General features: G+C 52.2%; 1 long non-coding RNA gene across 1 annotated transcript; it reads left to right on the forward strand.

Moving 5' to 3' along the window:
• Positions 1–23719: 23719 nt before the first annotated feature.
• Positions 23720–46326, forward strand: LOC145514128 (uncharacterized). The gene is made up of 4 exons (XR_014059850.1): positions 23720–23831; positions 31357–31468; positions 38995–39106; positions 43293–46326. It is a non-coding gene; the product is annotated as an uncharacterized LOC145514128 (long non-coding RNA).
• Positions 46327–70693: the final 24367 nt, after the last annotated feature.

Genomic DNA, 70693 nt, shown 5'->3' on the forward strand with positions numbered 1-70693 from the left:
CTCTGGGAGCCCCAGGCCACAGGCATCCCAGTGAGGAGCCAGCTCTGTGCTCAGCTGAAAGGAGTTATTCTCTCAGGAGCCTCTGAGCCCTTGCCTTTGGATCACCCAGGGTGGGCATTTACTGTGACAGAAAAAAATTGCCCTGAATTCCATGGACGGAAGAGCCTGGCTGTGTAGAGTTCGTGAGTTGCCGTGAATCAGACACAACTGAGGACACAAAAACTCAATAGACTAAAACACTTTTTGGGGTTGGGGGGAGTGAAAGGGGGTGATGTGGGGTTTTTTGTCTTATATAATAGCCAAGGGAAATCTAGTTTAAACCTAAATTCACATAGATGGGAAAGGTATAGCTCTCCGTCACCCTATTAAAAAAAAAAAAAAAAAAGACTTAACTTTTCTGAAAGTTTATTTAGTAGCTTCCTTGAGCAGTTCATTGTGAAGCATTTTTTTTTTTTCTGTGACATTGGCCTCATTAAAAAGTACGGTTTGCGTTTACTGGATAATTTTGTTCATTGGTTTGTTAGGGAATCTTGGTAATATTTGAGTTTCCTGGGGAGCATGGTCACATGACCTGGCCCTGGCCAATCGGTGCGTTCCACCTCCCTGGCCACTGTGATTGGCTCCGGACTGGGGCAGTGCCCAATCGGGGCCCAGGGCCGGGCCTCACGTTGGAAGCCAGGGGAAGACGAGCTCTCGTCCTGCTGGGGTAGGGGAAGGGGTGGGGCCGGGGGAGGTCAGGCTCCAGCAGTGGGAGGGGCTTGAGGTCCGCCTGCGGCAGTTGGTGACCTTCCTGCTCCCCTCAGGGCAGAGCCGCCGGCCTGAGAATGAGGGCGCTGCTGAGCCCAGGGGCTGGGATGGCCCGTTGCTGCTGTGGTCCCAGAGCTCCACCCGAGACCTGAGGGAGGCCGTCTGCCCGTGAGTCCTCTCCCGCTTGTCTGTCAGCTTGTTTGAAGCATGCTGGGTTTTCTGCCCAGCTGGCTAAGGGGAGTCCCTGGAAATGCAAGGGTGTGGGTTTTGGCAGACTTCAGGGAAGACATGCCAGATGAGCCTGGGAGACTCCAGCTTAATCTGGATTCAGGAGATATCTCTTCGGGCCAGCTAGTAATTGTAGGATAAGCCTAATGAGTCTTCACAGGATGAAGAGAGTAACGTGCCAAGGTAGCAATCGATGTCCTCCTTCGAGAGGATGAAGCTGGTGCTCAGAGAAGGGGGGAACTTGGCCACAGCAAGGAGGTGTGCACCCAGACAGAACCCCCAGATCCGGCCATTTGAGCTCAGGGAGGCCACTGGTGTGGCTTGTCCCTGTGGCAGGGGCCGAGGCACGCAGCCCACCCTGATTCCTGCGGGGGCCTGACTTGGGAAGTGCCATCTGGTAGCTTTGAGACTCACCAAACCAAATTGCACTGGAGAGAGGAAGGACACCTTCCTTCATCCACCCCCCACCCCCGCCGGATTCCCACATACCCTGACCCCATTCTCTGGATTTCGGAGCCATTTCCAGAGTCCCGCTCATATGACCTCATTCGAAGTGCGCTGTGGACGAGCTGCCATCTGCAGCTGCTACCACAGCAGCCAAGGGCTTTAGCTCCCGAGTACCTCCCTTCCTTTGGAACTTGGGGGCCCTCTACTCCCCACTTGCACACCACAGACCTTTGCTGAGGATTGTGGGGACCCTCACTCAGTTTGCAGCACGTTGTAGCCATCCCTGTCCTCTCAATACCTCCCTTGCAACTCAGCTTGTGAGCTCCTTTGGAGCAGCGTGGCCCACCTGGCTGCAACGGAAGAGACACAGCTGACAGGGAAACAACAGCTTAGATCTGACAGCCGGAAAGCTCTGTCAAAAGGGACCTCCCTCATCACACCGTAGAGGCTGTAGGAGCCGCCAGGGTTTGGGAACCAGTGCTGGGGCCAAAATGACTCCACAGCTGTTTTCCTTCCTGGGGAGGGTTCTGGCTCCAGTGGGAATGGCTCAAGTCTCCTAAGGTTCTGAAAGCCCACTGTGTGCAGATTCACGGTACACAGAGAGGAGAAGGTGGAGTCCTGCCCTGGAGGTGGGCACAGCTCACGGATGAGCCAGGCAGGCAGGCAGGCAGGCAGGGCATGAGAACACCTGAGCTGCCTTCATGAGTGAATGGTGTGGGGGCAGAGGAAGAGAAGCCGGTCTGCTCCCTCATGTGGTGCCCAGGGCAGGTTGTCCCCAGAGGAAACCCTTACGACGGTGAGGACTATCACTGCTGTTTCCCAAGGGGTTCCGTCGGTGCGTGTCTTCCCCGGAGCGGTCAGGCCGTCTCTAAAGTACACTGGCCATGGGCATTGCCTCTCCTTGGAACTTCCCATGTGTTTCTCTTTTTTATGGAACAGTGATTTTTTAGAGGGGTTCTGGGCCACAAGGTTGTTGGGTCATTTTCTAGCCTTCTGTCGTGAAGAACGCTTTCCTGGGCGTTGGGGTGGTTTGTTGTTCCAGCTCCCTTTCTTGGCTTCTTTTGGGAGCTGGTGCAACAAGAGGAGCTCAGCCTCTGCCTTCTGGCTGAGATGTCACCCTTCAAACAGCAATGCCTGCCTGGAGATAATGATGGCATTTGCCAAAAGGGCTTCGTTTGGCACATGATATCTTGAAAGGACGTACACCGTCCTTTCAGCTATCAAAGGCTAGTTCAAATGACATACAAATGAGAACTCTCCAATGGAGTCTTACAGTAGGTGGAGAGTCCGAAAAAAACTCCTTCAGTCATTTCACTGAGAGTCATTGATTGGGGACACCAAGAATATAGGAAGGAATGCAGAAAGAAAAGATGAAATTGTGTTCAGGATCGGGGGGAGGGATGAACAGGGCGTGCTTGCCTTGAATCCAGGCTTTGTTGGGGGGTGGGGCATAAAGATCGAACGGGTCTGAAACTACAAATTGGGATGGTAACACAGTATCACCAGAGTTACACAACAGTGTTCCCAAATTGCAACAATGATGAAAAAGTTTACTAATCCCAACTTAACCAAGAGAAATACAGGAAACCATACACAAAATAAAACATCACCAGAAAGGTGGAAACAAACCAAATGCAAAGCAGTTCAGGGGAAAGGAACTCCATGTCCCCTGGGGGCAGACCGAGTTGCCGGCGTCCACGGTGAGCAGACAGGGATGGAGGCTGCAGAGCCGACCGCTCCCCTGGACGTGGTGTTTCCGGCAAGGGCTCTGGGTCTCTGCCCAGAGCGGGGGCTCGTTCTTCCTGCAGGGGCGAGTGAGTCATCGTCGGCGTCTGGGTGTTGCGCGGGAGCCAGGGCAGGCTCTCCCTGCCGAGGCGGTGACTCTTCCTCTGCCTCGGGTTCTCCTGCCAAAGCCCGAGCAGGTACAGGTGCACGTGGAGGTGGAGGTTCTGGCTGAGGGGGTGGGACATCAGTGCCTGGGGCTGGGGGCCCTGCAGGCACGGAGATCCGATCTGCCCGGTGTGCTGGCCAGTACCCAGCTGGCCTGGTGTCTCTGTGAGGGCAAGTCTCGGATCTCCATCTGGCCTCGGTGGATCCCTGGGTCCTGCACCTGGAGCCACCACCTCTGTAGGGACAGGTCTGGGAAGTAGAGCCTGGTTCCAGTTGGAGGCCAGTGCTAGAGCTGGGGGAGAAGCAAAGTTTGCCCACAGGCCAGCCTTGGCATGTGCGTATCCCGGGACAGAAAGCTTCCAAGAGATTCCCAAAGAATACCCAGGGTCGGATGTCTTTTGGGACTGAAGTGTGCAAGATGGGGGTGGGGGTGTGAGGCCAGCGCTTGCTGCAGGCCCAGCAGCATCTTTCGGGGACTCGTCCGTGTGTAGCTCAGCACCCCCTCCCCACACACTCCCGTGCACCAGCCCCAGCGTCCTCACCTCTGTGCTCTGGCGTGCTGGGCTCCAGGTCCTCCTGCTGCCTCAGAGGCCGGGGTTCTCGGGACTCTGGGTCGGAGCCGGGTGTGCTGAGCTCCGTGGCCGCCTCAGACTGGGCCGCCGGGTGTATCCTGGGTGGTGTCTCGGCAGCAGGCCTTCCCCGCCTCCGCTTCGCCCCCGGTGGGGCTGATGCCTCCGTGGGCACGCTCACCTGGAGCCTGCACTGGGCCTCACGGGCGGGGGGGTGGTGCTCCGACCCCTCCCTCCGGGAGGTGGACGGGGTGTCCCCGTCCTCGGCCTCATCACGTGGGAAGCTCTGCAACGACAGTGACCGTCAGCCAGCCGTGCTGGGAGTTTTCCGAGCTGGGCCTGTCCAGTGGAGCCGCTGCTTCTGCCTGCTCGAACTTCTCTTCCCAGAAGGGTCAGAGACGTGTGTCTGCTCAGATCCCCACCCGGGAGGAAAGAGACCCACCTGAGGGTGTGAGGTCAGCCTGGGCGGCCGGCGCTGCCCGCACTCTCCCCATCCCACCCAGCCTGCTCTCCCCTGGGGTGTGGACACAACTTGTCCGCAGGCTTCTGACCCCACATCCGCCTGGGCTTCCTTGAGGGAGACACACCCCGAGAAACCCGCATCCACACACACAGGCAAAGGACCCGGTATTTCCGGGTGGCATGGGAGAGGTGGCCTGGCCCCGCCTGGGGCTCCCCGTGTTACCTTTCTGCTTCTCCGGGCAAAGGGCCAGAGGCCTCTCGGGGGTGCCCTGAGCCAACGTCGACAGGGTGCCCACGCACACTGCCTGTGAGCTCTCCTGAGGCCCCGGCCTCTGGGCAGGGGCAAACAGCAGAACATCCTGGCAGCAAGTGATCTGGCTGGGGGCTCCTCTCCGCTCTGGAGGCCTGGATACCCGGGTTGCGGGTTCTGTTGGGTTCTGTTGCCGGCAGGTGACATCATTTCCTGGGGTTCGTGCTGAGGTCCCTTCCCCAAAACTTCGCAAGGGAATCTCTGGGTTTCTGACTGCTCGACCACCCCCCTTAGGCCATGTGCAGGCACAGTGACAGCCACACAGCCCAGCCCACAGCCCTGGGGAGGCCTGGGTGCAGCCAGGGCCTGAGCTCTGAGGACCCCGCTGCTCTCAGACCAGGCTCCTTCTTCTCGTAAGTGGTGTGGCCCTGGACAAGCATATGCCCCTCAGGGTTTCCCCGGTCTCTCCATCTGCAGAGTGGGGGTCATTCTCCCATCTGTTTCCTAGGTCTGTCGGCCTACGAGCAGCTCCATGCCTTTCCACCTGGGGCTGATATCACGTGGAGCTTGTGCGCTGAGACTTCAGAAAGAAAGACTCCATCCAGGGCTGACACAGCACAGAATGGGGCAGAACGAGGCCTGGATGCGCCGTGGTACCCAGGAAAAGGCACTCCCCCTCCTGACTGTTTGGAGACCCCGCATGCAAGTTGGAGGACCGAAAGGAAGACTCGAAGGTCTCCCTCTCTGATAGAAAAGAGTAGCCAACTTTCTGGTCCTCTGTTTCCATTGAGATTCTGTTCAAGTGTCCCAGCTCGGCTTCTGCGGGTGGCTGAGCTTCTAATGGCTCCCTGCGTTCTTGTCTTTTCCTCTCCAAACCTTCCGTCCGTTTCCCCCTTCTGGGGTGGATGGGCGCTGTCATTGCTTCTACCTTCGAGACAGATTGATGAAAAGTCTGGACCATCGACTCCTTTCCTCTCTTTGGTTCCGTGTCTCTCTCTGGCTGTGTCCCTCTCTTTTCCTTTCTCGATTCAGTCTGTGTCTTCCTCTTTCTCTCTCGTGTGTGGATGGATGGATGCTAGGAATGCACATGTATATGATTAGATGAGGGTTATGTTTTAGGGATAGGTTAGAGGGAGAGAAAGGCTTTAGGTCGGAGTTGGTCATGGGGGAAGGGTCAAGGGTGGTGGTGGTGTTTCTTGGAATCTGAGTGCTGTGCATTCTTCGTCTCTTTCCATATGAACCCCTTCTCAGATACACCACTTGCAAGGAGTCTCTCATGTTCCGTTTCCTATCTTTTGCATTTGTGAATGCTTAGCTTCTCTGTTGTGAAGAGGTTCCATTGGATGGAAACCCATTGGTGTACTTGGTTTCCCTCTTTCCCTTACTTGAAGAGACCCATTTCTACCTCCGCCCAGCAAATGGCAAGGAGACTCTGATGTTAAGGAGCCTTTGACCTACGCTTCTTTCTAGCTATCTCATGACATCAGTCTTTAGGGTGAGGTTTTTCCCCGATATTGAGGTGGTGTGAGATCAAAACCAATAGCGTTCTTCAGATGTAGCTGTCTGGTTTTCCCATGGACATTGATTGAAGAGGCTTTCTTGTTCCCATTTGGATATTCTCCCCTTCTGTGTCAGAGATGAGTTGACCTTGGATGCCGGGGTTTGTTTCTGGACCCTCAACTTTATTCCATCGATCTGGATCTGTGTGTGTTGTTGTATTCCCAATAGCATACTGTCCTGCTGCTGCCGCTGCGGCTAAGTCACTTCAGTCGTGTCTGACTCTGCGCGACCCCATGGCCTGCAGCCTACCAGGCTCCTCCGTCCAGGGCATTTTCCAGGCAAGAGTACTGGAGTGGGTCGCCATCGCCTTCTCCGATACTCTCCTGAGGATCCTAGTTTGGTCGTCTAATTTCCTTTCACACAACCTTGGACGTCCGTATCGGGGCTTTTTCGTCGGATTGTATTGACAATTTAGGCTCTTTTCTGTTTCCGTAACCCCTTTTGCAATTCTTTGTTCGGTGCGAACATGCATTGGCATTTTGGGAGGAATAGCATCGAAGCTGTGGATTGCCTTGTGGGGCTGTGACATCATTTTCCCAATAGGAATTCTTTCAAGCCCTGAGCACAGCTTCTCTTTCCAGTGATTGGTGTGGGCTTGATCTTCTTTCTTCCATCTCTCGCCGTTTTGTGAGAACAGGTCCTTCCTTCCCTTCTGGGTTAGATGGACTCGTGGGTATCACTTCAGTGAATGGCATTGTCAGTGGGGGTGATAATTCCCTTCTCATTGGAAGACTTTGCTGTGAGTATTAGAAGTGCAAGTGATTTCTCTTCCCCTTCCTCCCTGTCCATCTCTCAGAGCCACCGGGAAACAGAGGCCTCATCCAGGGTCACACAGGCCTGAGGGAGTGCAACCAGACTGTTGTTTCTTCAGGCCCTCAGTGCTGGACATCATCCGGGATACTCTGTGTGTGTCTTCCTCAGTCTGGCGTCCCTTCAGACCTTTCCCTAGTTTTCACAGGCTTGTTGTGTTGGTGTTCTTTGTCTGTTTGGAGACACGTCCTTGAGAAGCTTTGTGTTTCCACTCATTCGTCTCGCGATGTATGACCTGTCTTTTGCTTTTGTAATGAGGTCTTTCCCACGGTAGATATCTTTGATTTTGCAAAGTCCACTGTATTCTCTGGGTTGTTTTGTGGACTGCCTTTTAGTTTTGTGTGTGAAGACTCAAAGCACGTGTCCGGTTTCTGCTCATTGTTCTTCTAGATTTGTGACAAGTTTTCATGGAAACTTTGTCTAGGGATAACTGGAAGTGAACTCGGTGTAAGGTGTCAAGTCTCCATCTCCATTCATGTCATGCCCTGCAGTTTCCAATTCCCTGTTCCTGAGTGGTTTTGGAGACCTTGTGGGAAGTTTGGTTGCATCGGAGTTTGCATTTCCACCTTGAGTAGATTCACACTGTTCTGCCCTCAGGGACACTGTCAAGGGGGAGTGAGGAGCAGCCTGCACTTGCAGCAGTGACCACACGGTGGGGCGAGTGCTGCTGTTCCCTCTGGGAGCCCCAGGCCACAGGCATCCCAGTGAGGAGCCAGCTCTGTGCTCAGCTGAAAGGAGTTAGTCTCTCAGGAGCCTCTGAGCCCTTGCCTTTGGATCACCCAGGGTGGGCATTTACTGTGACAGAAAAAAATTGCCCTGAATTCCATGGACGGAAGAGCCTGGCTGTGTAGAGTTCGTGAGTTGCCGTGAATCAGACACAACTGAGGACACAAAAACTCAATAGACTAAAAGACTTTTTGGGGGTGGGGGGAGTGAAAGGGGGTGATGTGGGGTTTTTTGTCTTATATAATAGCCAAGGGAAATCTAGTTTAAACCTAAATTCACATAGATGGGAAAGGTATAGCTCTCCGTCACCCTATTAAAAAAAAAAAAAAAAACGACTTAACTTTTCTGAAAGTTTATTTAGTAGCTTCCTTGAGCAGTTCATTGTGAAGCATTTTTTTTTTTTTTCTGTGACATTGGCCTCATTAAAAAGTACGGTTTGCGTTTACTGGATAATTTTGTTCATTGGTTTGTTAGGGAATCTTGGTAATATTTGAGTTTCCTGGGGAGCATGGTCACATGACCTGGCCCTGGCCAATCGGTGCGTTCCACCTCCCTGGCCACTGTGATTGGCTCCGGACTGGGGCAGTGCCCAATCGGGGCCCAGGGCCGGGCCTCACGTTGGAAGCCAGGGGAAGACGAGCTCTCGTCCTGCTGGGGTAGGGGAAGGGGTGGGGCCGGGGGAGGTCAGGCTCCAGCAGTGGGAGGGGCTTGAGGTCCGCCTGCGGCAGTTGGTGACCTTCCTGCTCCCCTCAGGGCAGAGCCGCCGGCCTGAGAATGAGGGCGCTGCTGAGCCCAGGGGCTGGGATGGCCCGTTGCTGCTGTGGTCCCAGAGCTCCACCCGAGACCTGAGGGAGGCCGTCTGCCCGTGAGTCCTCTCCCGCTTGTCTGTCAGCTTGTTTGAAGCATGCTGGGTTTTCTGCCCAGCTGGCTAAGGGGAGTCCCTGGAAATGCAAGGGTGTGGGTTTTGGCAGACTTCAGGGAAGACATGCCAGATGAGCCTGGGAGACTCCAGCTTAATCTGGATTCAGGAGATATCTCTTCGAGCCAGCTAGTAATTGTAGGATAAGCCTAATGAGTCTTCACAGGATGAAGAGAGTAACGTGCCAAGGTAGCAATCGATGTCCTCCTTCGAGAGGATGAAGCTGGTGCTCAGAGAAGGGGGGAACTTGGCCACAGCAAGGAGGTGTGCACCCAGACAAACCCCCAGATCCGGCCATTTGAGCTCAGGGAGGCCACTGGTGTGGCTTGTCCCTGTGGCAGGGGCCGAGGCACGCAGCCCACCCTGATTCCTGCGGGGGCCTGACTTGGGAAGTGCCATCTGGTAGCTTTGAGACTCACCAAACCAAATTGCACTGGAGAGAGGAAGGACACCTTCCTTCATCCACCCCCCATCCCCGCCGGATTCCCACATACCCTGACCCCATTCTCTGGATTTCGGAGCCATTTCCAGAGTCCCGCTCATATGACCTCATTCGAAGTGCGCTGTGGACGAGCTGCCATCTGCAGCTGCTACCACAGCAGCCAAGGGCTTTAGCTCCCGAGTACCTCCCTTCCTTTGGAACTTGGGGGCCCTCTACTCCCCACTTGCACACCACAGACCTTTGCTGAGGATTGTGGGGACCCTCACTCAGTTTGCAGCACGTTGTAGCCATCCCTGTCCTCTCAATACCTCCCTTGCAACTCAGCTTGTGAGCTCCTTTGGAGCAGCGTGGCCCACCTGGCTGCAACGGAAGAGACACAGCTGACAGGGAAACAACAGCTTAGATCTGACAGCCGGAAAGCTCTGTCAAAAGGGACCTCCCTCTTCACACCGTAGAGGCTGTAGGAGCCGCCAGGGTTTGGGAACCAGTGCTGGGGCCAAAATGACTCCACAGCTGTTTTCCTTCCTGGGGAGGGTTCTGGCTCCAGTGGGAATGGCTCAAGTCTCCTAAGGTTCTGAAAGCCCACTGTGTGCAGATTCACGGTACACAGAGAGGAGAAGGTGGAGTCCTGCCCTGGAGGTGGGCACAGCTCACGGATGAGCCAGGCAGGCAGGCAGGCAGGCAGGGCATGAGAACACCTGAGCTGCCTTCATGAGTGAATGGTGTGGGGGCAGAGGAAGAGAAGCCGGTCTGCTCCCTCATGTGGTGCCCAGGGCAGGTTGTCCCCAGAGGAAACCCTTACGACGGTGAGGACTATCACTGCTGTTTCCCAAGGGGTTCCGTCGGTGCGTGTCTTCCCCGGAGCGGTCAGGCCGTCTCTAAAGTACACTGGCCATGGGCATTGCCTCTCCTTGGAACTTCCCATGTGTTTCTCTTTTTTATGGAACAGTGATTTTTTAGAGGGGTTCTGGGCCACAAGGTTGTTGGGTCATTTTCTAGCCTTCTGTCGTGAAGAACGCTTTCCTGGGCGTTGGGGTGGTTTGTTGTTCCAGCTCCCTTTCTTGGCTTCTTTTGGGAGCTGGTGCAACAAGAGGAGCTCAGCCTCTGCCTTCTGGCTGAGATGTCACCCTTCAAACAGCAATGCCTGCCTGGAGATAATGATGGCATTTGCCAAAAGGGCTTCGTTTGGCACATGATATCTTGAAAGGACGTACACCGTCCTTTCAGCTATCAAAGGCTAGTTCAAATGACATACAAATGAGAACTCTCCAATGGAGTCTTACAGTAGGTGGAGAGTCCGAAAAAAACTCCTTCAGTCATTTCACTGAGAGTCATTGATTGGGGACACCAAGAATATAGGAAGGAATGCAGAAAGAAAAGATGAAATTGTGTTCAGGATCGGGGGGAGGGATGAACAGGGCGTGCTTGCCTTGAATCCAGGCTTTGTTGGGGGGTGGGGCATAAAGATCGAACGGGTCTGAAACTACAAATTGGGATGGTAACACAGTATCACCAGAGTTACACAACAGTGTTCCCAAATTGCAACAATGATGAAAAAGTTTACTAATCCCAACTTAACCAAGAGAAATACAGGAAACCATACACAAAATAAAACATCACCAGAAAGGTGGAAACAAACCAAATGCAAAGCAGTTCAGGGGAAAGGAACTCCATGTCCCCTGGGGGCAGACCGAGTTGCCGGCGTCCACGGTGAGCAGACAGGGATGGAGGCTGCAGAGCCGACCGCTCCCCTGGACATGGTGTTTCCGGCAAGGGCTCTGGGTCTCTGCCCAGAGCGGGGGCTCGTTCTTCCTGCAGGGGCGAGTGAGTCATCGTCGGCGTCTGGGTGTTGCGCGGGAGCCAGGGCAGGCTCTCCCTGCCGAGGCGGTGACTCTTCCTCTGCCTCGGGTTCTCCTGCCAAAGCCCGAGCAGGTACAGGTGCACGTGGAGGTGGAGGTTCTGGCTGAGGGGGTGGGACATCAGTGCCTGGGGCTGGGGGCCCTGCAGGCACGGAGATCCGATCTGCCCGGTGTGCTGGCCAGTACCCAGCTGGCCTGGTGTCTCTGTGAGGGCAAGTCTCGGATCTCCATCTGGCCTCGGTGGATCCCTGGGTCCTGCACCTGGAGCCACCACCTCTGTAGGGACAGGTCTGGGAAGTAGAGCCTGGTTCCAGTTGGAGGCCAGTGCTAGAGCTGGGGGAGAAGCAAAGTTTGCCCACAGGCCAGCCTTGGCATGTGCGTATCCCGGGACAGAAAGCTTCCAAGAGATTCCCAAAGAATACCCAGGGTCGGATGTCTTTTGGGACTGAAGTGTGCAAGATGGGGGTGGGGGTGTGAGGCCAGCGCTTGCTGCAGGCCCAGCAGCATCTTTCGGGGACTCGTCCGTGTGTAGCTCAGCACCCCCTCCCCACACACTCCCGTGCACCAGCCCCAGCGTCCTCACCTCTGTGCTCTGGCGTGCTGGGCTCCAGGTCCTCCTGCTGCCTCAGAGGCCGGGGTTCTCGGGACTCTGGGTCGGAGCCGGGTGTGCTGAGCTCCGTGGCCGCCTCAGACTGGGCCGCCGGGTGTATCCTGGGTGGTGTCTCGGCAGCAGGCCTTCCCCGCCTCCGCTTCGCCCCCGGTGGGGCTGATGCCTCCGTGGGCACGCTCACCTGGAGCCTGCACTGGGCCTCACGGGCGGGGGGGTGGTGCTCCGACCCCTCCCTCCGGGAGGTGGACGGGGTGTCCCCGTCCTCGGCCTCATCACGTGGGAAGCTCTGCAACGACAGTGACCGTCAGCCAGCCGTGCTGGGAGTTTTCCGAGCTGGGCCTGTCCAGTGGAGCCGCTGCTTCTGCCTGCTCGAACTTCTCTTCCCAGAAGGGTCAGAGACGTGTGTCTGCTCAGATCCCCACCCGGGAGGAAAGAGACCCACCTGAGGGTGTGAGGTCAGCCTGGGCGGCCGGCGCTGCCCGCACTCTCCCCATCCCACCCAGCCTGCTCTCCCCTGGGGTGTGGACACAACTTGTCCGCAGGCTTCTGACCCCACATCCGCCTGGGCTTCCTTGAGGGAGACACACCCCGAGAAACCCGCATCCACACACACAGGCAAAGGACCCGGTGTTTCCGGGTGGCATGGGAGAGGTGGCCTGGCCCCGCCTGGGGCTCCCCGTGTTACCTTTCTGTTTCTCCGGGCAAAGGGCCAGAGGCCTCTCGGGGGTGCCCTGAGCCAACGTCGACAGGGTGCCCACGCACACTGCCTGTGAGCTCTCCTGAGGCCCCGGCCTCTGGGCAGGGGCAAACAGCAGAACATCCTGGCAGCAAGTGATCTGGCTGGGGGCTCCTCTCCGCTCTGGAGGCCTGGATACCCGGGTTGCGGGTTCTGTTGGGTTCTGTTGCCGGCAGGTGACATCATTTCCTGGGGTTCGTGCTGAGGTCCCTTCCCCAAAACTTCGCAAGGGAATCTCTGGGTTTCTGACTGCTCGACCACCCCCCTTAGGCCATGTGCAGGCACAGTGACAGCCACACAGCCCAGCCCACAGCCCTGGGGAGGCCTGGGTGCAGCCAGGGCCTGAGCTCCGAGGACCCCGCTGCTCTCAGACCAGGCTCCTTCTTCTCGTAAGTGGTGTGGCCCTGGACAAGCATATGCCCCTCAGGGTTTCCCCGGTCTCTCCATCTGCAGAGTGGGGGTCATTCTCCCATCTGTTTCCTAGGTCTGTCGGCCTACGAGCAGCTCCATGCCTTTCCACCTGGGGCTGATATCACGTGGAGTTTGTGCGCTGAGACTTCAGAAAGAAAGACTCCATCCAGGGCTGACACAGCACAGAATGGGGCAGAACGAGGCCTGGATGCGCCGTGGTACCCAGGAAAAGGCACTCCCCCTCCTGACTGTTTGGAGACCCCGCATGCAAGTTGGAGGACCGAAAGGAAGACTCGAAGGTCTCCCTCTCTGATAGAAAAGAGTAGCCAACTTTCTGGTCCTCTGTTTCCATTGAGATTCTGTTCAAGTGTCCCAGCTCGGCTTCTGCGGGTGGCTGAGCTTCTAATGGCTCCCTGCGTTCTTGTCTTTTCCTCTCCAAACCTTCCGTCCGTTTCCCCCTTCTGGGGTGGATGGGCGCTGTCATTGCTTCTACCTTCGAGACAGATTGATGAAAAGTCTGGACCATCGACTCCTTTCCTCTCTTTGGTTCCGTGTCTCTCTCTGGCTGTGTCCCTCTCTTTTCCTTTCTCGATTCAGTCTGTGTCTTCCTCTTTCTCTCTCGTGTGTGGATGGATGGATGCTAGGAATGCACATGTATATGATTAGATGAGGGTTATGTTTTAGGGATAGGTTAGAGGGAGAGAAAGGCTTTAGGTCGGAGTTGGTCATGGGGGAAGGGTCAAGGGTGGTGGTGGTGTTTCTTGGAATCTGAGTGCTGTGCATTCTTCGTCTCTTTCCATATGAACCCCTTCTCAGATACACCACTTGCAAGGAGTCTCTCATGTTCCGTTTCCTATCTTTTGCATTTGTGAATGCTTAGCTTCTCTGTTGTGAAGAGGTTCCATTGGATGGAAACCCATTGGTGTACTTGGTTTCCCTCTTTCCCTTACTTGAAGAGACCCATTTCTACCTCCGCCCAGCAAATGGCAAGGAGACTCTGATGTTAAGGAGCCTTTGACCTACGCTTCTTTCTAGCTATCTCATGACATCAGTCTTTAGGGTGAGGTTTTTCCCCGATATTGAGGTGGTGTGAGATCAAAACCAATAGCGTTCTTCAGATGTAGCTGTCTGGTTTTCCCATGGACATTGATTGAAGAGGCTTTCTTGTTCCCATTTGGATATTCTCCCCTTCTGTGTCAGAGATGAGTTGACCTTGGATGCCGGGGTTTGTTTCTGGACCCTCAACTTTATTCCATCGATCTGGATCTGTGTGTGTTGTTGTATTCCCAATAGCATACTGTCCTGCTGCTGCCGCTGCGGCTAAGTCACTTCAGTCGTGTCTGACTCTGCGCGACCCCATGGCCTGCAGCCTACCAGGCTCCTCCGTCCAGGGCATTTTCCAGGCAAGAGTACTGGAGTGGGTCGCCATCGCCTTCTCCGATACTCTCCTGAGGATCCTAGTTTGGTCGTCTAATTTCCTTTCACACAACCTTGGACGTCCGTATCGGGGCTTTTTCGTCGGATTGTATTGACAATTTAGGCTCTTTTCTGTTTCCGTAACCCCTTTTGCAATTCTTTGTTCGGTGCGAACATGCATTGGCATTTTGGGAGGAATAGCATCGAAGCTGTGGATTGCCTTGTGGGGCTGTGACATCATTTTCCCAATAGGAATTCTTTCAAGCCCTGAGCACAGCTTCTCTTTCCAGTGATTGGTGTGGGCTTGATCTTCTTTCTTCCATCTCTCGCCGTTTTGTGAGAACAGGTCCTTCCTTCCCTTCTGGGTTAGATGGACTCGTGGGTATCACTTCAGTGAATGGCATTGTCAGTGGGGGTGATAATTCCCTTCTCATTGGAAGACTTTGCTGTGAGTATTAGAAGTGCAAGTGATTTCTCTTCCCCTTCCTCCCTGTCCATCTCTCAGAGCCACCGGGAAACAGAGGCCTCATCCAGGGTCACACAGGCCTGAGGGAGTGCAACCAGACTGTTGTTTCTTCAGGCCCTCAGTGCTGGACATCATCCGGGATACTCTGTGTGTGTCTTCCTCAGTCTGGCGTCCCTTCAGACCTTTCCCTAGTTTTCACAGGCTTGTTGTGTTGGTGTTCTTTGTCTGTTTGGAGACACGTCCTTGAGAAGCTTTGTGTTTCCACTCATTCGTCTCGCGATGTATGACCTGTCTTTTGCTTTTGTAATGAGGTCTTTCCCACGGTAGATATCTTTGATTTTGCAAAGTCCACTGTATTCTCTGGGTTGTTTTGTGGACTGCCTTTTAGTTTTGTGTGTGAAGACTCAAAGCACGTGTCCGGTTTCTGCTCATTGTTCTTCTAGATTTGTGACAAGTTTTCATGGAAACTTTGTCTAGGGATAACTGGAAGTGAACTCGGTGTAAGGTGTCAAGTCTCCATCTCCATTCATGTCATGCCCTGCAGTTTCCAATTCCCTGTTCCTGAGTGGTTTTGGAGACCTTGTGGGAAGTTTGGTTGCATCGGAGTTTGCATTTCCACCTTGAGTAGATTCACACTGTTCTGCCCTCAGGGACACTGTCAAGGGGGAGTGAGGAGCAGCCTGCACTTGCAGCAGTGACCACACGGTGGGGCGAGTGCTGCTGTTCCCTCTGGGAGCCCCAGGCCACAGGCATCCCAGTGAGGAGCCAGCTCTGTGCTCAGCTGAAAGGAGTTAGTCTCTCAGGAGCCTCTGAGCCCTTGCCTTTGGATCACCCAGGGTGGGCATTTACTGTGACAGAAAAAAATTGCCCTGAATTCCATGGACGGAAGAGCCTGGCTGTGTAGAGTTCGTGAGTTGCCGTGAATCAGACACAACTGAGGACACAAAAACTCAATAGACTAAAAGACTTTTTGGGGGTGGGGGGAGTGAAAGGGGGTGATGTGGGGTTTTTTGTCTTATATAATAGCCAAGGGAAATCTAGTTTAAACCTAAATTCACATAGATGGGAAAGGTATAGCTCTCCGTCACCCTATTAAAAAAAAAAAAAAAAACGACTTAACTTTTCTGAAAGTTTATTTAGTAGCTTCCTTGAGCAGTTCATTGTGAAGCATTTTTTTTTTTTTTCTGTGACATTGGCCTCATTAAAAAGTACGGTTTGCGTTTACTGGATAATTTTGTTCATTGGTTTGTTAGGGAATCTTGGTAATATTTGAGTTTCCTGGGGAGCATGGTCACATGACCTGGCCCTGGCCAATCGGTGCGTTCCACCTCCCTGGCCACTGTGATTGGCTCCGGACTGGGGCAGTGCCCAATCGGGGCCCAGGGCCGGGCCTCACGTTGGAAGCCAGGGGAAGACGAGCTCTCGTCCTGCTGGGGTAGGGGAAGGGGTGGGGCCGGGGGAGGTCAGGCTCCAGCAGTGGGAGGGGCTTGAGGTCCGCCTGCGGCAGTTGGTGACCTTCCTGCTCCCCTCAGGGCAGAGCCGCCGGCCTGAGAATGAGGGCGCTGCTGAGCCCAGGGGCTGGGATGGCCCGTTGCTGCTGTGGTCCCAGAGCTCCACCCGAGACCTGAGGGAGGCCGTCTGCCCGTGAGTCCTCTCCCGCTTGTCTGTCAGCTTGTTTGAAGCATGCTGGGTTTTCTGCCCAGCTGGCTAAGGGGAGTCCCTGGAAATGCAAGGGTGTGGGTTTTGGCAGACTTCAGGGAAGACATGCCAGATGAGCCTGGGAGACTCCAGCTTAATCTGGATTCAGGAGATATCTCTTCGAGCCAGCTAGTAATTGTAGGATAAGCCTAATGAGTCTTCACAGGATGAAGAGAGTAACGTGCCAAGGTAGCAATCGATGTCCTCCTTCGAGAGGATGAAGCTGGTGCTCAGAGAAGGGGGGAACTTGGCCACAGCAAGGAGGTGTGCACCCAGACAAACCCCCAGATCCGGCCATTTGAGCTCAGGGAGGCCACTGGTGTGGCTTGTCCCTGTGGCAGGGGCCGAGGCACGCAGCCCACCCTGATTCCTGCGGGGGCCTGACTTGGGAAGTGCCATCTGGTAGCTTTGAGACTCACCAAACCAAATTGCACTGGAGAGAGGAAGGACACCTTCCTTCATCCACCCCCCATCCCCGCCGGATTCCCACATACCCTGACCCCATTCTCTGGATTTCGGAGCCATTTCCAGAGTCCCGCTCATATGACCTCATTCGAAGTGCGCTGTGGACGAGCTGCCATCTGCAGCTGCTACCACAGCAGCCAAGGGCTTTAGCTCCCGAGTACCTCCCTTCCTTTGGAACTTGGGGGCCCTCTACTCCCCACTTGCACACCACAGACCTTTGCTGAGGATTGTGGGGACCCTCACTCAGTTTGCAGCACGTTGTAGCCATCCCTGTCCTCTCAATACCTCCCTTGCAACTCAGCTTGTGAGCTCCTTTGGAGCAGCGTGGCCCACCTGGCTGCAACGGAAGAGACACAGCTGACAGGGAAACAACAGCTTAGATCTGACAGCCGGAAAGCTCTGTCAAAAGGGACCTCCCTCTTCACACCGTAGAGGCTGTAGGAGCCGCCAGGGTTTGGGAACCAGTGCTGGGGCCAAAATGACTCCACAGCTGTTTTCCTTCCTGGGGAGGGTTCTGGCTCCAGTGGGAATGGCTCAAGTCTCCTAAGGTTCTGAAAGCCCACTGTGTGCAGATTCACGGTACACAGAGAGGAGAAGGTGGAGTCCTGCCCTGGAGGTGGGCACAGCTCACGGATGAGCCAGGCAGGCAGGCAGGCAGGCAGGCAGGGCATGAGAACACCTGAGCTGCCTTCATGAGTGAATGGTGTGGGGGCAGAGGAAGAGAAGCCGGTCTGCTCCCTCATGTGGTGCCCAGGGCAGGTTGTCCCCAGAGGAAACCCTTACGACGGTGAGGACTATCACTGCTGTTTCCCAAGGGGTTCCGTCGGTGCGTGTCTTCCCCGGAGCGGTCAGGCCGTCTCTAAAGTACACTGGCCATGGGCATTGCCTCTCCTTGGAACTTCCCATGTGTTTCTCTTTTTTATGGAACAGTGATTTTTTAGAGGGGTTCTGGGCCACAAGGTTGTTGGGTCATTTTCTAGCCTTCTGTCGTGAAGAACGCTTTCCTGGGCGTTGGGGTGGTTTGTTGTTCCAGCTCCCTTTCTTGGCTTCTTTTGGGAGCTGGTGCAACAAGAGGAGCTCAGCCTCTGCCTTCTGGCTGAGATGTCACCCTTCAAACAGCAATGCCTGCCTGGAGATAATGATGGCATTTGCCAAAAGGGCTTCGTTTGGCACATGATATCTTGAAAGGACGTACACCGTCCTTTCAGCTATCAAAGGCTAGTTCAAATGACATACAAATGAGAACTCTCCAATGGAGTCTTACAGTAGGTGGAGAGTCCGAAAAAAACTCCTTCAGTCATTTCACTGAGAGTCATTGATTGGGGACACCAAGAATATAGGAAGGAATGCAGAAAGAAAAGATGAAATTGTGTTCAGGATCGGGGGGAGGGATGAACAGGGCGTGCTTGCCTTGAATCCAGGCTTTGTTGGGGGGTGGGGCATAAAGATCGAACGGGTCTGAAACTACAAATTGGGATGGTAACACAGTATCACCAGAGTTACACAACAGTGTTCCCAAATTGCAACAATGATGAAAAAGTTTACTAATCCCAACTTAACCAAGAGAAATACAGGAAACCATACACAAAATAAAACATCACCAGAAAGGTGGAAACAAACCAAATGCAAAGCAGTTCAGGGGAAAGGAACTCCATGTCCCCTGGGGGCAGACCGAGTTGCCGGCGTCCACGGTGAGCAGACAGGGATGGAGGCTGCAGAGCCGACCGCTCCCCTGGACATGGTGTTTCCGGCAAGGGCTCTGGGTCTCTGCCCAGAGCGGGGGCTCGTTCTTCCTGCAGGGGCGAGTGAGTCATCGTCGGCGTCTGGGTGTTGCGCGGGAGCCAGGGCAGGCTCTCCCTGCCGAGGCGGTGACTCTTCCTCTGCCTCGGGTTCTCCTGCCAAAGCCCGAGCAGGTACAGGTGCACGTGGAGGTGGAGGTTCTGGCTGAGGGGGTGGGACATCAGTGCCTGGGGCTGGGGGCCCTGCAGGCACGGAGATCCGATCTGCCCGGTGTGCTGGCCAGTACCCAGCTGGCCTGGTGTCTCTGTGAGGGCAAGTCTCGGATCTCCATCTGGCCTCGGTGGATCCCTGGGTCCTGCACCTGGAGCCACCACCTCTGTAGGGACAGGTCTGGGAAGTAGAGCCTGGTTCCAGTTGGAGGCCAGTGCTAGAGCTGGGGGAGAAGCAAAGTTTGCCCACAGGCCAGCCTTGGCATGTGCGTATCCCGGGACAGAAAGCTTCCAAGAGATTCCCAAAGAATACCCAGGGTCGGATGTCTTTTGGGACTGAAGTGTGCAAGATGGGGGTGGGGGTGTGAGGCCAGCGCTTGCTGCAGGCCCAGCAGCATCTTTCGGGGACTCGTCCGTGTGTAGCTCAGCACCCCCTCCCCACACACTCCCGTGCACCAGCCCCAGCGTCCTCACCTCTGTGCTCTGGCGTGCTGGGCTCCAGGTCCTCCTGCTGCCTCAGAGGCCGGGGTTCTCGGGACTCTGGGTCGGAGCCGGGTGTGCTGAGCTCCGTGGCCGCCTCAGACTGGGCCGCCGGGTGTATCCTGGGTGGTGTCTCGGCAGCAGGCCTTCCCCGCCTCCGCTTCGCCCCCGGTGGGGCTGATGCCTCCGTGGGCACGCTCACCTGGAGCCTGCACTGGGCCTCACGGGCGGGGGGGTGGTGCTCCGACCCCTCCCTCCGGGAGGTGGACGGGGTGTCCCCGTCCTCGGCCTCATCACGTGGGAAGCTCTGCAACGACAGTGACCGTCAGCCAGCCGTGCTGGGAGTTTTCCGAGCTGGGCCTGTCCAGTGGAGCCGCTGCTTCTGCCTGCTCGAACTTCTCTTCCCAGAAGGGTCAGAGACGTGTGTCTGCTCAGATCCCCACCCGGGAGGAAAGAGACCCACCTGAGGGTGTGAGGTCAGCCTGGGCGGCCGGCGCTGCCCGCACTCTCCCCATCCCACCCAGCCTGCTCTCCCCTGGGGTGTGGACACAACTTGTCCGCAGGCTTCTGACCCCACATCTGCCTGGGCTTCCTTGAGGGAGACACACCCCGAGAAACCCGCATCCACACACACAGGCAAAGGACCCGGTGTTTCCGGGTGGCATGGGAGAGGTGGCCTGGCCCCGCCTGGGGCTCCCCGTGTTACCTTTCTGTTTCTCCGGGCAAAGGGCCAGAGGCCTCTCGGGGGTGCCCTGAGCCAACGTCGACAGGGTGCCCACGCACACTGCCTGTGAGCTCTCCTGAGGCCCCGGCCTCTGGGCAGGGGCAAACAGCAGAACATCCTGGCAGCAAGTGATCTGGCTGGGGGCTCCTCTCCGCTCTGGAGGCCTGGATACCCGGGTTGCGGGTTCTGTTGGGTTCTGTTGCCGGCAGGTGACATCATTTCCTGGGGTTCGTGCTGAGGTCCCTTCCCCAAAACTTCGCAAGGGAATCTCTGGGTTTCTGACTGCTCGACCACCCCCCTTAGGCCATGTGCAGGCACAGTGACAGCCACACAGCCCAGCCCACAGCCCTGGGGAGGCCTGGGTGCAGCCAGGGCCTGAGCTCCGAGGACCCCGCTGCTCTCAGACCAGGCTCCTTCTTCTCGTAAGTGGTGTGGCCCTGGACAAGCATATGCCCCTCAGGGTTTCCCCGGTCTCTCCATCTGCAGAGTGGGGGTCATTCTCCCATCTGTTTCCTAGGTCTGTCGGCCTACGAGCAGCTCCATGCCTTTCCACCTGGGGCTGATATCACGTGGAGTTTGTGCGCTGAGACTTCAGAAAGAAAGACTCCATCCAGGGCTGACACAGCACAGAATGGGGCAGAACGAGGCCTGGATGCGCCGTGGTACCCAGGAAAAGGCACTCCCCCTCCTGACTGTTTGGAGACCCCGCATGCAAGTTGGAGGACCGAAAGGAAGACTCGAAGGTCTCCCTCTCTGATAGAAAAGAGTAGCCAACTTTCTGGTCCTCTGTTTCCATTGAGATTCTGTTCAAGTGTCCCAGCTCGGCTTCTGCGGGTGGCTGAGCTTCTAATGGCTCCCTGCGTTCTTGTCTTTTCCTCTCCAAACCTTCCGTCCGTTTCCCCCTTCTGGGGTGGATGGGCGCTGTCATTGCTTCTACCTTCGAGACAGATTGATGAAAAGTCTGGACCATCGACTCCTTTCCTCTCTTTGGTTCCGTGTCTCTCTCTGGCTGTGTCCCTCTCTTTTCCTTTCTCGATTCAGTCTGTGTCTTCCTCTTTCTCTCTCGTGTGTGGATGGATGGATGCTAGGAATGCACATGTATATGATTAGATGAGGGTTATGTTTTAGGGATAGGTTAGAGGGAGAGAAAGGCTTTAGGTCGGAGTTGGTCATGGGGGAAGGGTCAAGGGTGGTGGTGGTGTTTCTTGGAATCTGAGTGCTGTGCATTCTTCGTCTCTTTCCATATGAACCCCTTCTCAGATACACCACTTGCAAGGAGTCTCTCATGTTCCGTTTCCTATCTTTTGCATTTGTGAATGCTTAGCTTCTCTGTTGTGAAGAGGTTCCATTGGATGGAAACCCATTGGTGTACTTGGTTTCCCTCTTTCCCTTACTTGAAGAGACCCATTTCTACCTCCGCCCAGCAAATGGCAAGGAGACTCTGATGTTAAGGAGCCTTTGACCTACGCTTCTTTCTAGCTATCTCATGACATCAGTCTTTAGGGTGAGGTTTTTCCCCGATATTGAGGTGGTGTGAGATCAAAACCAATAGCGTTCTTCAGATGTAGCTGTCTGGTTTTCCCATGGACATTGATTGAAGAGGCTTTCTTGTTCCCATTTGGATATTCTCCCCTTCTGTGTCAGAGATGAGTTGACCTTGGATGCCGGGGTTTGTTTCTGGACCCTCAACTTTATTCCATCGATCTGGATCTGTGTGTGTTGTTGTATTCCCAATAGCATACTGTCCTGCTGCTGCCGCTGCGGCTAAGTCACTTCAGTCGTGTCTGACTCTGCGCGACCCCATGGCCTGCAGCCTACCAGGCTCCTCCGTCCAGGGCATTTTCCAGGCAAGAGTACTGGAGTGGGTCGCCATCGCCTTCTCCGATACTCTCCTGAGGATCCTAGTTTGGTCGTCTAATTTCCTTTCACACAACCTTGGACGTCCGTATCGGGGCTTTTTCGTCGGATTGTATTGACAATTTAGGCTCTTTTCTGTTTCCGTAACCCCTTTTGCAATTCTTTGTTCGGTGCGAACATGCATTGGCATTTTGGGAGGAATAGCATCGAAGCTGTGGATTGCCTTGTGGGGCTGTGACATCATTTTCCCAATAGGAATTCTTTCAAGCCCTGAGCACAGCTTCTCTTTCCAGTGATTGGTGTGGGCTTGATCTTCTTTCTTCCATCTCTCGCCGTTTTGTGAGAACAGGTCCTTCCTTCCCTTCTGGGTTAGATGGACTCGTGGGTATCACTTCAGTGAATGGCATTGTCAGTGGGGGTGATAATTCCCTTCTCATTGGAAGACTTTGCTGTGAGTATTAGAAGTGCAAGTGATTTCTCTTCCCCTTCCTCCCTGTCCATCTCTCAGAGCCACCGGGAAACAGAGGCCTCATCCAGGGTCACACAGGCCTGAGGGAGTGCAACCAGACTGTTGTTTCTTCAGGCCCTCAGTGCTGGACATCATCCGGGATACTCTGTGTGTGTCTTCCTCAGTCTGGCGTCCCTTCAGACCTTTCCCTAGTTTTCACAGGCTTGTTGTGTTGGTGTTCTTTGTCTGTTTGGAGACACGTCCTTGAGAAGCTTTGTGTTTCCACTCATTCGTCTCGCGATGTATGACCTGTCTTTTGCTTTTGTAATGAGGTCTTTCCCACGGTAGATATCTTTGATTTTGCAAAGTCCACTGTATTCTCTGGGTTGTTTTGTGGACTGCCTTTTAGTTTTGTGTGTGAAGACTCAAAGCACGTGTCCGGTTTCTGCTCATTGTTCTTCTAGATTTGTGACAAGTTTTCATGGAAACTTTGTCTAGGGATAACTGGAAGTGAACTCGGTGTAAGGTGTCAAGTCTCCATCTCCATTCATGTCATGCCCTGCAGTTTCCAATTCCCTGTTCCTGAGTGGTTTTGGAGACCTTGTGGGAAGTTTGGTTGCATCGGAGTTTGCATTTCCACCTTGAGTAGATTCACACTGTTCTGCCCTCAGGGACACTGTCAAGGGGGAGTGAGGAGCAGCCTGCACTTGCAGCAGTGACCACACGGTGGGGCGAGTGCTGCTGTTCCCTCTGGGAGCCCCAGGCCACAGGCATCCCAGTGAGGAGCCAGCTCTGTGCTCAGCTGAAAGGAGTTAGTCTCTCAGGAGCCTCTGAGCCCTTGCCTTTGGATCACCCAGGGTGGGCATTTACTGTGACAGAAAAAAATTGCCCTGAATTCCATGGACGGAAGAGCCTGGCTGTGTAGAGTTCGTGAGTTGCCGTGAATCAGACACAACTGAGGACACAAAAACTCAATAGACTAAAAGACTTTTTGGGGGTGGGGGGAGTGAAAGGGGGTGATGTGGGGTTTTTTGTCTTATATAATAGCCAAGGGAAATCTAGTTTAAACCTAAATTCACATAGATGGGAAAGGTATAGCTCTCCGTCACCCTATTAAAAAAAAAAAAAAAACGACTTAACTTTTCTGAAAGTTTATTTAGTAGCTTCCTTGAGCAGTTCATTGTGAAGCATTTTTTTTTTTTCTGTGACATTGGCCTCATTAAAAAGTACGGTTTGCGTTTACTGGATAATTTTGTTCATTGGTTTGTTAGGGAATCTTGGTAATATTTGAGTTTCCTGGGGAGCATGGTCACATGACCTGGCCCTGGCCAATCGGTGCGTTCCACCTCCCTGGCCACTGTGATTGGCTCCGGACTGGGGCAGTGCCCAATCGGGGCCCAGGGCCGGGCCTCACGTTGGAAGCCAGGGGAAGACGAGCTCTCGTCCTGCTGGGGTAGGGGAAGGGGTGGGGCCGGGGGAGGTCAGGCTCCAGCAGTGGGAGGGGCTTGAGGTCCGCCTGCGGCAGTTGGTGACCTTCCTGCTCCCCTCAGGGCAGAGCCGCCGGCCTGAGAATGAGGGCGCTGCTGAGCCCAGGGGCTGGGATGGCCCGTTGCTGCTGTGGTCCCAGAGCTCCACCCGAGACCTGAGGGAGGCCGTCTGCCCGTGAGTCCTCTCCCGCTTGTCTGTCAGCTTGTTTGAAGCATGCTGGGTTTTCTGCCCAGCTGGCTAAGGGGAGTCCCTGGAAATGCAAGGGTGTGGGTTTTGGCAGACTTCAGGGAAGACATGCCAGATGAGCCTGGGAGACTCCAGCTTAATCTGGATTCAGGAGATATCTCTTCGGGCCAGCTAGTAATTGTAGGATAAGCCTAATGAGTCTTCACAGGATGAAGAGAGTAACGTGCCAAGGTAGCAATCGATGTCCTCCTTCGAGAGGATGAAGCTGGTGCTCAGAGAAGGGGGGAACTTGGCCACAGCAAGGAGGTGTGCACCCAGACAGAACCCCCAGATCCGGCCATTTGAGCTCAGGGAGGCCACTGGTGTGGCTTGTCCCTGTGGCAGGGGCCGAGGCACGCAGCCCACCCTGATTCCTGCGGGGGCCTGACTTGGGAAGTGCCATCTGGTAGCTTTGAGACTCACCAAACCAAATTGCACTGGAGAGAGGAAGGACACCTTCCTTCATCCACCCCCCACCCCCGCCGGATTCCCACATACCCTGACCCCATTCTCTGGATTTCGGAGCCATTTCCAGAGTCCCGCTCATATGACCTCATTCGAAGTGCGCTGTGGACGAGCTGCCATCTGCAGCTGCTACCACAGCAGCCAAGGGCTTTAGCTCCCGAGTACCTCCCTTCCTTTGGAACTTGGGGGCCCTCTACTCCCCACTTGCACACCACAGACCTTTGCTGAGGATTGTGGGGACCCTCACTCAGTTTGCAGCACGTTGTAGCCATCCCTGTCCTCTCAATACCTCCCTTGCAACTCAGCTTGTGAGCTCCTTTGGAGCAGCGTGGCCCACCTGGCTGCAACGGAAGAGACACAGCTGACAGGGAAACAACAGCTTAGATCTGACAGCCGGAAAGCTCTGTCAAAAGGGACCTCCCTCTTCACACCGTAGAGGCTGTAGGAGCCGCCAGGGTTTGGGAACCAGTGCTGGGGCCAAAATGACTCCACAGCTGTTTTCCTTCCTGGGGAGGGTTCTGGCTCCAGTGGGAATGGCTCAAGTCTCCTAAGGTTCTGAAAGCCCACTGTGTGCAGATTCACGGTACACAGAGAGGAGAAGGTGGAGTCCTGCCCTGGAGGTGGGCACAGCTCACGGATGAGCCAGGCAGGCAGGCAGGCAGGCAGGGCATGAGAACACCTGAGCTGCCTTCATGAGTGAATGGTGTGGGGGCAGAGGAAGAGAAGCCGGTCTGCTCCCTCATGTGGTGCCCAGGGCAGGTTGTCCCCAGAGGAAACCCTTACGACGGTGAGGACTATCACTGCTGTTTCCCAAGGGGTTCCGTCGGTGCGTGTCTTCCCCGGAGCGGTCAGGCCGTCTCTAAAGTACACTGGCCATGGGCATTGCCTCTCCTTGGAACTTCCCATGTGTTTCTCTTTTTTATGGAACAGTGATTTTTTAGAGGGGTTCTGGGCCACAAGGTTGTTGGGTCATTTTCTAGCCTTCTGTCGTGAAGAACGCTTTCCTGGGCGTTGGGGTGGTTTGTTGTTCCAGCTCCCTTTCTTGGCTTCTTTTGGGAGCTGGTGCAACAAGAGGAGCTCAGCCTCTGCCTTCTGGGTGAGATGTCACCCTTCAAACAGCAATGCCTGCCTGGAGATAATGATGGCATTTGCCAAAAGGGCTTCGTTTGGCACATGATATCTTGAAAGGACGTACACCGTCCTTTCAGCTATCAAAGGCTAGTTCAAATGACATACAAATGAGAACTCTCCAATGGAGTCTTACAGTAGGTGGAGAGTCCGAAAAAAACTCCTTCAGTCATTTCACTGAGAGTCATTGATTGGGGACACCAAGAATATAGGAAGGAATGCAGAAAGAAAAGATGAAATTGTGTTCAGGATCGGGGGGAGGGATGAACAGGGCGTGCTTGCCTTGAATCCAGGCTTTGTTGGGGGGTGGGGCATAAAGATCGAACGGGTCTGAAACTACAAATTGGGATGGTAACACAGTATCACCAGAGTTACACAACAGTGTTCCCAAATTGCAACAATGATGAAAAAGTTTACTAATCCCAACTTAACCAAGAGAAATACAGGAAACCATACACAAAATAAAACATCACCAGAAAGGTGGAAACAAACCAAATGCAAAGCAGTTCAGGGGAAAGGAACTCCATGTCCCCTGGGGGCAGACCGAGTTGCCGGCGTCCACGGTGAGCAGACAGGGATGGAGGCTGCAGAGCCGACCGCTCCCCTGGACATGGTGTTTCCGGCAAGGGCTCTGGGTCTCTGCCCAGAGCGGGGGCTCGTTCTTCCTGCAGGGGCGAGTGAGTCATCGTCGGCGTCTGGGTGTTGCGCGGGAGCCAGGGCAGGCTCTCCCTGCCGAGGCGGTGACTCTTCCTCTGCCTCGGGTTCTCCTGCCAAAGCCCGAGCAGGTACAGGTGCACGTGGAGGTGGAGGTTCTGGCTGAGGGGGTGGGACATCAGTGCCTGGGGCTGGGGGCCCTGCAGGCACGGAGATCCGATCTGCCCGGTGTGCTGGCCAGTACCCAGCTGGCCTGGTGTCTCTGTGAGGGCAAGTCTCGGATCTCCATCTGGCCTCGGTGGATCCCTGGGTCCTGCACCTGGAGCCACCACCTCTGTAGGGACAGGTCTGGGAAGTAGAGCCTGGTTCCAGTTGGAGGCCAGTGCTAGAGCTGGGGGAGAAGCAAAGTTTGCCCACAGGCCAGCCTTGGCATGTGCGTATCCCGGGACAGAAAGCTTCCAAGAGATTCCCAAAGAATACCCAGGGTCGGATGTCTTTTGGGACTGAAGTGTGCAAGATGGGGGTGGGGGTGTGAGGCCAGCGCTTGCTGCAGGCCCAGCAGCATCTTTCGGGGACTCGTCCGTGTGTAGCTCAGCACCCCCTCCCCACACACTCCCGTGCACCAGCCCCAGCGTCCTCACCTCTGTGCTCTGGCGTGCTGGGCTCCAGGTCCTCCTGCTGCCTCAGAGGCCGGGGTTCTCGGGACTCTGGGTCGGAGCCGGGTGTGCTGAGCTCCGTGGCCGCCTCAGACTGGGCCGCCGGGTGTATCCTGGGCGGTGTCTCGGCAGCAGGCCTTCCCCGCCTCCGCTTCGCCCCCGGTGGGGCTGATGCCTCCGTGGGCACGCTCACCTGGAGCCTGCACTGGGCCTCACGGGCGGGGGGGTGGTGCTCCGACCCCTCCCTCCGGGAGGTGGACGGGGTGTCCCCGTCCTCGGCCTCATCACGTGGGAAGCTCTGCAACGACAGTGACCGTCAGCCAGCCGTGCTGGGAGTTTTCCGAGCTGGGCCTGTCCAGTGGAGCCGCTGCTTCTGCCTGCTCGAACTTCTCTTCCCAGAAGGGTCAGAGACGTGTGTCTGCTCAGATCCCCACCCGGGAGGAAAGAGACCCACCTGAGGGTGTGAGGTCAGCCTGGGCGGCCGGCGCTGCCCGCACTCTCCCCATCCCACCCAGCCTGCTCTCCCCTGGGGTGTGGACACAACTTGTCCGCAGGCTTCTGACCCCACATCCGCCTGGGCTTCCTTGAGGGAGACACACCCCGAGAAACCCGCATCCACACACACAGGCAAAGGACCCGGTGTTTCCGGGTGGCATGGGAGAGGTGGCCTGGCCCCGCCTGGGGCTCCCCGTGTTACCTTTCTGTTTCTCCGGGCAAAGGGCCAGAGGCCTCTCGGGGGTGCCCTGAGCCAACGTCGACAGGGTGCCCACGCACACTGCCTGTGAGCTCTCCTGAGGCCCCGGCCTCTGGGCAGGGGCAAACAGCAGAACATCCTGGCAGCAAGTGATCTGGCTGGGGGCTCCTCTCCGCTCTGGAGGCCTGGATACCCGGGTTGCGGGTTCTGTTGGGTTCTGTTGCCGGCAGGTGACATCATTTCCTGGGGTTCGTGCTGAGGTCCCTTCCCCAAAACTTCGCAAGGGAATCTCTGGGTTTCTGACTGCTCGACCACCCCCCTTAGGCCATGTGCAGGCACAGTGACAGCCACACAGCCCAGCCCACAGCCCTGGGGAGGCCTGGGTGCAGCCAGGGCCTGAGCTCCGAGGACCCCGCTGCTCTCAGACCAGGCTCCTTCTTCTCGTAAGTGGTGTGGCCCTGGACAAGCATATGCCCCTCAGGGTTTCCCCGGTCTCTCCATCTGCAGAGTGGGGGTCATTCTCCCATCTGTTTCCTAGGTCTGTCGGCCTACGAGCAGCTCCATGCCTTTCCACCTGGGGCTGATATCACGTGGAGTTTGTGCGCTGAGACTTCAGAAAGAAAGACTCCATCCAGGGCTGACACAGCACAGAATGGGGCAGAACGAGGCCTGGATGCGCCGTGGTACCCAGGAAAAGGCACTCCCCCTCCTGACTGTTTGGAGACCCCGCATGCAAGTTGGAGGACCGAAAGGAAGACTCGAAGGTCTCCCTCTCTGATAGAAAAGAGTAGCCAACTTTCTGGTCCTCTGTTTCCATTGAGATTCTGTTCAAGTGTCCCAGCTCGGCTTCTGCGGGTGGCTGAGCTTCTAATGGCTCCCTGCGTTCTTGTCTTTTCCTCTCCAAACCTTCCGTCCGTTTCCCCCTTCTGGGGTGGATGGGCGCTGTCATTGCTTCTACCTTCGAGACAGATTGATGAAAAGTCTGGACCATCGACTCCTTTCCTCTCTTTGGTTCCGTGTCTCTCTCTGGCTGTGTCCCTCTCTTTTCCTTTCTCGATTCAGTCTGTGTCTTCCTCTTTCTCTCTCGTGTGTGGATGGATGGATGCTAGGAATGCACATGTATATGATTAGATGAGGGTTATGTTTTAGGGATAGGTTAGAGGGAGAGAAAGGCTTTAGGTCGGAGTTGGTCATGGGGGAAGGGTCAAGGGTGGTGGTGGTGTTTCTTGGAATCTGAGTGCTGTGCATTCTTCGTCTCTTTCCATATGAACCCCTTCTCAGATACACCACTTGCAAGGAGTCTCTCATGTTCCGTTTCCTATCTTTTGCATTTGTGAATGCTTAGCTTCTCTGTTGTGAAGAGGTTCCATTGGATGGAAACCCATTGGTGTACTTGGTTTCCCTCTTTCCCTTACTTGAAGAGACCCATTTCTACCTCCGCCCAGCAAATGGCAAGGAGACTCTGATGTTAAGGAGCCTTTGACCTACGCTTCTTTCTAGCTATCTCATGACATCAGTCTTTAGGGTGAGGTTTTTCCCCGATATTGAGGTGGTGTGAGATCAAAACCAATAGCGTTCTTCAGATGTAGCTGTCTGGTTTTCCCATGGACATTGATTGAAGAGGCTTTCTTGTTCCCATTTGGATATTCTCCCCTTCTGTGTCAGAGATGAGTTGACCTTGGATGCCGGGGTTTGTTTCTGGACCCTCAACTTTATTCCATCGATCTGGATCTGTGTGTGTTGTTGTATTCCCAATAGCATACTGTCCTGCTGCTGCCGCTGCGGCTAAGTCACTTCAGTCGTGTCTGACTCTGCGCGACCCCATGGCCTGCAGCCTACCAGGCTCCTCCGTCCAGGGCATTTTCCAGGCAAGAGTACTGGAGTGGGTCGCCATCGCCTTCTCCGATACTCTCCTGAGGATCCTAGTTTGGTCGTCTAATTTCCTTTCACACAACCTTGGACGTCCGTATCGGGGCTTTTTCGTCGGATTGTATTGACAATTTAGGCTCTTTTCTGTTTCCGTAACCCCTTTTGCAATTCTTTGTTCGGTGCGAACATGCATTGGCATTTTGGGAGGAATAGCATCGAAGCTGTGGATTGCCTTGTGGGGCTGTGACATCATTTTCCCAATAGGAATTCTTTCAAGCCCTGAGCACAGCTTCTCTTTCCAGTGATTGGTGTGGGCTTGATCTTCTTTCTTCCATCTCTCGCCGTTTTGTGAGAACAGGTCCTTCCTTCCCTTCTGGGTTAGATGGACTCGTGGGTATCACTTCAGTGAATGGCATTGTCAGTGGGGGTGATAATTCCCTTCTCATTGGAAGACTTTGCGGTGAGTATTAGAAGTGCAAGTGATTTCTCTTCCCCTTCCTCCCTGTCCATCTCTCAGAGCCACCGGGAAACAGAGGCCTCATCCAGGGTCACACAGGCCTGAGGGAGTGCAACCAGACTGTTGTTTCTTCAGGCCCTCAGTGCTGGACATCATCCGGGATACTCTGTGTGTGTCTTCCTCAGTCTGGCGTCCCTTCAGACCTTTCCCTAGTTTTCACAGGCTTGTTGTGTTGGTGTTCTTTGTCTGTTTGGAGACACGTCCTTGAGAAGCTTTGTGTTTCCACTCATTCGTCTCGCGATGTATGACCTGTCTTTTGCTTTTGTAATGAGGTCTTTCCCACGGTAGATATCTTTGATTTTGCAAAGTCCACTGTATTCTCTGGGTTGTTTTGTGGACTGCCTTTTAGTTTTGTGTGTGAAGACTCAAAGCACGTGTCCGGTTTCTGCTCATTGTTCTTCTAGATTTGTGACAAGTTTTCATGGAAACTTTGTCTAGGGATAACTGGAAGTGAACTCGGTGTAAGGTGTCAAGTCTCCATCTCCATTCATGTCATGCCCTGCAGTTTCCAATTCCCTGTTCCTGAGTGGTTTTGGAGACCTTGTGGGAAGTTTGGTTGCATCGGAGTTTGCATTTCCACCTTGAGTAGATTCACACTGTTCTGCCCTCAGGGACACTGTCAAGGGGGAGTGAGGAGCAGCCTGCACTTGCAGCAGTGACCACACGGTGGGGCGAGTGCTGCTGTTCCCTCTGGGAGCCCCAGGCCACAGGCATCCCAGTGAGGAGCCAGCTCTGTGCTCAGCTGAAAGGAGTTAGTCTCTCAGGAGCCTCTGAGCCCTTGCCTTTGGATCACCCAGGGTGGGCATTTACTGTGACAGAAAAAAATTGCCCTGAATTCCATGGACGGAAGAGCCTGGCTGTGTAGAGTTCGTGAGTTGCCGTGAATCAGACACAACTGAGGACACAAAAACTCAATAGACTAAAACACTTTTTGGGGGTGGGGGGAGTGAAAGGGGGTGATGTGGGGTTTTTTGTCTTATATAATAGCCAAGGGAAATCTAGTTTAAACCTAAATTCACATAGATGGGAAAGGTATAGCTCTCCGTCACCCTATTAAAAAAAAAAAAAAAACGACTTAACTTTTCTGAAAGTTTATTTAGTAGCTTCCTTGAGCAGTTCATTGTGAAGCATTTTTTTTTTTTTCTGTGACATTGGCCTCATTAAAAAGTACGGTTTGCGTTTACTGGATAATTTTGTTCATTGGTTTGTTAGGGAATCTTGGTAATATTTGAGTTTCCTGGGGAGCATGGTCACATGACCTGGCCCTGGCCAATCGGTGCGTTCCACCTCCCTGGCCACTGTGATTGGCTCCGGACTGGGGCAGTGCCCAATCGGGGCCCAGGGCCGGGCCTCACGTTGGAAGCCAGGGGAAGACGAGCTCTCGTCCTGCTGGGGTAGGGGAAGGGGTGGGGCCGGGGGAGGTCAGGCTCCAGCAGTGGGAGGGGCTTGAGGTCCGCCTGCGGCAGTTGGTGACCTTCCTGCTCCCCTCAGGGCAGAGCCGCCGGCCTGAGAATGAGGGCGCTGCTGAGCCCAGGGGCTGGGATGGCCCGTTGCTGCTGTGGTCCCAGAGCTCCACCCGAGACCTGAGGGAGGCCGTCTGCCCGTGAGTCCTCTCCCGCTTGTCTGTCAGCTTGTTTGAAGCATGCTGGGTTTTCTGCCCAGCTGGCTAAGGGGAGTCCCTGGAAATGCAAGGGTGTGGGTTTTGGCAGACTTCAGGGAAGACATGCCAGATGAGCCTGGGAGACTCCAGCTTAATCTGGATTCAGGAGATATCTCTTCGGGCCAGCTAGTAATTGTAGGATAAGCCTAATGAGTCTTCACAGGATGAAGAGAGTAACGTGCCAAGGTAGCAATCGATGTCCTCCTTCGAGAGGATGAAGCTGGTGCTCAGAGAAGGGGGGAACTTGGCCACAGCAAGGAGGTGTGCACCCAGACAGAACCCCCAGATCCGGCCATTTGAGCTCAGGGAGGCCACTGGTGTGGCTTGTCCCTGTGGCAGGGGCCGAGGCACGCAGCCCACCCTGATTCCTGCGGGGGCCTGACTTGGGAAGTGCCATCTGGTAGCTTTGAGACTCACCAAACCAAATTGCACTGGAGAGAGGAAGGACACCTTCCTTCATCCACCCCCCACCCCCGCCGGATTCCCACATACCCTGACCCCATTCTCTGGATTTCGGAGCCATTTCCAGAGTCCCGCTCATATGACCTCATTCGAAGTGCGCTGTGGACGAGCTGCCATCTGCAGCTGCTACCACAGCAGCCAAGGGCTTTAGCTCCCGAGTACCTCCCTTCCTTTGGAACTTGGGGGCCCTCTACTCCCCACTTGCACACCACAGACCTTTGCTGAGGATTGTGGGGACCCTCACTCAGTTTGCAGCACGTTGTAGCCATCCCTGTCCTCTCAATACCTCCCTTGCAACTCAGCTTGTGAGCTCCTTTGGAGCAGCGTGGCCCACCTGGCTGCAACGGAAGAGACACAGCTGACAGGGAAACAACAGCTTAGATCTGACAGCCGGAAAGCTCTGTCAAAAGGGACCTCCCTCATCACACCGTAGAGGCTGTAGGAGCCGCCAGGGTTTGGGAACCAGTGCTGGGGCCAAAATGACTCCACAGCTGTTTTCCTTCCTGGGGAGGGTTCTGGCTCCAGTGGGAATGGCTCAAGTCTCCTAAGGTTCTGAAAGCCCACTGTGTGCAGATTCACGGTACACAGAGAGGAGAAGGTGGAGTCCTGCCCTGGAGGTGGGCACAGCTCACGGATGAGCCAGGCAGGCAGGCAGGCAGGCAGGGCATGAGAACACCTGAGCTGCCTTCATGAGTGAATGGTGTGGGGGCAGAGGAAGAGAAGCCGGTCTGCTCCCTCATGTGGTGCCCAGGGCAGGTTGTCCCCAGAGGAAACCCTTACGACGGTGAGGACTATCACTGCTGTTTCCCAAGGGGTTCCGTCGGTGCGTGTCTTCCCCGGAGCGGTCAGGCCGTCTCTAAAGTACACTGGCCATGGGCATTGCCTCTCCTTGGAACTTCCCATGTGTTTCTCTTTTTTATGGAACAGTGATTTTTTAGAGGGGTTCTGGGCCACAAGGTTGTTGGGTCATTTTCTAGCCTTCTGTCGTGAAGAACGCTTTCCTGGGCGTTGGGGTGGTTTGTTGTTCCAGCTCCCTTTCTTGGCTTCTTTTGGGAGCTGGTGCAACAAGAGGAGCTCAGCCTCTGCCTTCTGGCTGAGATGTCACCCTTCAAACAGCAATGCCTGCCTGGAGATAATGATGGCATTTGCCAAAAGGGCTTCGTTTGGCACATGATATCTTGAAAGGACGTACACCGTCCTTTCAGCTATCAAAGGCTAGTTCAAATGACATACAAATGAGAACTCTCCAATGGAGTCTTACAGTAGGTGGAGAGTCCGAAAAAAACTCCTTCAGTCATTTCACCGAGAGTCATTGATTGGGGACACCAAGAATATAGGAAGGAATGCAGAAAGAAAAGATGAAATTGTGTTCAGGATCGGGGGGAGGGATGAACAGGGCGTGCTTGCCTTGAATCCAGGCTTTGTTGGGGGGTGGGGCATAAAGATCGAACGGGTCTGAAACTACAAATTGGGATGGTAACACAGTATCACCAGAGTTACACAACAGTGTTCCCAAATTGCAACAATGATGAAAAAGTTTACTAATCCCAACTTAACCAAGAGAAATACAGGAAACCATACACAAAATAAAACATCACCAGAAAGGTGGAAACAAACCAAATGCAAAGCAGTTCAGGGGAAAGGAACTCCATGTCCCCTGGGGGCAGACCGAGTTGCCGGCGTCCACGGTGAGCAGACAGGGATGGAGGCTGCAGAGCCGACCGCTCCCCTGGACGTGGTGTTTCCGGCAAGGGCTCTGGGTCTCTGCCCAGAGCGGGGGCTCGTTCTTCCTGCAGGGGCGAGTGAGTCATCGTCGGCGTCTGGGTGTTGCGCGGGAGCCAGGGCAGGCTCTCCCTGCCGAGGCGGTGACTCCTCCTCTGCCTCGGGTTCTCCTGCCAAAGCCCGAGCAGGTACAGGTGCACGTGGAGGTGGAGGTTCTGGCTGAGGGGGTGGGACATCAGTGCCTGGCGCTGGGGGCCCTGCAGGCACGGAGATCCGATCTGCCCGGTGTGCTGGCCAGTACCCAGCTGGCCTGGTGTCTCTGCAAGGGCAAGTCTCGGTTCTCCATCTGGCCTCGGTGGATCGCTGGGTCCTGCACCTGGAGCCACCACCTCTGTAGGGACAGGTCTGGGAAGTAGAGCCTGGTTCCAGTTGGAGGCCAGTGCTAGAGCTGGGGGAGAAGCAAAGTTTGCCCACAGGCCAGCCTTGGCATGTGCGTATCCCGGGACAGAAAGCTTCCAAGAGATTCCCAAAGAATACCCAGGGTCGGATGTCTTTTGGGACTGAAGTGTGCAAGATGGGGGTGGGGGTGTGAGGCCAGCGCTTGCTGCAGGCCCAGCAGCATCTTTCGGGGACTCGTCCGTGTGTAGCTCAGCACCCCCTCCCCACACACTCCCGTGCACCAGCCCCAGCGTCCTCACCTCTGTGCTCTGGCGTGCTGGGCTCCAGGTCCTCCTGCTGCCTCAGAGGCCGGGGTTCTCGGGACTCTGGGTCGGAGCCGGGTGTGCTGAGCTCCGTGGCAGCCTCAGACTGGCCCGCCGGGTGTATCCTGGGCGGTGTCTCGGCAGCAGGCCTTCCCCGCCTCCGCTTCGCCCCCGGTGGGGCTGATGCCTCCGTGGGCATGCTCACCTGGAGCCTGCACTGGGCCTCACGGGCGGGGGGGTGGTGCTCCGACCCCTCCCTCCGGGAGGTGGACGGGGTGTCCCCGTCCTCGGCCTCATCACGTGGGAAGCTCTGCAACGACAGTGACCGTCAGCCAGCCGTGCTGGGAGTTTTCCGAGCTGGGCCTGGCCAGTGGAGCCGCTGCTTCTGCCTGCTCGAACTTCTCTTCCCAGAAGGGTCAGAGACGTGTGTCTGCTCAGATCCCCACCCGGGAGGAAAGAGACCCACCTGAGGGTGTGAGGTCAGCCTGGGCGGCCGGCGCTGCCCGCACTCTCCCCATCCCACCCAGCCTGCTCTCCCCTGGGGTGTGGACACAACTTGTCCGCAGGCTTCTGACCCCACATCCGCCTGGGCTTCCTTGAGGGAGACACACCCCGAGAAACCCGCATCCACACACACAGGCAAAGGACCCGGTGTTTCCGGGTGGCATGTGAGAGGTGGCCTGGCCCCGCCTGGGGCTCCCCGTGTTACCTTTCTGTTTCTCCGGGCAAAGGGCCAGAGGCCTCTCAGGGGTGCCCTGAGCCAACGTCGACAGGGTGCCCACGCACACTGCCTGTGAGCTCTCCTGAGGCCCCGGCCTCTGGGCAGGGGCAAACAGCAGAACATCCTGGCAGCAAGTGATCTGGCTGGGGGCTCCTCTCCGCTCTGGAGGCCTGGATACCCGGGTTGCGGGTTCTGTTGGGTTCTGTTGCCGGCAGGTGACATCATTTCCTGGGGTTCGTGCTGAGGTCCCTTCCCCAAAACTTCGCAAGGGAATCTCTGGGTTTCTGACTGCTCGACCACCCCCCTTAGGCCATGTGCAGGCACAGTGACAGCCACACAGCCCAGCCCACAGCCCTGGGGAGGCCTGGGTGCAGCCAGGGCCTGAGCTCCGAGGACCCCGCTGCTCTCAGACCAGGCTCCTTCTTCTCATAAGTGGTGTGGCCCTGGACAAGCATATGCCCCTCAGGGTTTCCCCGGTCTCTCCATCTGCAGAGTGGGGGTCATTCTCCCATCTGTTTCCTAGGTCTGTCGACCTACGAGCAGCTCCATGCCTTTCCACCTGGGGCTGATATCACGTGGAGCTTGTGCGCTGAGACTTCAGAAAGAAAGACTCCATCCAGGGCTGACACAGCACAGAATGGGGCAGAACGAGGCCTGGATGCGCCGTGGTACCCAGGAAAAGGCACTCCCCCTCCTGACTGTTTGGAGACCCCGCATGCAAGTTGGAGGACCGAAAGGAAGACTCGAAGGTCTCCCTCTCTGATAGAAAAGAGTAGCCAACTTTCTGGTCCTCTGTTTCCATTGAGATTCTGTTCAAGTGTCCCAGCTCGGCTTCTGCGGGTGGCTGAGCTTCTAATGGCTCCCTGCGTTCTTGTCTTTTCCTCTCCAAACCTTCCGTCCGTTTCCCCCTTCTGGGGTGGATGGGCGCTGTCATTGCTTCTACCTTCGAGACAGATTGATGAAAAGTCTGGACCATCGACTCCTTTCCTCTCTTTGGTTCCGTGTCTCTCTCTGGCTGTGTCCCTCTCTTTTCCTTTCTCGATTCAGTCTGTGTCTTCCTCTTTCTCTCTCGTGTGTGGATGGATGGATGCTAGGAATGCACATGTATATGATTAGATGAGGGTTATGTTTTAGGGATAGGTTAGAGGGAGAGAAAGGCTTTAGGTCGGAGTTGGTCATGGGGGAAGGGTCAAGGGTGGTGGTGGTGTTTCTTGGAATCTGAGTGCTGTGCATTCTTCGTCTCTTTCCATATGAACCCCTTCTCAGATACACCACTTGCAAGGAGTCTCTCATGTTCCGTTTCCTATCTTTTGCATTTGTGAATGCTTAGCTTCTCTGTTGTGAAGAGGTTCCATTGGATGGAAACCCATTGGTGTACTTGGTTTCCCTCTTTCCCTTACTTGAAGAGACCCATTTCTACCTCCGCCCAGCAAATGGCAAGGAGACTCTGATGTTAAGGAGCCTTTGACCTACGCTTCTTTCTAGCTATCTCATGACATCAGTCTTTAGGGTGAGGTTTTTCCCCGATATTGAGGTGGTGTGAGATCAAAACCAATAGCGTTCTTCAGATGTAGCTGTCTGGTTTTCCCATGGACATTGATTGAAGAGGCTTTCTTGTTCCCATTTGGATATTCTCCCCTTCTGTGTCAGAGATGAGTTGACCTTGGATGCCAGGGTTTGTTTCTGGACCCTCAACTTTATTCCATCGATCTGGATCTGTGTGTGTTGTTGTATTCCCAATAGCATACTGTCCTGCTGCTGCCGCTGCGGCTAAGTCACTTCAGTCGTGTCTGACTCTGCGCGACCCCATGGCCTGCAGCCTACCAGGCTCCTCCGTCCAGGGCATTTTCCAGGCAAGAGTACTGGAGTGGGTCGCCATCGCCTTCTCCGATACTCTCCTGAGGATCCTAGTTTGGTCGTCTAATTTCCTTTCACACAACCTTGGACGTCCGTATCGGGGCTTTTTCGTCGGATTGTATTGACAATTTAGGCTCTTTTCTGTTTCCGTAACCCCTTTTGCAATTCTTTGTTCGGTGCGAACATGCATTGGCATTTTGGGAGGAATAGCATCGAAGCTGTGGATTGCCTTGTGGGGCTGTGACATCATTTTCCCAATAGGAATTCTTTCAAGCCCTGAGCACAGCTTCTCTTTCCAGTGATTGGTGTGGGCTTGATCTTCTTTCTTCCATCTCTCGCCGTTTTGTGAGAACAGGTCCTTCCTTCCCTTCTGGGTTAGATGGACTCGTGGGTATCACTTCAGTGAATGGCATTGTCAGTGGGGGTGATAATTCCCTTCTCATTGGAAGACTTTGCTGTGAGTATTAGAAGTGCAAGTGATTTCTCTTCCCCTTCCTCCCTGTCCATCTCTCAGAGCCACCGGGAAACAGAGGCCTCATCCAGGGTCACACAGGCCTGAGGGAGTGCAACTAGACTGTTGTTTCTTCAGGCCCTCAGTGCTGGACATCATCCGGGATACTCTGTGTGTGTCTTCCTCAGTCTGGCGTCCCTTCAGACCTTTCCCTAGTTTTCACAGGCTTGTTGTGTTGGTGTTCTTTGTCTGTTTGGAGACACGTCCTTGAGAAGCTTTGTGTTTCCACTCATTCGTCTCGCGATGTATGACCTGTCTTTTGCTTTTGTAATGAGGTCTTTCCCACGGTAGATATCTTTGATTTTGCAAAGTCCACTGTATTCTCTGGGTTGTTTTGTGGACTGCCTTTTAGTTTTGTGTGTGAAGACTCAAAGCACGTGTCCGGTTTCTGCTCATTGTTCTTCTAGATTTGTGACAAGTTTTCATGGAAACTTTGTCTAGGGATAACTGGAAGTGAACTCGGTGTAAGGTGTCAAGTCTCCATCTCCATTCATGTCATGCCCTGCAGTTTCCAATTCCCTGTTCCTGAGTGGTTTTGGAGACCTTGTGGGAAGTTTGGTTGCATCGGAGTTTGCATTTCCACCTTGAGTAGATTCACACTGTTCTGCCCTCAGGGACACTGTCAAGGGGGAGTGAGGAGCAGCCTGCACTTGCAGCAGTGACCACACGGTGGGGCGAGTGCTACTGTTCCCTCTGGGAGCCCCAGGCCACAGGCATCCCAGTGAGGAGCCAGCTCTATGCTCAGCTGAAAGGAGTTAGTCTCTCAGGAGCCTCTGAGCCCTTGCCTTTGGATCACCCAGGGTGGGCATTTACTGTGACAGAAAAAGATTGCCCTGAATTCCATGGACGGAAGAGCCTGGCTGTGTAGAGTTCGTGAGTTGCCGTGAATCAGACACAACTGAGGACACAAAAACTCAATAGACTAAAACACTTTTTGGGGTTGGGGGGAGTGAAAGGGGGTGATGTGGGGTTTTTTGTCTTATATAATAGCCAAGGGAAATCTAGTTTAAACCTAAATTCACATAGATGGGAAAGGTATAGCTCTCCGTCACCCTATTAAAAAAAAAAAAAAAACGACTTAACTTTTCTGAAAGTTTATTTAGTAGCTTCCTTGAGCAGTTCATTGTGAAGCATTTTTTTTTTTTTTCTGTGACATTGGCCTCATTAAAAAGTACGGTTTGCGTTTACTGGATAATTTTGTTCATTGGTTTGTTAGGGAATCTTGGTAATATTTGAGTTTCCTGGGGAGCATGGCCACATGACCTGGCCCTGGCCAATCGGTGCGTTCCACCTCCCTGGCCACTGTGATTGGCTCCGGACTGGGGCAGTGCCCAATCGGGGCCCAGGGCCGGGCCTCACGTTGGAAGCCAGGGGAAGACGAGCTCTCGTCCTGCTGGGGTAGGGGAAGGGGTGGGGCCGGGGGAGGTCAGGCTCCAGCAGTGGGAGGGGCTTGAGGTCCGCCTGTGGCAGTTGGTGACCTTCCTGCTCCCCTCAGGGCAGAGCCGCCGGCCTGAGAATGAGGGCGCTGCTGAGTCCAGGGGCTGGGATGGCCCGTTGCTGCTGTGGTCCCAGAGCTCCACCCGAGACCTGAGGGAGGCCGTCTGCCCGTGAGTCCTCTCCCGCTTGTCTGTCAGCTTGTTTGAAGCATGCTGGGTTTTCTGCCCAGCTGGCTAAGGGGAGTCCCTGGAAATGCAAGGGTGTGGGTTTTGGCAGACTTCAGGGAAGACATGCCAGATGAGCCTGGGAGACTCCAGCTTAATCTGGATTCAGGAGATATCTCTTCGGGCCAGCTAGTAATTGTAGGATAAGCCTAATGAGTCTTCACAGGATGAAGAGAGTAACGTGCCAAGGTAGCAATCGATGTCCTCCTTCGAGAGGATGAAGCTGGTGCTCAGAGAAGGGGGGAACTTGGCCACAGCAAGGAGGTGTGCACCCAGACAGAACCCCCAGATCCGGCCATTTGAGCTCAGGGAGGCCACTGGTGTGGCTTGTCCCTGTGGCAGGGGCCGAGGCACGCAGCCCACCCTGATTCCTGCGGGGGCCTGACTTGGGAAGTGCCATCTGGTAGCTTTGAGACTCACCAAACCAAATTGCACTGGAGAGAGGAAGGACACCTTCCTTCATCCACCCCCCACCCCCGCCGGATTCCCACATACCCTGACCCCATTCTCTGGATTTCGGAGCCATTTCCAGAGTCCCGCTCATATGACCTCATTCGAAGTGCGCTGTGGACGAGCTGCCATCTGCAGCTGCTACCACAGCAGCCAAGGGCTTTAGCTCCCGAGTACCTCCCTTTCTTTGGAACTTGGGGGCCCTCTACTCCCCACTTGCACACCACAGACCTTTGCTGAGGATTGCGGGGACCCTCACTCAGTTTGCAGCACGTTGTAGCCATCCCTGTCCTCTCAATACCTCCCTTGCAACTCAGCTTGTGAGCTCCTTTGGAGCAGCGTGGCCCACCTGGCTGCAACGGAAGAGACACAGCTGACAGGGAAACAACAGCTTAGATCTGACAGCCGGAAAGCTCTGTCAAAAGGGACCTCCCTCTTCACACCGTAGAGGCTGTAGGAGCCGCCAGGGTTTGGGAACCAGTGCTGGGGCCAAAATGACTCCAGAGCTGTTTTCCTTCCTGGGGAGGGTTCTGGCTCCAGTGGGAATGGCTCAAGTCTCCTAAGGTTCTGAAAGCCCACTGTGTGCAGATTCACGGTACACAGAGAGGAGAAGGTGGAGTCCTGCCCTGGAGGTGGGCACAGCTCACGGATGAGCCAGGCAGGCAGGCAGGCAGGCAGGGCATGAGAACACCTGAGCTGCCTTCATGAGTGAATGGTGTGGGGGCAGAGGAAGAGAAGCCGGTCTGCTCCCTCATGTGGTGCCCAGGGCAGGTTGTCCCCAGAGGAAACCCTTACGACGGTGAGGACTATCACTGCTGTTTCCCAAGGGGTTCCGTCGGTGCGTGTCTTCCCCGGAGCGGTCAGGCCGTCTCTAAAGTACACTGGCCATGGGCATTGCCTCTCCTTGGAACTTCCCATGTGTTTCTCTTTTTTATGGAACAGTGATTTTTTAGAGGGGTTCTGGGCCACAAGGTTGTTGGGTCATTTTCTAGCCTTCTGTCGTGAAGAACGCTTTCCTGGGCGTTGGGGTGGTTTGTTGTTCCAGCTCCCTTTCTTGGCTTCTTTTGGGAGCTGGTGCAACAAGAGGAGCTCAGCCTCTGCCTTCTGGCTGAGATGTCACCCTTCAAACAGCAATGCCTGCCTGGAGATAATGATGGCATTTGCCAAAAGGGCTTCGTTTGGCACATGATATCTTGAAAGGACGTACACCGTCCTTTCAGCTATCAAAGGCTAGTTCAAATGACATACAAATGAGAACTCTCCAATGGAGTCTTACAGTAGGTGGAGAGTCCGAAAAAAACTCCTTCAGTCATTTCACTGAGAGTCATTGATTGGGGACACCAAGAATATAGGAAGGAATGCAGAAAGAAAAGATGAAATTGTGTTCAGGATCGGGGGGAGGGATGAACAGGGCGTGCTTGCCTTGAATCCAGGCTTTGTTGGGGGGTGGGGCATAAAGATCGAACGGGTCTGAAACTACAAATTGGGATGGTAACACAGTATCACCAGAGTTACACAACAGTGTTCCCAAATTGCAACAATGATGAAAAAGTTTACTAATCCCAACTTAACCAAGAGAAATACAGGAAACCATACACAAAATAAAACATCACCAGAAAGGTGGAAACAAACCAAATGCAAAGCAGTTCAGGGGAAAGGAACTCTATGTCCCCTGGGGGCAGACCGAGTTGCCGGCGTCCACGGTGAGCAGACAGGGATGGAGGCTGCAGAGCCGACCGCTCCCCTGGACGTGGTGTTTCCGGCAAGGGCTCTGGGTCTCTGCCCAGAGCGGGGGCTCGTTCTTCCTGCAGGGGCGAGTGAGTCATCGTCGGCGTCTGGGTGTTGCGCGGGAGCCAGGGCAGGCTCTCCCTGCCGAGGCGGTGACTCCTCCTCTGCCTCGGGTTCTCCTGCCAAAGCCCGAGCAGGTACAGGTGCACGTGGAGGTGGAGGTTCTGGCTGAGGGGGTGGGACATCAGTGCCTGGCGCTGGGGGCCCTGCAGGCACGGAGATCCGATCTGCCCGGTGTGCTGGCCAGTACCCAGCTGGCCTGGTGTCTCTGCGAGGGCAAGTCTCGGTTCTCCATCTGGCCTCGGTGGATCGCTGGGTCCTGCACCTGGAGCCACCACCTCTGTAGGGACAGGTCTGGGAAGTAGAGCCTGGTTCCAGTTGGAGGCCAGTGCTAGAGCTGGGGGAGAAGCAAAGTTTGCCCACAGGCCAGCCTTGGCATGTGCGTATCCCGGGACAGAAAGCTTCCAAGAGATTCCCAAAGAATACCCAGGGTCGGATGTCTTTTGGGACTGAAGTGTGCAAGATGGGGGTGGGGGTGTGAGGCCAGCGCTTGCTGCAGGCCCAGCAGCATCTTTCGGGGACTCGTCCGTGTGTAGCTCAGCACCCCCTCCCCACACACTCCCGTGCACCAGCCCCAGCGTCCTCACCTCTGTGCTCTGGCGTGCTGGGCTCCAGGTCCTCCTGCTGCCTCAGAGGCCGGGGTTCTCGGGACTCTGGGTCGGAGCCGGGTGTGCTGAGCTCCGTGGCAGCCTCAGACTGGGCCGCCGGGTGTATCCTGGGCGGTGTCTCGGCAGCAGGCCTTCCCCGCCTCCGCTTCGCCCCCGGTGGGGCTGATGCCTCCGTGGGCACGCTCACCTGGAGCCTGCACTGGGCCTCACGGGCGGGGGGGTGGTGCTCCGACCCCTCCCTCCGGGAGGTGGACGGGGTGTCCCCGTCCTCGGCCTCATCACGTGGGAAGCTCTGCAACGACAGTGACCGTCAGCCAGCCGTGCTGGGAGTTTTCCGAGCTGGGCCTGGCCAGTGGAGCCGCTGCTTCTGCCTGCTCGAACTTCTCTTCCCAGAAGGGTCAGAGACGTGTGTCTGCTCAGATCCCCACCCGGGAGGAAAGAGACCCACCTGAGGGTGTGAGGTCAGCCTGGGCGGCCGGCGCTGCCCGCACTCTCCCCATCCCACCCAGCCTGCTCTCCCCTGGGGTGTGGACACAACTTGTCTGCAGGCTTCTGACCCCACATCCGCCTGGGCTTCCTTGAGGGAGACACACCCCGAGAAACCCGCATCCACACACACAGGCAAAGGACCCGGTGTTTCCGGGTGGCATGGGAGAGGTGGCCTGGCCCCGCCTGGGGCTCCCCGTGTTACCTTTCTGTTTCTCCGGGCAAAGGGCCAGAGGCCTCTCGGGGGTGCCCTGAGCCAACGTCGACAGGGTGCCCACGCACACTGCCTGTGAGCTCTCCTGAGGCCCCGGCCTCTGGGCAGGGGCAAACAGCAGAACATCCTGGCAGCAAGTGATCTGGCTGGGGGCTCCTCTCCGCTCTGGAGGCCTGGATACCCGGGTTGCGGGTTCTGTTGGGTTCTGTTGCCGGCAGGTGACATCATTTCCTGGGGTTCGTGCTGAGGTCCCTTCCCCAAAACTTCGCAAGGGAATCTCTGGGTTTCTGACTGCTCGACCACCCCCCTTAGGCCATGTGCAGGCACAGTGACAGCCACACAGCCCAGCCCACAGCCCTGGGGAGGCCTGGGTGCAGCCAGGGCCTGAGCTCCGAGGACCCCGCTGCTCTCAGACCAGGCTCCTTCTTCTCATAAGTGGTGTGGCCCTGGACAAGCATATGCCCCTCAGGGTTTCCCCGGTCTCTCCATCTGCAGAGTGGGGGTCATTCTCCCATCTGTTTCCTAGGTCTGTCGGCCTACGAGCAGCTCCATGCCTTTCCACCTGGGGCTGATATCACGTGGAGCTTGTGCGCTGAGACTTCAGAAAGAAAGACTCCATCCAGGGCTGACACAGCACAGAATGGGGCAGAACGAGGCCTGGATGCGCCGTGGTACCCAGGAAAAGGCACTCCCCCTCCTGACTGTTTGGAGACCCCGCATGCAAGTTGGAGGACCGAAAGGAAGACTCGAAGGTCTCCCTCTCTGATAGAAAAGAGTAGCCAACTTTCTGGTCCTCTGTTTCCATTGAGATTCTGTTCAAGTGTCCCAGCTCGGCTTCTGCGGGTGGCTGAGCTTCTAATGGCTCCCTGCGTTCTTGTCTTTTCCTCTCCAAACCTTCCGTCCGTTTCCCCCTTCTGGGGTGGATGGGCGCTGTCATTGCTTCTACCTTCGAGACAGATTGATGAAAAGTCTGGACCATCGACTCCTTTCCTCTCTTTGGTTCCGTGTCTCTCTCTGGCTGTGTCCCTCTCTTTTCCTTTCTCGATTCAGTCTGTGTCTTCCTCTTTCTCTCTCGTGTGTGGATGGATGGATGCTAGGAATGCACATGTATATGATTAGATGAGGGTTATGTTTTAGGGATAGGTTAGAGGGAGAGAAAGGCTTTAGGTCGGAGTTGGTCATGGGGGAAGGGTCAAGGGTGGTGGTGGTGTTTCTTGGAATCTGAGTGCTGTGCATTCTTCGTCTCTTTCCATATGAACCCCTTCTCAGATACACCACTTGCAAGGAGTCTCTCATGTTCCGTTTCCTATCTTTTGCATTTGTGAATGCTTAGCTTCTCTGTTGTGAAGAGGTTCCATTGGATGGAAACCCATTGGTGTACTTGGTTTCCCTCTTTCCCTTACTTGAAGAGACCCATTTCTACCTCCGCCCAGCAAATGGCAAGGAGACTCTGATGTTAAGGAGCCTTTGACCTACGCTTCTTTCTAGCTATCTCATGACATCAGTCTTTAGGGTGAGGTTTTTCCCCGATATTGAGGTGGTGTGAGATCAAAACCAATAGCGTTCTTCAGATGTAGCTGTCTGGTTTTCCCATGGACATTGATTGAAGAGGCTTTCTTGTTCCCATTTGGATATTCTCCCCTTCTGTGTCAGAGATGAGTTGACCTTGGATGCCGGGGTTTGTTTCTGGACCCTCAACTTTATTCCATCGATCTGGATCTGTGTGTGTTGTTGTATTCCCAATAGCATACTGTCCTGCTGCTGCCGCTGCGGCTAAGTCACTTCAGTCGTGTCTGACTCTGCGCGACCCCATGGCCTGCAGCCTACCAGGCTCCTCCGTCCAGGGCATTTTCCAGGCAAGAGTACTGGAGTGGGTCGCCATCGCCTTCTCCGATACTCTCCTGAGGATCCTAGTTTGGTCGTCTAATTTCCTTTCACACAACCTTGGACGTCCGTATCGGGGCTTTTTCGTCGGATTGTATTGACAATTTAGGCTCTTTTCTGTTTCCGTAACCCCTTTTGCAATTCTTTGTTCGGTGCGAACATGCATTGGCATTTTGGGAGGAATAGCATCGAAGCTGTGGATTGCCTTGTGGGGCTGTGACATCATTTTCCCAATAGGAATTCTTTCAAGCCCTGAGCACAGCTTCTCTTTCCAGTGATTGGTGTGGGCTTGATCTTCTTTCTTCCATCTCTCGCCGTTTTGTGAGAACAGGTCCTTCCTTCCCTTCTGGGTTAGATGGACTCGTGGGTATCACTTCAGTGAATGGCATTGTCAGTGGGGGTGATAATTCCCTTCTCATTGGAAGACTTTGCTGTGAGTATTAGAAGTGCAAGTGATTTCTCTTCCCCTTCCTCCCTGTCCATCTCTCAGAGCCACCGGGAAACAGAGGCCTCATCCAGGGTCACACAGGCCTGAGGGAGTGCAACCAGACTGTTGTTTCTTCAGGCCCTCAGTGCTGGACATCATCCGGGATACTCTGTGTGTGTCTTCCTCAGTCTGGCGTCCCTTCAGACCTTTCCCTAGTTTTCACAGGCTTGTTGTGTTGGTGTTCTTTGTCTGTTTGGAGACACGTCCTTGAGAAGCTTTGTGTTTCCACTCATTCGTCTCGCGATGTATGACCTGTCTTTTGCTTTTGTAATGAGGTCTTTCCCACGGTAGATACCTTTGATTTTGCAAAGTCCAGTGTATTCTCTGGGTTGTTTTGTGGACTGCCTTTTAGTTTTGTGTGTGAAGACTCAAAGCACGTGTCCAGTTTCTGCTCATTGTTCTTCTAGATTTGTGACAAGTTTTCATGGAAACTTTGTCTAGGGATAACTGGAAGTGAACTCGGTGTAAGGTGTCAAGTCTCCATCTCCATTCATGTCATGCCCTGCAGTTTCCAATTCCCTGTTCCTGAGTGGTTTTGGAGACCTTGTGGGAAGTTTGGTTGCATCGGAGTTTGCATTTCCACCTTGAGTAGATTCACACTGTTCTGCCCTCAGGGACACTGTCAAGGGGGAGTGAGGAGCAGCCTGCACTTGCAGCAGTGACCACACGGTGGGGCGAGTGCTGCTGTTCCCTCTGGGAGCCCCAGGCCACAGGCATCCCAGTGAGGAGCCAGCTCTGTGCTCAGCTGAAAGGAGTTAGTCTCTCAGGAGCCTCTGAGCCCTTGCCTTTGGATCACCCAGGGTGGGCATTTACTGTGACAGAAAAAAATTGCCCTGAATTCCATGGACGGAAGAGCCTGGCTGTGTAGAGTTCGTGAGTTGCCGTGAATCAGACACAACTGAGGACACAAAAACTCAATAGACTAAAAGACTTTTTGGGGGTGGGGGGAGTGAAAGGGGGTGATGTGGGGTTTTTTGTCTTATATAATAGCCAAGGGAAATCTAGTTTAAACCTAAATTCACATAGATGGGAAAGGTATAGCTCTCCGTCACCCTATTAAAAAAAAAAAAAAAAACGACTTAACTTTTCTGAAAGTTTATTTAGTAGCTTCCTTGAGCAGTTCATTGTGAAGCATTTTTTTTTTTTTTCTGTGACATTGGCCTCATTAAAAAGTACGGTTTGCGTTTACTGGATAATTTTGTTCATTGGTTTGTTAGGGAATCTTGGTAATATCTGAGTTTCCTGGGGAGCATGGTCACATGACCTGGCCCTGGCCAATCGGTGCGTTCCACCTCCCTGGCCACTGTGATTGGCTCCGGACTGGGGCAGTGCCCAATCGGGGCCCAGGGCCGGGCCTCACGTTGGAAGCCAGGGGAAGACGAGCTCTCGTCCTGCTGGGGTAGGGGAAGGGGTGGGGCCGGGGGAGGTCAGGCTCCAGCAGTGGGAGGGGCTTGAGGTCCGCCTGCGGCAGTTGGTGACCTTCCTGCTCCCCTCAGGGCAGAGCCGCCGGCCTGAGAATGAGGGCGCTGCTGAGCCCAGGGGCTGGGATGGCCCGTTGCTGCTGTGGTCCCAGAGCTCCACCCGAGACCTGAGGGAGGCCGTCTGCCCGTGAGTCCTCTCCCGCTTGTCTGTCAGCTTGTTTGAAGCATGCTGGGTTTTCTGCCCAGCTGGCTAAGGGGAGTCCCTGGAAATGCAAGGGTGTGGGTTTTGGCAGACTTCAGGGAAGACATGCCAGATGAGCCTGGGAGACTCCAGCTTAATCTGGATTCAGGAGATATCTCTTCGGGCCAGCTAGTAATTGTAGGATAAGCCTAATGAGTCTTCACAGGATGAAGAGAGTAACGTGCCAAGGTAGCAATCGATGTCCTCCTTCGAGAGGATGAAGCTGGTGCTCAGAGAAGGGGGGAACTTGGCCACAGCAAGGAGGTGTGCACCCAGACAGAACCCCCAGATCCGGCCATTTGAGCTCAGGGAGGCCACTGGTGTGGCTTGTCCCTGTGGCAGGGGCCGAGGCACGCAGCCCACCCTGATTCCTGCGGGGGCCTGACTTGGGAAGTGCCATCTGGTAGCTTTGAGACTCACCAAACCAAATTGCACTGGAGAGAGGAAGGACACCTTCCTTCATCCACCCCCCACCCCCGCCGGATTCCCACATACCCTGACCCCATTCTCTGGATTTCGGAGCCATTTCCAGAGTCCCGCTCATATGACCTCATTCGAAGTGCGCTGTGGACGAGCTGCCATCTGCAGCTGCTACCACAGCAGCCAAGGGCTTTAGCTCCCGAGTACCTCCCTTCCTTTGGAACTTGGGGGCCCTCTACTCCCCACTTGCACACCACAGACCTTTGCTGAGGATTGTGGGGACCCTCACTCAGTTTGCAGCACGTTGTAGCCATCCCTGTCCTCTCAATACCTCCCTTGCAACTCAGCTTGTGAGCTCCTTTGGAGCAGCGTGGCCCACCTGGCTGCAACGGAAGAGACACAGCTGACAGGGAAACAACAGCTTAGATCTGACAGCCGGAAAGCTCTGTCAAAAGGGACCTCCCTCTTCACACCGTAGAGGCTGTAGGAGCCGCCAGGGTTTGGGAACCAGTGCTGGGGCCAAAATGACTCCACAGCTGTTTTCCTTCCTGGGGAGGGTTCTGGCTCCAGTGGGAATGGCTCAAGTCTCCTAAGGTTCTGAAAGCCCACTGTGTGCAGATTCACGGTACACAGAGAGGAGAAGGTGGAGTCCTGCCCTGGAGGTGGGCACAGCTCACGGATGAGCCAGGCAGGCAGGCAGGCAGGCAGGGCATGAGAACACCTGAGCTGCCTTCATGAGTGAATGGTGTGGGGGCAGAGGAAGAGAAGCCGGTCTGCTCCCTCATGTGGTGCCCAGGGCAGGTTGTCCCCAGAGGAAACCCTTACGACGGTGAGGACTATCACTGCTGTTTCCCAAGGGGTTCCGTCGGTGCGTGTCTTCCCCGGAGCGGTCAGGCCGTCTCTAAAGTACACTGGCCATGGGCATTGCCTCTCCTTGGAACTTCCCATGTGTTTCTCTTTTTTATGGAACAGTGATTTTTCTAGAGGGGTTCTGGGCCACAAGGTTGTTGGGTCATTTTCTAGCCTTCTGTCGTGAAGAACGCTTTCCTGGGCGTTGGGGTGGTTTGTTGTTCCAGCTCCCTTTCTTGGCTTCTTTTGGGAGCTGGTGCAACAAGAGGAGCTCAGCCTCTGCCTTCTGGCTGAGATGTCACCCTTCAAACAGCAATGCCTGCCTGGAGATAATGATGGCATTTGCCAAAAGGGCTTCGTTTGGCACATGATATCTTGAAAGGACGTACACCGTCCTTTCAGCTATCAAAGGCTAGTTCAAATGACATACAAATGAGAACTCTCCAATGGAGTCTTACAGTAGGTGGAGAGTCCGAAAAAAAACTCCTTCAGTCATTTCACTGAGAGTCATTGACTGGGGACACCAAGAATATAGGAAGGAATGCAGAAAGAAAAGATGAAATTGTGTTCAGGATCGGGGGGAGGGATGAACAGGGCATGCTTGCCTTGAATCCAGGCTTTATTGGGGGGTGGGGTAAATCCTGGGCTGCAGTCCTCATTTTGCCCCAAATAAAATTTAACTCTGCAACTACCACATTGTGCATATCTCCCATTTTCTCAAAGAGATCTCTAGTCTTGCCCATTCTATTGTTTTCCTCTATTTCTTTGCACTGTTCAATTAAGATTTTCTTATCTCCCCTTACTATTCTTTGGAACTCTGCATTCAGATGAGTATATCTTTCCTTTTCTCCTTTGCCTTTCACTTCTCTTCTTTTCTCAGCTCTTTGTAAGGCCTCATCTGACAACCGTTTCTTCCTCTTGAGGATGAATTTGGTCACTGCCTCCTGTAAAATGTTATGAACTTCCATCTATAGTTCTTCAGACTCTCTATCAGATCTAAATCCCTTGAATTTATTTGTCACCTCCACTGTATAACCATAAGGGATTTGATTACATCATACCTGAATGGCCTAGTGGTTTTCCCTACTTTCTTCAATTTAAGTTTGAATTTTGCAATAAGGAGCTCATTATCTGAGCCACAGTCAACCTCTGGTCTTGTTTTTGCTGACTGTATAGAGCTTCTCCATCTTTGGATGCAAAGAATATAATCAATCTGATTTTTGTATTGACAATCTGGTGACGTCCATGTGTAGAATTGTCTCTTGTGTTGTTGGGAGAGGATGTATGCTATGACCAGTGCATTCTCTTGGCAAAACTCTGTTAGCCTTTGCCCTACTTCATTTTGTACTCTGAGACCAAACCTGGCTGTTACTCCAGGTATCTCATGACTTCCTTCTTTTGCATTTCAGTCACTACAAACAAAGCTAGTGGAGATGATGGAATTCCAGCTGAGCTATTTCAAATCATAAAAGATGATGCTGTGAAAGTGCTGCACTCAATATGCCAGCAAATTTGGAAAACGCAGCAATGGCCACAGGATTGGAAAAGGTCTGTTACTCCAATACCAAATAAGGGCAATGCCAAAGAATGTTCAAACTATTGCACAATGGCACTTATTTCACATGCTAGCAAAGTAATGCTCAAAATTCTCTAAGACAGGCATCAACAGTATGTGAACTGAGAACTTCCAGGTGTTCAAGATGGATTTAGAAAAGGCAGAGAAACCAGAGATCAAATTTCCAACATCCGTTGGATAAAGAAAAAGCAAGAGAGTTCTAGAAGGACATCTACTTCTGCCTCCTTGACAATGCTAAAGGATTGTCTTGACTGTGTGGATCACAACAAACTGTGGAAAATTCTGAAAGAGATGGGAATACCAGATCACCTTACCTGCCTCCTGAGAAACCTGTATGCAAGTCAAGAAGCAACAGTTAGAGCATGAAATGGAACCAACTGACTGGTTCAAAATTGGAAAAGGAATACATCAAGGCTGTATATTGTCACCCTGCTTTTTTAACTTATATGAAGAATGCATCATGCAAAATGCTGGGCTGGATGAATCACAAGCTGGAATCAAGATTGCCAGGAGAAATATCAGTAACCTCAGATATGCAGATGATACCTCCTGTATGGCAGAAAGCAAAGAGAAACAAAAGAGCCTCTTGATAGTGAAAGAGGAGAGTAAAAATGTTGGCTTAAAGCTCAACATTCAGAAAACTAAGGTCATGGCATTCGGTGCCATCACTTCATGGCAAATAGATGGGGAAACAATGGCAGACTTTATTTTTTTGGTCTCCAAAATCACTGCAGATGGTGACTGCAGCCATGAAATTAAAAGATGGTCATCTGAATTAATTCATCCATTCCCATCCATTTTAGTTCACTGATTCCTAAAATGTCAATATTCACTCTTGTCATCTCCTGTTTGACCACTTCCAATGTACCTTGATTCATGAACCTAACATTGCAGGTTCCTATGCAATATCATTCTTTACAGCACCAGACTTTACTTTCACCACCAGACATCCCCACAACTGGGTACCGTTTCCACTTTGGATCAGCCTCTTCATTCTTTGTGGAGCTATTTCTCCACTGTTCTCCAGTAACATATTGGACTCCCACCGACCTGAGGGGGTTCATGTTTCAGAGTCATATCTTTTTGCTTTTTCATACTTTTCGTGAATGCTAAGTCATGCAAAATCTCAGTGCTCAGCCTATCTGAGATGGCACTTGTGATGCTCTTATCCAGTCATGCCTGCTCTCATGCCTCGGGTGTGCCCCACTCCTTGGAGCCATGCCTGAAGAATAAGAGTGTCATCTGGCTTTTAGGTCTTCTGGGTGTGTGTGTGGGGATGCCTCTATTCTATGCCACAAGGACCATATCCATTTCAATTTCTAGAACAGGGTCCCCAATTTCCACCATCAAATTCTCCACTGAATCTTCAACCTGTTAGACACAGAGGACAGCTGCTCTGCTTGGAATGCTGCTGCTGCTGCTAAGTCGCGTCAGGCGTGTCCGACTCTGTGCGACCCCATAGATGGCAGCCCACCAGGCTCCGCCGTCCCTGGGATTCTTCAGGCAAGAACACTGGAGTGGGTTGTCATTTCCTTCTCCAATGCACGAAAGTGAAAAGTGAAAGTGAAGTTGCTCAGTCATGTCCGACTCTTCTAGACCCCATGGACTGCAGCCTACCAGGCTCCTCCATCCATGGGATTTTCCAGGCAAGAGTACTTTAGTGGGTTGCCATTGCCTTCTCCGTGCTCTGCTTGGAATAAAAATTTCTAAATTACTATACAGCCTTGATCACAATCACAAATAACTGAAACAGAAGATGAAAGCAGAAAATCTATGGACTTTTCACCATCTGAGAATAGGAATCCAGAGTTAATTCCAAGGAATCAATAGCTATCTGAAGCAATGGGATACAGCTGGCATACCTTGAAGCTTGTCAGGTAGTGAATCAAACCGTGTTTTCCTTCATTTTGCAAATCCTCTAAAAGTATGGAAACAAGAAAAAGCATTCTGCTCATCACCTTCCCTATTTAATTATATTTTGATGCACAAGAAAGTAATTTAAATTCGTATCAGCTATAAAATATCTGAGAACAAAATAATGGTTATAGAAATTTATTTACAAAGAATATAATCTATGTTTCTTAAATAAATAAGCTAATGAAACACATTTTAAAATTTATCCTTTCAGAACTTCAAGTGGTGTTTGCTGTTTTCAGATGCTAGCATATAAATTTTCTGAAGAGCTTTCTTTTTTTTTTTTTAGATTTTTAATTTCTTTTCTTTTTTTTAAAATTAGTTTATTTTCTATTTTTCACCTTTACAACATTGTATTTGTTTTGCTATACATTGACATGAATCCACCATGGGTGTACATGTTTTCCCCTTCCAGAACTCCCCTTCCACCTCCCTCCCCATCCCATCCCTCTGGGTCATCCTGGTGCACCAGCCCCGAGCACCCTGTATCATGCATTGAACCTGGACTGGCGATTCATTTCACATATGACAATTTACATGCTTCCATGCCATTCTCCCATATCATCCCGCCCTCGCCCTCTCCCATAGAGTCCATAATACTTCTTCAGAACATAATTTTGTTGCCAACTTTAAAGTTAGCTTCTGTAACTGACACACATGAAAATATAAGTTGTTTGAACATTTTATAAACTTGCACTTACTTCATGCATGAGTGCTGCTAAGTCACTTCAGTCGTGCCTTACTCTTTGCAACCCTGTGGACTGTAGTCCACCAGTCTTCTCTGTCCATGGGATTCTCCAGGCAAGAATACTGGAGTGGTTTGCCATGCCCTCCTCCAGGGGATCTTCCTGACCTCGGGATCAAACTCGAATCTCTTATGTCTCATGCATTGGATTCTGAAAGGTTGCTGCTGTGAGCCATGTTGTGCACCAGGATTCATGACCTCTGGAGGAGAGGATTTCGATCTGGGGCCAGAGATGCGGCTTGACTACTCGGAGTTTTTGTGTAGCCAAGTTTTATTAAAGTATAATAGAGATAGGGAAAGCTTCTGACATAGACATCAGAAGGGGAGAAGAAAGAGTGCCCACTTGCTAGCTTTTAGCAAGGTGTTTTTGTCTGTCAGCAAGCTGCCAATCAGGTAGAGAGACACCTCAAGGCTGTGGGAGTTTAACCAGGCCCCTCTCCCACAATATGCGTTTTTGAGATAGAACAGCACAGAGTGTGTCATACCCAGCCATAGAACAATTGACATGAATACTGGCTTGTTGAGCCATTATCAGCCCAAGGTTTGAGAAAAAAGTTAGTCTTAGACATAACCAGTTTGAAGAAAGAGAGATTTCAAAGCAAATACATGGTTTTATTAACATAGCTTAAGAAAAATATTTCCATAAGAAAAACACATTGGTTAGCTCAAAGTTTGAGAAAAGTTCAGTTCAGGTGGAACCAGGTGTCATCAACAGAGAAGGGAAAAAAGTCTGCCGCTTGCAGTTTATTTCTTCCTGCTGCTTTGGGATTTCTGGCCTCCTTAGTGGCTGTTAACACTCTCAGTTCTTTACCACTGGCACCACCTGAGCTCTCTTCATTTAACAGCTCAATAAAGGTTTTCACAACAGTGGATGTTTCAGACAGACAAAACCAAAATCACAGAAAACTAACCAATCTAATCTAATCAAAGCTAACAAAAGCTAACCAAAACTAATCCGCTGGATCATTAAAAAAGCAAGAGAGTTCCAGAAAAGCATCTATTTCTGCTTTATTGACTATGCCAAAGCCTTTGACTGTGTGGATCACAAGAAACTGTGGAAAATTCTGAAAGAGATGGGAATACCAGGCCATCTGACCTGTCTCTTGAGAAACCTGTATGCAGGTCAGGAAGCAACAGTTAGAACTGGACATGGAACAACAGACTGGTTCCAAATAGGAAAAGGAGTACATCAAGGCTGCATATTGTCACCCTGCTTAATTATCTTATATGCAGAGTATATCATGAGAAACGTTGGGCTAGATGAAGCACAAGCTGGAATCAAGATTGCTGGGAGAAATATCAATAACCTCAGATATGCAGATGACACCACCCTTATGGCAGAAAGTGAAGAAGAACTAAAGAGTCTCTTGATGAAAGTGAAAGAGGAGAGTGAAAAAGTTGGCTTAAAGCTCAACATTCAGAAACTATGATCATGACATCTGGTCCCCTCACTTCATGGCAAATAGATGAAGAAACAGTGGAAACAGTGACAGACTTTATTTTGGGGGGCTCCAAAATCACTGCAGATGGTGATTGCAGCCATGAAATTAAAAGATGCTTACTCCTTGGAAGAAAAGTTACGAGCAACCTAGACTGCATATTAAAAAGCAGAGACATTACTTTGTCAACAAAGGTCCATCTAGTCAAGGCTATGGCTTTTCCAGTAGTCATGTATGGATGTGAGAGTTGGACCATAAAAAAGGCTGAGCACCAATGAATTGATGCTTTTTAACTGTGGTGTTGGAGAAAACTCTTGAGAGTCCCTTGGACCTCAAGGAAATCCAACCAGTCCATCCTAATGGAAATCAGTCCTCAATATTCATTGGAAGGACTGATGTTGAAGCTGAAACTCCAATACTTTGGCCACCTGATGTGAAGAACTGACTCGCTGGAAAAGCCCCTGATGCTGGGAAAGATTGACGGTGGGAGGAGAAGGGGACGAGAGAGGATGAGATGGTTGGATGGCATCACTGACTCAATGGACATGAGTTTGAGTAAACTCCGGGAGTTGGTGATGGACAGGGAGGCCTGACGTGCTGCAGTCCATTGGGTCGCAAAGAGTTGTGCACGGCTAAGGGACTGAACTGAACTGAACTGAAAGGCTTTCAAATATCACATGATTCTTCTTGTTGATTTTCCTCCAGTCAGAGATTCTAGGACCCAGCAACCTTTAATTTGTAGGTTTTCCATCACCAGCATATGCTTTCAAATACAGGTATGTTCCTTGGGCTTATTTCACTCAGTTGTAAAGGGGAAATGCAGGATACATCACGGGGCATGTTTTCATAGCCTGAGTGTATACACGACTGAGCAACTGAACCAAACTGAACTGATACATGGCAAATATCCCTTCCACATTCCATTTACTTGCTGGGAACCACTTCCATGTGAATTATCTTTGTCCTCAGGGCTCCAGAAAATGTGGGCCTTTTAGGGGCTGCAGGTGGGGGTATCAGAGAGTACTCACCTTCTAAGCAGAGCCCTTGGTCCAGTGTCAATGACTGTGCAGGGAGGCAGGGCAGAGGTGCACTCACTGTTCACTGTCCCCAGGCCGGTGCATGCCCTTTGGCTTGTGCTGGGACAGGACAGGTGTCCTGGCCACTCCTGCTGCACTCTCACCTGCCTCTGCCTGTGTCAGGAACACAGGCCTCCTCGGTCCACTCATGCCTACAACCCGTCTGTTGTTGCTGGAGTCAGAGAACACGTTTGCCTGTGCATGCGCTTATGCAGCTTTTTATCCAAGCTCTCTTGGTATAATTTGAAAACTAAAGCCTAGAAAGAGGCAGACTTTCCTAGAACACAGTATGTGAGCAGAGGCCAGTAGAAAAGTGAGGACCCCAGCTTCATAAGTCAGTTTGCAGTCCTATCCATCATGCTTGGTTTGGAAATGAGAGACCCTAAGTTCCTGGTGAACTCTACCAACCTGGCCCCATCTGGGTCATTATTCCCTGAGCATTTCCATGCTCACACAAGCAGGCACAGAAATAGAGTTCATGGAGGGGGGGGGGCGGCGATGTGAGAGGGTAAAGGAAGAGAACACACAATGTCAGTGCTGGGGAGAGCAGGAAGGGCTGGAGGCAGCTCTGCCCTGGGCAGGGGCACCCATACCCCCCTCCCAGCAATGGGTAATGTGTTCAGAAGTCCAAAGCATGAGGGGGATTCTCCACATTCCCTTAGTCCTGCCTGGGTGTGGCCCCTCTCCATAGTGTTCTCCAGTGAACATGGTCTCAGTGCTACAGTCCACCTTTCTGGGCTTTTAAAACCACACTGAGCACACACCCCATTCCCCAGTATAGACGGTGCTACAGGAGAGAAGGACTTGCTTTCCTTTCCTACACATTGTGTGCTTGTTATTTGACTCCCCAAGGGTTCAGTCAGTGTGCTTGGGAAGTCTGTTGACCTTGGTTCTCCACCATTGACCACCGTGTTCTGAGAGCTTGGAAAAATGCTTTCCACTCACAGAGGTCCCTCAGAGGAGAGAGGAATTGAAGGAACGAGGGCTTGTGGTGAGCAGGAGAGGGCACAGTTGTGGACCCAGAATCAGAGTTCCAGAAAGAAGGCCAGTCCTAACTGGGTTCTAGAGGTTCTAATTTGGAAGTAGGAGGAAATTATTGCCCTATCTGAGCTGAGGATGCAACATGAACAAACTAAACACCAAAGAGAGAAGAGGAAATAAAAAGTCAGAAGGAGATTTCTGGGTCTTTTCCACAGCCCTGGGAGCCTACCTGAAGTACACTTTCGCCTCTGGAACTCTGGAGCCTCCGCCTTGAAGACCTGAATGAAGGTTAGGTTTAGTCCTGCAATGCTAGCGAGGGCCGCCAGGAGGCAGTGGCGTCCTGGGTCAGGGTTGCGGGCTGAGCTTTGCTGGAGCAAATGGAGCGAGAAAAAGAACGGCGGAGGTCATTCTGGCCATGCCCCCGCCTCAGAAACAGCATGAGCTTCCTAGTAAGAGTGATCAGCTCAACAGACTGACCTGGACAGAAGAGGAAGGACAGCCCCAGGATCTTCCATTTTATTTACTCAGCACCCATGCTTTGAGCGCTCACTGTGTGCCAGGTGACTCAGTGGTCCCAAGAGCAGGCTGGATATGACCAGCACCCCTGCCTTCCAAGGAGCTCTCGGTCTGGAGTGAGGAAAGAGAAAAGTATGAAAGCCAGACGTGGAAAGGAAAAAAAAAAAGTGCCATACTGAAAATAAAGCAGGGCATTGCGAGGCAGGGCTTGGAGTCACTGGTCAGGAGGGTCTGAGAGGCCTTGCTGCGGTGACCAGGATGAAAGGAAGGAGCCAGGCCTGCACAGTTTTAGGAGAAGCACTTCTGAGAGAAGGCAGCCCCTTACACAGAAGCTTGAAGGCAGAAGTGAGCTATCCAGGTGAGGCTAGGAAAGTGAGTGTTGTGTCTGGAGGGAGGCTGGTAGGAGATGGTGGTGAGTGGTGGGGTCAGTTCCTGATTCCTGGTAGACTGTGATTTCTGCTCCTCTCTGACAGCATTACTCCAAGACTGTACTTATAAACCTTGTCGATTAAACTCCTCACAGTCCGTGGGCCAGAAATGGCTTATCTGGATGCTTCTGCCTCAAGGTCTCTTTGCTGTTGTGGCTGAGAACTCAGCTTATATTATTTTGGGGCTCCAAAATCACTGCAGAAGGTGACTGCAGCCATGAAATTAAAAGATGCTTGCTCCATGGAAAAAAAGTTATGATGAACCAAGACAGCATATGAAAAAGCAGAGACATTACTTGGCCAACAAAGGTATGTTTAGTTAAGGCTATGGTTTGCCCAATAGGCATGTAGGAATGAGAGAAATGGACTGTAAAGAAAGCTGATAGCCGAAGAATGGATACTTTTTAACTGTGGTGTTGGAGAAGATTCTTGAGAGTACCTTGGACTACAAACAGATCTAACCAGTCAATCCTAAAGGAAATCAGTTCTGAATATTCATTGGAAGGACTGATGCTGAAGCTGAAACTCCAATAATTTGGACACCTGATGCAAAGAACGGACTCATCTGACAACATCCTGATGTTGGGACACACATCTATTTCTGCTTTATTGACTATGCCAAAGCCTTTGACTGTGTGGATCACAATAAATTGTGGAAAATTCTGAAAGAGATGGAAATACCAGACCATCTGACCTGTCTCTTGAGAAACCTGTATACAGGTCAGGAAGCAACAGTTAGAACTGGACATGGAACAACAGACTGGTTCCAAATAGGAAAAGGAGTATGTCAAGGCTGTATATTGTCACCCTGCTTATTTAACTTACATGCAGAGTACATCATGAGAAACACTGGGCTGGAAGAAACACAAGCTGGAATCAAGATTGCCAGGAGAAATATCAATAACCTCAGATATGCAGATGACACCACCCTTATGTCAGAAAGTGAGGAAGAACTAAAGAGCCTCTTGATGAAAGTGAAAGAGGAGAGTGAAAAAGTTGACTTAAAGCTCAACGTTCAGAAAACTAAGATCATGGCATCTGGTCCATCATTTCATGGGAAATAGATGGGGAAACAGGGGAAAGAGTGTCAGACTTTATTTTTTGGGGCTCCAAAATTACTGCGGATAGTGATTGCAGCCGTGAAATGAAAGGACGCTTATTCCTTGGAAGGAAGTTTATGGCCAACCTAGATAGCATATTTAAAAGCAGAGACATTACTTTGCCAACAAAGGTCCATCTAGTCAAGGCTGTGGTTTTTCCAGTGGTCATGTATGTATGTGAGAGTTGGACGGTAAAGAAAGCTGAGCACCGCAGAATTGATGCTTTTGAACTGTGGTGTTGGAGAAGACTCTTGAGAGTCCCTTGGACTGCAAGGAGATCCAACCAGTCCATCCTAAAGGAGATCAGTCCTGTGTGTTCATTGGAAGGACTGATGTTGAAGCTGAAACTCCAATACTTTGGCCACCTCATGCGAAGAGTTGACTCACTGGAAAAGACCCTAATGCCTGGAAGGATTGGGGGCAGGAGGAGAAGGGGACGACAGAGGATGAGATGGTTGGATGGCATCACCAACTCAATGGACATGGGTTTGGGTAAACTCCGGGAGTTGGTGATGGACAGGGAGGCCTGGTGTGCTGTGATTCATGAGGTCGCAAAGAGTCGGACACGACTGAGCGACTGAACTGAACTGAACTGATGTTGGGAAAGATTGAAGGCAGGAAAAGAAGAAGACAACAGAGGATGAGATGGCTGGATGGCACCACCAACACAATGGATATTAGATTTAGTAAATTCTGGGACTAGTCGATGGATATGGAAGCCTGCCGAGTTGTAGTCCATGGGGTCTCAAAGAGACAGATATGAGTTAGCTACTGAACTGAATTGAATGAATGAAGATTTCCCTCCTAGACGTGGATGACTATTGGTATCCTTCTTAGTGTGTGACATTTCTGTTTGTTTTCTCTCCCGTCCTGCACATTATGCTTGCCTTTCAGGACTATGGGGGTTCCACACTCCGGGGGTTTACCATAGCTGAAGTGTTGATTTCTTTGATCCTTACTAGGAAAGAACGGCCCTGACTCTGAGGGCGTGCTCACTCCCACTCCCGACATCCAACTACCGACACTTTTCTCGGGGAATTCCCCTTGATGAAGCCCCGCACGCACTTCTGATCTGGCCCTGGACCAAAGGGCTCAGGAGGCAAATGATTCGGGGGCATTTGGGCTTCCAGCCTTGCCCACTAGGGATTCACTGCAGGGCTTCCAAGTTCGGCACACAAATGCGGGCTGGGGAGGAATTCCATGGGCTCACCATTCAGATCCCAACACACTTGTGGAAACATATGTCTGCCCACCTACCCTCTCCCCTTTACTGGTCTCCCCACCCCAGACCCCTGCCTGAGGACAACCCCTCCCCTGACAACAATAAACCCTTGCATCAACTTTGCTCTCTAGTGAGGTCCACTCCAATTTCTATGGTTTCTCACTAGCCACTCTTCTAGCGTTCAGGGTCCTAGCACCAAAAGATGCCAAGAGTGTGGCACATATGCTTTTCTCCCCTCAGGGCCGTTGGTCAGGGCCCAAAGCGAGCTCATTTAGAAAGGCATAGGCTTGCTGCAACTTTGGATTTATTTCATCACCTCCATTTCTCTCTCCATTGCCTGTTTGTTTTTTTTTTTTTTTTTTACCTTTTCCTTCTTCCATTATTATTATTATTATTTTTGTTTTCATTCTCTTTTTCTATTTTAAATACACTAGTTGACTTATAGAGTCATCTTTCCATTTCAGGGGCTCAAAACGCACTATAACTCAAGGTAAAAACAGATTTCCCTCCTGGATGAGGATGACTGTTGGTTTCCTTCTTGGTGTGTGACATGTGTGTTTGTTTGCTCTCCCGTCCTGGACATTATGCTTGCCTTCCAGGACTATGGGGCTTCCACAGTCCAGAGGTTTACCATAGCTGAAGTGTTGATTCCGTTGATCCTTACTAGGAAAGAACAGCCCTGACCCCACTTTCTTCCTTAGCCTATTGCACCCCTCCCACCTCCTGCTCCCCCATCCCATCCCAGGACCCTACCACTTTGTGCTTTATGATCCAAGTGCTCACAACCTTGCTGTCCTTTTGCCTTCTTCCCATGGCACAGAGAAGCGAGATCAGCCAGTATTTTTCTCTCTTTTGCACGGATTTCCCCGAGCATAAGGTGATCTTCCCATTCCCTCTGCCACGCTGCTCCAATCACCATTCTTCTCCTTCTCCTTCTTCATAGGGTATGAATGGGGCAAGCAGTAAGTCCATTTAGGCAATGGGGTGGAGGAAGATGGGTGATGATGATTAGCTCCGGCTTGTTTTCTAAACATTTTATTTGGCTCACAAGTGGGAGGTAGTTTCAAGAATTTCCTCTCCTAATGAGGGGAACCCACATGTCAGGGAGAGAAGGGGTGGGGTGTGGAGACGGGGCCCAGTGCCTGGGTTCAGCAGAAGTCTCTGGAGGACTTGTGAACGGAAGCTGCATAGTGAAGCCCAGGGTCACTGCCCTGTCCAGGAGCAGCTGTTAGTTCAGGTCCTGCTCTGAGGGGCTCAGGGTCAGACCTGACCAACAGGTGGACCGGGGGTGCTCTGCAACGAGGGCTCTGTACTTGGTTCCTGGGTGCTGAGCTCTGCGGGTACCTTCCCAGGTGAGCCCATTACCCTTGGAGTAGCCTGCCCACCAGAACCCTGTGCTTCTGGGAGGGGCATGTGAACAAACACCCTCTCTGTGCAGCTGGCACAGAGTAGCTTAGCGATTCCCCTGTGGGCAGTGCCAGGATGAGATGAGAAGCAGGACATGTAGTGGGGACCCTGAACCCACCCTGGGCCCATCCAGAGCGAAGAGGTCGGTAGGTGGGTGCTGGTTGCTGTGCTGTGTGGGGGAGGCCCCTCAGGAATCTGTGGCTTCTTGCACCTGACACCATGGAGGCCTCCCCAGGACAGAGCAGACAGCATGCCCTGGATGGTGGGAGCTCCTGGAGACTCTGCGGGGGCCGTTAGAGGGAACAGCCTGGCCAGAGGGGAGCGAGCGCCCAGACAGAGCCAGGGAGTTCAGGGCCCAAGGGTCCTTTGTGGCCTGAGCTGGGAGTGGACAGGCAGGTGGTGACTGTGACCCAGGAAAGCAGCTCTGGAGACGTGAGACTGTATCTGCCTCAGAGGGAAAAGCCTTCCAGATGATCCCAGAGACAGGATATGAGACAGGAGTCCCAGTAAAAGACAGTGAGTGAGTCCCCCTAAGAGGAGGCTCTGTGAGCTGCCCCTGGAGGGGGTGAAGGGGCAGATGTGAACCTGCTATGAGTGGGCACTCACCCTGGGAGGGGGTGAAGGGGGCAGATGTGAACCTGCTGTGAGTGGGCCATCACCCTGGGCAGGGAGCACACACCCCACTCCATGGTCACAAATCTGTTCTTCCATGTGGGTCACTTGGCTGCTCGGAGCCTCAGCCTCTCAGCCTGCTTGTTGGCTGACGGTAGCATAGACTGAACAGTCATTTGCTCAGAACAGGGAAGAGAGGGGTCTCATGGAAATTCCACAGAACACCATCAGAATGGGACTCACGGCCCCTGTTCCCTGCAGGTCTGTCTGCAGGACCCAGAGAGCAGACTTGTAGCAAAGCCTGGACAGGCTCAGTTTGGTGGTTGGTGGAGTGACCGCTCCCGTCCCCAGGCCTTGCCAGCATTGGCACTTCAGGCTCTGGGTCGGGGAGCCTGTGTGGTGTGGGTCCAGCTGTGCCCACCAGGGAGGCCTGGAGAACTTGGCCACTACTGTGGCCGTCACCTGTGCAGAAGCTTCTGAGCCAGGATCCAGTGGGAGCTCTTGCCCTGCACGTGGGTTTCAAGTCCACAGCACACATGAGCTTCTAGTGGCTCAGTTTGTTTTCTGCATACAAAGTCCTAAAACCCAGTACACCCACCGCCCGTGAAAAGGCACGTCTGATCTGGCTCCAGGTGCTGCTTCTAGGCCCCTCCTGACTACATGCCCGGCAGCCCGCGTCACCGAGTCAGACCATCAGGTTGTGTAGGGGTGTGGGGATGAGAGCACAGTCCAGGCCCAGGGGGGCTGCCCCGTCCACTGCCGGTGCTGCGGCTGTAGGTGAGCCCTCCACCCGCCCCCCAGGCATAGACCACCGTTTCCTTACAGACTGTTACTAGGTTAGTCCTATGGACCCTGCTCAGGCCCTAGCCTGGCCGGGGCTCTCTGCCTCAACAGAGAAGGTTTACTTCTTCCATTCGGGTTCAAGTAGGTGATTATGAAACCAAAGCTGAGACCAACACAGCACAGGCTTGGTTCAGAGGCCAAAGAATGGAGAGGTGGGAACAGAGTTCACAGCTCAATTTCTCGCCCTGCTGGAGAGAGTGGTTTGATTTTAAAAGTAAAGACAAAGGGAGGAGGAGTGAAGCTAATCCTGGAGAGGCAGGTCCGTTTAGGAGAAGGGCAGGGCTTTCCGAGTTAGTGGGGTGCCACCTCCTTTTTACCTTTTTTTTTGGTTCTTCATGTTCAGTCATGGCCAATGGTTGGTGTATCACTTAATATAATGATCATGTTAGTAGCGAACAGTGACCTGAAGTGACATCTTAATTCTCTGCCCAGGAATTGAGCCTGGGAAGCCTGGATGTGAACCAGGAATCCTAGCCACCTGACCAGAAAGGGCTAGAGGCTAGAAGCTATTTTTCCCCAGATCTTTGCCCCCAGTGAAAAATGTTTTTACCATGAAGGCAGAAACTGTAAATGCAGATGTAAAATTTATTATTAGGGACATAGCATAGCAACAAGTGGGAGAGCACATGGAGAAATGGCTTGTTAAGATAGAAGCAAGGCAGAGAAAGGGTGTGGTGTCCCTCCCCAGTGAGGGGAGCACAGCAGAGGTGGTCAAGTCATTTATACACAGCAATTCTTCTGGGTCTTTGTTTTCCTTCAGGCCGATTACCTGGTTTCTTTTCCCACACCTGACCGACCCTGGGACCCTCCCTTGGGTGCACACTCACCTTGCAGGCAGGATGGATCTCAAAGTGAAGGCTTCTGGGAGGAGCAAGACTCATTATGGCCTGGCATTATCTGTTGAGTTCTGACCCAAGAAGACTTTCTGTGCATGTGTAGTGTCTCCCTTCTCCCAAAAGTCTGGGGAGCAGAGATCCCTCAATCCTTTACTCATACAGGCTTTTGCCCTCTCTTCATCTTTGCCATGACTATTACCATAAGGTGTTTACAAGAGACAAACACTGGCTATTCACTCTCTGTTGTGACTTCCATTTCAGAGGGCAAACAGGAGGCTGATTGTAAATACCTAGACTGAAGCCCACCTCTCTCTTCTCTCAGAAATGCTAACAGTTGTAAGTATGCAGCCTGAAGCCCACTTCTTCATGTCCCATGAAATGCAAACAGGAGGCCAGTTATAAAGGTCTAATCTGGACCCCATCTATCCCCTACATCAATGATACACTAAAATCAACACACAATGAGACTCGGGGTCTGTTGGAAGTCAGATTTCTTACCATTGTGGTCCCAGCTGGTTCCATCTGGTTTTGTTTGTAGCTTCCTCTCTTCTCTGTAGACCCTTTATATTTAAGACTTTTGTTACATCCTGCTAAAGGTGTGAACAATGTTAAAGGATTGAGAACAAGGACACCCCTATTAAAGGAGGTGTCAGATGCTGTTTCAGTACCCCCGGATCCTTTCCTGAGAATACTGCTGGGTGGGGGAGGGGGTGCATTCAGGCTGCAGGGCAGACAGCTTGCTCTGGATGCTCATGTGGGAAAGAGGGGCACAGCAACAGGGACTCCACCTGCAAACCCCAGAACCACTCACAGATTGGCTCCAGAACCACTCCTGGAGTGACAAGAAGGAGTGTCTCATCTTCTAACCTGGAGGAAGGGGCAGGGTCTGCTGGGCTCCTGGAGTGTCAAGGAGAAGGGATGTCCCACCTATTAGTTGTGGAGGAAGGGGCGGGGTCTGCAGGGCTCCTGGAGTGACAAGCAGAACGGGTGTCCTCCTACTAGACCTGGAGGCAGGGGCGGGGTGTGCAGGGCTCCTGGCGTGTCAAGGAGAAGGGGTGTCCCCCTACTAGACCTGGAGGCAGGGGTGGGGACTGCAGGGCTCCTACAGTGACAAGGAGAAGGGGTGTCCCCTACTAGACCTGGAGGCAGGGGAGGGGTGTGCAGGGCTCCTGGAGTGTCAAGGAGAAGGGGTGTCCCACCTACTAGTTGTGGAGGAAGGGGCGGGGACTGTAGGGCTACTGGAGTGACAGGGAGTAGGGGTGTCCCCTACTAGACCTGGAGGCAGGGGCGGGGTGTGCAGGGCCGCCTCACCTCGGACCTGCTGGAAGGCTCCAGGCTCAGCACAGGCTGGGTGCTCACTGTAGAGACGTGCCTCAGGGCGCAGTACGGCTGCTTGGGTGGGCGGGGCCCTGAGCCAGTCACTCACCACCTTCCTGTGCCTCCTCCTTCGAGGGTGTCTGGGGTGTCTCTTCTCCCAGTGAGGAAAGGTGGAACACTGACAGTCACCCCCACCCCGTCCCCTCAGGGAAGCTCACTAGAGACCTGGCACCTGGCTGGAGGCTGGTGGTGTCTGCCCTCACCCTCCAAAATGCCAGTGCTGAGAAGGGGATCCAGGGCTCACCATGAACCTCACGGTTGATGCAGACAGCATAGGTGCAGGGGGCTGCCCCTAATGGGAGGGAGACTTTAGATCAGGGCAGGGCCTGCATGAGCTTCCTGGGGCAGCCGTGACAAACGGCCACACACAGAGGCTCTGAACAACAGAAGCCTGCCCTCTCTCAGTCCTGGAGACCAGACGTCTCAGGTCAGGTGTCCCAGCGCTGCGCTCCTTCCAGAGGCTCCAGCCCAGGGTCCTTCCTGCCTCTTCCAGTTTTTTGGGGTCCAGGCGTCCCTGGAGCCCACCCTGTTTCAATGTGTCCAAAGTGGTTTGTGAAGCTGGAGATTTCTCACTGGATGATGCCCCACATTCGGGTAGACCTGTTGAAGTTGACTGTGATCAAATAGAGACATAAACTGAGAACAGTCAACATTATACCATGCAGGCGATAGAAGACATACTCAAAACACCCAACTCAAGTGCTGAAAATCATTGCATTAACTTGGTTAATCACTTTGATGTTTGGGCCTGCAGCCCTCCACCCTCAGGCCTCAGCTTCCAGAGTGTACCTTTCACAGGAGAGATTGATTTCCTGCTTCCAAGGAGACAGACAGGAGATGGAACCCTTAACCTTACCCTTGAATTGTGCCCTTTAACATGATACTGGGGATGGGAGAAGGACTGGTCAATATCCAGGACCTGCAATGTTTTGTTTTTTTTTTTTCTTTATACTTTTCACTAGCTTTGCCTGTTTACTAGGATGTGGGTTGAAGTTGTTTTTTGTGTGCTCACAATTTGCTCACTTCAGAAGCCACATGGAGCCATCAGAGAAACTGTGAATTTCAGAAGATATAGCTAATCAGAAACCTAATGTTCATTATTCAGAATTGCTTATGTTTTTCCTGGAGTAAATAGTTACTAGAACCACAAAGTAAATAATAAAAGTTAATACCTCTACAATATAACATTTAACATGGATTCCTCTGAGCTTTATTTATTTACACACCAAGGTGAGCATCTGAACTGCCCCCTGGTGTGGGCAGCAGAACCTTTCAGTGAGCTCCCCCAGGTTGAGTGAGAAACAGGAGCATTTTTTCTGCATTTATCACACACTAGGCTGGGTGTTAGGAATTCACAGATATTGGGACTTTTAATGATCTGAGTTACACGTGTTACTAAGCCAGGCTTGTGTTTCCCGTAGTGCATGTGTGCTCCGGCGTGTTCAACTCTGTGTGATCCCATGGACTGTAGTCCGACAGGCTACTGTCAATGGGGTTTTCCAGGCAAGAATACTGGAGTGGGTTGCCACTTCCTTCTCCAGGGGATCTTCCCAACCCAGGGAAGAGGAGTTAGGACATGTCCTGTGGATCAAGGGTAGGGGGGAACACCAGACCTTTGGGTGTTTGGTGTTTCTCCTGGACCAGTTCAGTTCAGCTGCTGTTGTATCCGACTCTTTGCGACTCCATGGACTGCAGCACACCAGGCCTCCCTGTCCATCACCAACTCTGGGAGTTTATTCAAACTCATGTCCATCGAGTCAGTGATGCTATCCAACCATCACATCCTGTCGTCCCCTTCTCCTCCTGCCTTCAATCTTTTCCAGCATCAGGGTCTTTTCCAATGAGTCAGTTCTTCACATCATGTGGCCAAAGTATTTCACTTCAATTGACAATCCACACACAGGATTTTCCCTGAGGCTCTGCTCCTCCAAGGAACCAGAGTTGAGCATGAAGAAGTGCTGCTACCTTGTGGCTATATCCAGTAGAACAACTTTAAAACAAGTTCTCAAGGAGTCTTACTATTCAAAAGGCCTGTGGTGGTTTAGCAGTTCAGTCATGTTCAACTCTTTGTGACCCCACGGACTGTAGCCTGACAGGCTCTTCTGTCCATAGGGTTTTCCAGGCAAGAATACTGGAGTGGGTTACCATTTCCTTCTCCAGGGTAACTTTCCGATCCAGGGATTGAACCCAGGTCTCCTGCATAGCAGGCAGATTCTTTACCAACTAAGCCATCAGGGAAGCCTAATTTTATTCAAAAGGCCTGAGAGGCTGTAAATGACACCTGCTCTTCAAGTAATGTCCATAGGAAAATCATCAAAAAAAAAAAAAATTCAAAGCAGGACACAATTTCAAGAGGTATGCTGTACTCACAGTCTAAAGTCCAAAAGCATTTGGAAACTTACTCCACATGACTACCTCCTAAAACGAGGTCAATCAAACCCACCACGAGGAATCACCTCATACTGCTCAGAAAGACCAGTATCAAAAAGATTTACTGAAACTAAGTCCCACAGAGGGCTTAGAGAAAAAGAAATCCTCCTTTCCTCCTTGTTGGTATGCAAATGCGAACAGGGAATATGCAAAGCAGCATAAGGATTTCTTAAAAAAAAAAAAAAAACTAATATATTGCCCTTACTTCTCTAACCCAAGTTATTAGAACTACGACCTAGATTTTTAAATATACTAATCAAGTTCTTAAATACGTAAGGCTCATAGAGACAGACAGTCCATAGTTTTGACATTTACTTGGAAGAAAATAAAAAATAAATTTTAGCGATACCACCTCACAGCTGTCAGAAGGCCATCATTAAAAAGTCTACAAATAAATGCTGAAGTGGTTGTAGAGAATAAGGAACTGTATGTAATTGATCAGTGACAATATACTTATTGTCAAGAAACAGCTGGAGTAACAGGCAAATTTGGCCTTGGAGTACAGAATGAAGCAGGGCAAAGGCTAATAGAGTTCTGCCAAGAGAACGCACTGGTCATAGCAAACACCCTCTTCCAACAACACAAGAGAAGACTCTACACGTGGACATCACCAGACGGTTGACATCAAAATCAGATTGATTATATCCTTTGCAGCCAAAGATGGAGAAGCTCTATAGAGTCAGCAAAAACAAGACCAGAAGCTGACTATGGCTCGGATCATGAACTCCTTATTGCCAAATTCAGACTTAAATGGAAGAAAGTGGAGAAAACCACTAGACCATTCAGGTATGACCTAAATCAAATCCCTTATGACTATACAGTGGAAGTGACAAATAGATTTAAAGGACTAAATCTGATAGACAGAATGTCTGATGAACCATGGATGGAGGTTCGTGACATTGTACCAGAGACAGGGATCAAGACCATCCCCAAGAAAAAGAAATGCAAAAAAGCAAAATGACTGTCTGAGGAGGCCTTACAAATAGCTGTGAAAAGATGGGAAGTGAAAAGCAAGGGAGAAAAGGAAAGATATTCCCATCTGAATGCAGAGTTTCAAAGAATAACAAGGAGGGATAAGAAAGCCTTCCTCAGCAATCAGTGCAAAGAAATAGAGGAAAGCAATAGAATGGGAAAGACAAGAGATCTCTTCAAGAAAATTAGAGATAAAGACAAGAGATCTCTTCAAGAAAATTAGAGATACCAAAGGAACATTTCATGCAAAGATGGGCTCAATAAAGGACAGAAATGGTAGGGACCTAACAGAAGCAGAAGATATTAAGAAGAGGTGGCAAGAATACACAGAAGAACTGTACAAAAAAGATCTTCAAGACCAAGATAATCACGATGGTGTGATCAATCACCTAGAACCACACATCCTGGAATGTGAAGTCAAGTGGGCCTTAGGAAGCATCACTACGAACAAAGCTAGTGGAGGTGATGGAATTCCAGTTGAGCTATTTCAAATCCTGAAAGATGATGCTGTGAAAGTGCTGCGCTCGATATGCCAGCAAATCTGGAAAACTCGGCAGTGGACACAGGACTGGAAAAGGTCAGCTTTCATTCCAATCCCAAAGAAAGGCAATGCCAAAGAATGCTCAAACTACCACACAATTGAACTCATCTCACATGCTAGTAAAGTAATGCTCAAAATTCTCCAAGCCAGGCTTCAGCAATACATGAACCGTGAACTTCCAGATGTTCAAGCTGGTTTTAGAAAAGGCAGAGGAACCAGAGATCAAATTGCCAACATCCTCTGGATCATCGAAAAAGCAAGAGACTTCCAGAAAAACATCTATTTCTGCTTTATTGACTATGCCAAAGTCTTTGACTGTGTGGATCACAATAAACTGTGGAAAATTCTGAAAGAGATGGGAATACCAGGCCATCTGACCTGTCTCTTGAGAAACCTGTATGCAGGTCAGGAAGCAACAGTTAGAACTGGACATGGAACAACAGACTGGTTCCAAATAGGAAAAGGAGTATATCAAGGCTGTATATTGTCACCCTGCTTATTTAACTTATATGTAGAGTACATCATGAGAAACGCTGGGCTGGAAGAAACACAAGCTGGAATCGAGATTGCCGGGAGAAATATCAATAACCTCAGATATGCAGATGACACCACCCTTATGGCAGAAAGTGAAGAAGAGCTAAAGAGCCTCTTGATGAAAGTGAAAGAGGAGAGTGAAAAAGTTGGCTTAAAGCTCAACATTCAGAAAACAAAGACCAGGGCATCCATTCCCATCACTTCATGTCAGATAGATGGGGAAACAGCAGAAATAGTGGCTGACTATTTTTCTGGGCTCCAAATTCCTGCAGATGGTGATTGCAGCAGTAAAGTTAAAAGATGCTTATTCCTTGGAAGGAAAGTTATGACCAAACTAGACGGCATATCAAAAAGCAGAGACATTACTTTGCCAACAAAAGTCCGTCTAGTCAAGGCTATGGTTTTTCCAGTGGTCATGTATGGGTGAAAGAGTTGGACTCTAAAGAAAGATGAGCGCCGAAGAATTGATGCTTTTGAACTGTGGTGTTGGAGAAGACTCTTGAGAGTCCCTTGGACTGCAAGGAGATCCAACCAGTCCATCCTAAAGGATATCAGTCCTGGGTGTTCATTGGAAGGACTGATGTTGAAGCTGAAGCTCCAATACTTTGGCCACCTGATGCGAAGAGCTGACTCATTGGAAAAGACCCTGATGCTGGGAAAGATTGAGGGCAGGAGGAGAAGTGGACAACAGAGGATGATATGGCTGGATTGCATCATCGACTCAATGGACATGGGTTTGGGTAGACTCCAGGAGTTGGTGATGGACAGGGAGGCCTGGCGTGCTGCAGTTCATGGGGTTGCAAAGAGTTGGACACAACTGAGTGACTGAACTGAACTGAATATACTTACTCATGTGAACATTTTAGTGGCATGTATAAGTATGTGTTGAGTAGTGTTATGATAACTACTAGTGTTGGCACAATGATTAGTTTTTCATGTCTTTTCCATATATTCCTTTTGAGACTCTGTTCCATTATACGTTATCACAAGATATTAATATAGATTCCTATATTATACAGTGGGCTTCCCTGATAGCTCAGTTGGTAAAGAATCTGCCTGCAATGCAGGAGATCTGGGTTTGATTCCTGGGTTGGTAAGATCCCCTGGAGAAGGAAATGGCAACCCCCTTCCGTATTCTTGCCTGGAGAATTCCATGAAATGAGGAGCCTGGCAGGCTACAGTTCATAATGTCGGACACAACTTAGCGACTGAACCGCCACCACCACAATATACAGTAGGTCCTGGTGGTTTCTTTCGTGTGTAGTAGTATGTATCTGTTAATAATCCCAAACCCCTAATTAATCCCTCCGTACCTTTTCCCATTGGTAACCATACATTTGTTTCCTATTTTTGTGAGTCTACCTCTGTTTCATAAATAAGTTCATTAGTATTTTTTTACGTTCATTCCACATATAACTGATACCATATGGTATATGTCATTCTCTGACTTCACTTAGTATGATAATCTCTAGGTCCATTTATACGTGGCTGTAAAAGGCATTACTTCATTCTACTTTATGGCTCAGTAATTGTCCACTGTGTGTATGTGGTTGTCTGTGCGTGGAAACACATAAACAGACTATTTATCTGAAATGTGCAAGAATCTGCTTGCAATGTTGGAGACCTGGGTTCAATTTCTGGGTCAGGAAGATCCCCTGGAGAAGAAAATGGCAACCCACTCCAGTATTCCTGCCTGGAGAATCCCATGGACAGAGGAGCCTGGCAGGCTACTGTCCATAGGGTCGCAAGAGTCAGAGATGACTTAGCACTATCTCTCTTTCTTTCAAGAGGGTTTGATTAAACAGACATTTATCTGAAATGTGCATCTGTACCTATGAATGTCGTTGCTCTCTGTCCTGTGACCATTCAACCAATAACATGATGGTTCACGATGTTTGTAAACAATATCCAATTTCAGCTAAAAGTTGCTCAACTGTGTTAAGGATGGTGACATCCATAGTTCCATTCAGTTTAGTCACTCAGTCGTGTCTGACTCTTTGTGACCCCATGGACTGCAGAACGCCAGGCCTCTCTGTCCATCACCAACTCCTGGAGTTTACTCAAACTCATGTCCAT

Source organism: Giraffa tippelskirchi, chromosome 7 (assembly GCF_054371585.1).
Source record: "Giraffa tippelskirchi isolate mGirTip1 chromosome 7, T2T-mGirTip1v1.2.pri, whole genome shotgun sequence".
Taxonomy (NCBI): Eukaryota; Metazoa; Chordata; class Mammalia; order Artiodactyla; family Giraffidae; genus Giraffa; species Giraffa tippelskirchi.